This window comes from Chiloscyllium punctatum, chromosome 52 (genome assembly GCF_047496795.1).
Source record: "Chiloscyllium punctatum isolate Juve2018m chromosome 52, sChiPun1.3, whole genome shotgun sequence".
NCBI classification, from domain to species: Eukaryota; Metazoa; Chordata; class Chondrichthyes; order Orectolobiformes; family Hemiscylliidae; genus Chiloscyllium; species Chiloscyllium punctatum.
Genome location: NC_092790.1, coordinates 24,475,580 through 24,547,668, shown reverse-complemented (window position 1 = coordinate 24,547,668; position 72,089 = coordinate 24,475,580). Strand labels below are relative to the sequence as shown.

At 44.6% G+C, this 72,089-nt stretch overlaps 1 long non-coding RNA gene across 1 annotated transcript; it reads right to left on the bottom strand.

Annotated features, from left to right (window-relative positions):
- Positions 1-29,947: 29,947 nt before the first annotated feature.
- Positions 29,948-58,322, bottom strand: LOC140470635 (uncharacterized). Its single transcript, XR_011956571.1, has 3 exons — positions 58,187-58,322; positions 43,369-43,496; positions 29,948-30,266 (listed from the first exon to the last, which is right to left on the bottom strand). It is a non-coding gene; the product is annotated as an uncharacterized lncRNA (long non-coding RNA).
- Positions 58,323-72,089: the final 13,767 nt, after the last annotated feature.

Genomic DNA, 72,089 nt, shown 5'->3' with positions numbered 1-72,089 from the left:
TTTGCATGGGTGTATTTAAAGGGGAGAGGGAAAGGATGAGTGTCTCCTCGTTAAAACACAGGCAGGTTTGGCAGATCCCTTTCCCCACATACACTCACTCTGTGGTTTCAGAGCTCCCCGTCTCTGCAGCCTCTGCTCCATTTGTAGTTCATGTTGCAGACCCAGATTCTGTAACTACAGTCCCCATGCTCCATCCAGAGTTGGTTCACCAAATCCTCAGGTCTCCCTGAATGTCTAAGGCAGCTCACAGCACAACCTCCAGTAAACCATCTCCATCACCTCCACTAACCTTTCCATGACAGGAGGCAGTCAGATGCTCCTCAGCTCCTGTTCCTTGACAATAATACTCGAGGGGTTTCCTCATGGTATGGACTGCACAATCAACTTACAGGGACAAACACAGGCCATCAGAGGTCAGGCACAGACCAAGTTTCAAAGACGTGTCTCAAAGCTGCTGGAACCCCCTTTCCAACTTGGAGAAACAGCCCGCCACATACCATTACATTGTTTCTGAGATTCACAATGCCAGCACTCGATACACTCGGGAGTGAAAAAAACAACACCAGGGAAAGGTACAGAAAAACAAACAATTAATTAACTGATAACATGTTGTGAAAATATGGATACGGAGACAGGGGAGTGGGAGTAACTGGAGAAGTGAGACAATGGTGGGTCCAATCACAAGAATGAGAGCGTTCAATAAAATTATTGCCAGATCAGTTGAAATGGTTAGTTACGTCAAATTGTGAATCTGCCTCACAGTTCCATCCAAGACACCATAAACTGGGGCAAGGGACTAGCCAGAATGGGGAGCTATGCACACCATGCTCGTCGACTACTCTATAAACTGGACTACCTGGACATGGGGACCATTGCAAACCTTTGCCAGTATATTGCTACTATACTTGGACTACAGAAATGTCTTGCACGGGAAGATGTGTAACCCATGCAGTAAGTGACTGTAAATAGACTCCCACAAATGTATGGCTCAGTATCTCCACTGCTGAAATATGAAATAAGGGAGTGTGTGTGTGTGTGTGTCTGTGTGTGTTGGTGGCAGTAGATATGAAAATTATTATTTGAGAGAGAATAGACATAGAGGAAATCAGTTTAAATGTGAATACCTGACAGGGTTTTGTGTCATTAACCGAAGGAGACTGAGGACCGTGTCATAGACAGAGGTGACGACGTGCTTGAGAATATTAAAGTAAAGGCATTGCCAGACCCAACAACAATATAAAGCAATCCGTACAGGAATGATGGGATTTTGGTTGCATTTAGATACAAGCCATGGAATACCGACTCAGATTTGGTTAAGCAACAGCAGATTATTGGCTTTATTAAGACTGTGTTTCATAGCTGAAGGTTCAAACAGCAGATGGGATGAACCAGTGAAGTATATTCTGCAGTTCTCAATAGTTAAAATTAGGAATGGTCAGGATATGGTGTCAGTAATCAGCTTGTGGCCAAAGGGATCACCGTAGTTGTGACTCGTCTGTTTCAGCCTCAGTTATTGGCCAGGGATGAGATGGAGTCAGTGGAAGGAAATGGAGTTTGCATCCAGAACAGAAGACAGTGACCTCCAAGCTTTCAATATTTAAATGGCAAGGCCAATGATGCAATGAATCCTAGTTCATACCAGAAAGTGCATAGGTCAACCAACAAGGCCCAGTACCAGAACTAAAGAAGGAGAGAAAGAATGCACAAGTTCACTGTTGTTTGATGTGGTTTGGAGCGTGAATACTTACAGAGTAAATGAAAAGAACATTAATACAGTCGCGCATGGTTAATGCAAATGATAAATCGACAGTGAAACTTACCAGGGACACCAACAATAGCCAGGATAGGATAATAAAAACATTGAATAATGTGAAGTACATATTTGATGTGGAATGATAACGTCAACCAAGAGTATGTAGAAAACATCCAAACATAATAGGATAAACCCCTGTCCATTGTTGGAATTTTCCAATCTTTTGTTCTCAGATTCTGATCCATTGTTGGAATTTTCCAATCTATTGTTCTCAGATTCTGATCCATTGTTGTAACATTCCAGTATAACATTCTCAGATTCTGATCCACTGTTGGAACTGTCCAGTCTAATGTTCTGAGTTTCTGATCTCTCCCTCTCTCTGGAGCAGCCGATCCCTGTTAGTGCTATCGGTGATGCTCCCGCCCATACTATGGGATAACATATTGAATCGAAACCCTTTTATCATTAAAAGATGGAAACTCTCCACTGGGATAATTAGAATCCATGGAGACTGACATTAGTCACAGTCACCAAACAAATAGGTTCAGTTAACCAGTTCCTTACATCATTTTACATAACACAATAAAAGGGAACATTTCCTAGGTTTGGATGGAATGAATGAGAGTTGCTGAGGTATAGATCATAAATCTTTCATTTTTTTAAATCTGTCTTCCCTATATGAGGGAGTATTGTCAGAAAACTGCACTGTTGTATCTGTTTCACCCTGTTTATAAAAGGAGACAGGAATAAAATAACAGACTAGCTGCACAAAATGTTTGGTGGAGACGTTTCTAGATACCTTTGTGTAATGCTGCTCCAAGTTTGAAATTACCCTGTTATCAAGTCCTTTCTTAATCTTGTGACATCATTCAGAGCATTCAAACTGCTGCTCAGGAACAGGGAGAAACAGGAGGCAGTCACTCAACTGCTCGATTCTGGGATACAGAGAAATCTGGAGGCTAGTGAGGCCCAGATTTATGTTCCCCATAAACAGGAGGAGGTGACTCACTACCCACCAGTCTGGGACACTGGGAGAGAAGAGGAATTGAACTAAAAGAAACATCTGAATAAGTTGCATGAGCGAGTCATTCAATCCTGCTCCAACATTCTTCAAAACCATGGCTGATCTGATTGTAATTCCCTCATTACATTTTACAGAGATTCCCCTGTCTGCAGCCTCTGCTCTATTTGTTGGTCATGTTGCAGATCCAGATGCTGGAACTACAGTCACCATGTTTCATCCAGTTTTGGATCACCACAGCCTCTGGTCTTCCTGAATTTCCACAGCAGCTTAAAACACAGCCTCCAGGAAACCATCCCCAGCATTTCCACGAACGTACAAAAACTAGAGTTAAGTCAAATGTTAGTCAAAGGCAAATGAGAAACCTGGTCTGAATCACTAACAGTTGTGAGGATTCCTCATGTTACTGAGCACATGAGCAGCAGAGAGTGATTAACACAGGCATTCAATGAATAGGAACAGAGCAAGTTACAAAGTTGGACCTCGAAACTGTTAAAACCCCGTTATCCAACATGGAGCACAGGGCAGGACACTGGGAAGTCAAAGAAAACGCAAGCAATGCTTTTTTGAACACTTTCTAAGCTTCTTAGTGTTGGAAGCTGATGCTCTTGAGTGAGCAACATTCAAGGACAAGAAAAGATATAGGACAGTTATTTACATTGAAACTGGACAATTAAAACTAGATGGTGGGGAAGCAGTTTAAACACCAACAAATAGGAGGGATTTGGGAAATAGACAGAGGGAGAGAGACTCTGAGTCAGTGTTATGGAAGGATGTGTTTGCAGGTTTCAGAATGCTGAAATGAAGACATTTCGATCATATCTCGCAACATAGGTTAGCATGTCCGGGAATGATGAATTAATACAATATTGGTGCAAGGTCAGATAGAGTCAGAGTCTCGGAGATGTACAGCACAGAATAAGAAGCTTCAGTCTAACTCGCCCATGCTGATGGGATATCCCAAATTAAACTAATTGCATTTGGCCAATTTTGATGTAAGCCCTTCCTCTTAATGTACCCATCCCAATATCATTTAGACGTTATAATTGCAAAAGCCTCCACCACCTCCTCTGGCAGCTCATTCCACACATGCAACATCCTCTGTGGGAAAAAGTTGATCCTTAAGTCATTTTTAAATCTTTTCCCTCTCATCGGAAATCCATGGCCTCTAGCTTTGGGGAAAAAAGCCCTTGGCTATGCACACTATATATGCCCCTCACGCTACAAGAATAAAATAACCCAATCATCAAAGTTTGTGAGAACGCAATCTACTCGCACTCTCCCTATCGCTCCAATCCTGGCAAAATCCTTGTAAATCTTTACTGACTCCCTTCATGTTTCACAATATATTTCCAAAAGGAAGGAGACGAGAATTGAATGCAGTACACCAAAAATAGCCAAAGTAATAGAACATAGAACATAGAACATAGAACAATACAGCACAGAACAGGCCCTTCGGCCCACGATGTTGTGCCGAACTTCTATCCTAGATTAAGCACCCATCCATGTACCTATCCAAATGCCGCTTAAAGGTCGCCAATGAATCTGACTCTACCACTCCCACGGGCAGCGCATTCCATGCCCCCACCACTCTCTGGGTGAAGAACCCACCCCTGACATCTTCCCTATACCTTCCACCCTTCACCTTAAATTTATGTCCCCTTGTAACACTCTGTTGTACCCGGGGAAAAAGTTTCTGACTGTCTACTCTATCTATTCCTCTGATCATCTTATAAACCTCTATCAAGTCACCCCTCATCCTTCGCCGTTCCAACGAGAAAAGGCCGAGAACTCTCAACCTATCCTCGTATGACCTACTCTCCATTCCAGGCAACATCCTGGTAAATCTTCTCTGCACCCTCTCCAAAGCTTCCACATCTTTCCTAAAGTGAGGCGACCAGAACTGCACACAGTACTCCAAATGTGGCCTAACCAAAGTCCTGTACAGCTGCAACATCACCTCACGACTCTTGAATTCAATCCCTCTGCTAATGAACGATAATACTCCATAGGCCTTCTTACAAACTCTATCCACCTGAGTGGCAACCTTCAAAGATCTATGTACATAGACCCCAAGATCCCTCTGCTCCTCCACCTGACCAAGAACCCTACCATTAACCCTGTATTCCGCATTCTTATTTGTTCTTCCAAAATGGACAACTTCACACTTGGCAGGGTTGAACTCCATCTGCCACTCCTCAGCCCAGCTCTGCATCATATCTAAGTCCCTCTGCAGCCGACAACAGCCCTCCTCACTGTCCACAACTCCACCTATCTTTGTATCATCTGCAAATTTACTGACCCACCCTTCGACTCCCTCATCTAAGTCATTAATAAAAATTACAAACAGCAGAGGACCCAGAACTGATCCCTGCGGAACTCCACTTGTAACTGGACTCCATGCTGAATATTTACCATCTACTACCACTCTCTGACTTCGACCGGTTAGCCAGTTTTCTATCCAATTGGCCAAATTTCCCTCTATCCCATGCCTCCTGACTTTCCGCATAAGCCTACCATGGGGAACCTTATCAAATGCCTTACTAAAATCCATGTACACTACATCCACTGCTCTACCCTCATCCACATGCTTGGTCACCTCCTCGAAGAATTCAATAAGACTTGTAAGGCAAGACCTACCCTTCACAAATCCGTGCTGGCTGTCTACAGTGCCGTTCCAGATACTCGTAAATCCTATCCCTCAGTACCCTTTCCATTACTTTGCCTACCACAGAAGTAAGACTAACTGGCCTGTAATTCCCGGGGTTATCCCTATTCCCTTTTTTGAACAGGGGCACAACATTCGCTACTCTCCAGTCCCCTGGTACCACCCCCGTTGCCAGTGAAGACGAGAAGATCATTGCCAACGGTACTGCAATTTCCTCTCTTGCTTCCCACATAATCCTAGGATATATCCCGTCAGGCCCGGGGGACTTGTCTATCCTCAAGTTGTTCAAAATGTCCAACACATCTTCCTTCCTAACAGATATCTCTTCTAGCTTATCAGTCCGTTTCACACTCTCCTCTTCAACAATACAGTCCCTCTCGTTCGTAAATACTGAAGAGAAGTACTTGTTCAAGACCTCTCCTATCTCTTCCGACTCAATACACAGTCTCCCACCACTGTCCTTGATCGGACCTACCCTCGTTCTCGTCATTCTCAGGTTTCTCACATACGCATAGAATGCCTTGGGGTTATCCTTGATCCTATCCGCCAGGGATTTTTCATGCCCTCTCTTAGCTCTCCTAATCCCTTTCTTCAGGTCCCTTCTGGCTATCCTGTATCCCTCCACTGCTCTGTCTGAACCTTGTTTCCTCAACCTTATGTAAGCCTCCTTCTTCCTCTTTACTAGACATTCAACCTCCCTCGTCAACCAAGGCTCCCTCACACGACCATTTCTTTCCTGCCTGATCGGTACATACATATCAAGGACACGTCGTATCTGCTCCTTGAAAAAGTCCCACATTTCCACCACATCCTTCCCTGACAGCCTATGCTTTACAGCAGCAACATGACCACCCAATTCATATATTCAAAGCACTGGCCAATAAAGGCAAGCATACCAAATGCCTTCTTCACTATACTACCCAACTGTGACTCTACTTTCAAGAAACTATGAACCTGCATTCCAAGGTCTCTTTGTTCAGCAACACTCCCCAGGACGTTAGCATGAAGTGTACATGTCCTGCCCTGATTTGCATTTCCAAACTGCAGCACCTCCCATTTATCTAGATTAAAAACCACCTGCCAATTATCAGCCCATCTGCCCGTCTGATCAAGATTCCATTGTACTCTGAGGTAAAACTTCTTTGCTGTCCACTCCACCATCATTTTGGGTTCCATCTGTAAACGTAGCAACTATTGTTGCAATGATCACATCCGAATGATTTCTGTGAATAGTAAAAACCAGTGGAGCCAGCACCAACCGTTGCAGCACACCAATGGTCACAACCCTCCTTTTCGAAAAACAATCCTTCACCACCACCCTCTGTCTCCTGCCTTCGGGCTAATTCTGTATACAAATGGCTAGTTCTCCCTGTATTCCATATGAACTAAACTTGTCAACCAATCTACCATGCAGGAAGTTGGAAACTGCCTTACTGAAGTCCATACCAACAATATACACATCTGCCTCAATGAATCCTCTTAGTCACTTCTTCAAATATACTCAGTTAATTTAGTGAGACACGACTTTCCATGCTTCGATCCATGTGGCCTATCACTTATCAGTCCTTGCTTTTCAAAATTCATGCAAACCTTGTGCCTCATAATCCTTATCAACAGCTTGCCCTCCACTGAAGTCTGGCTCACTAGATTTTCCTTACCATCCTTCTTAAGTGTTGTCAATAATCGCACCAAGTTCGCAAGCCTCCGATCTTCTGGTACCTCATCTGTGACAATTGACGATACAAATAACCTTCTACAGCCACTTATGTTCTCCAATAGTTTCTCTAATGCTTACCTTCCCCTGTTTGCATATGTTCCTCCCAATGCACTTTGCTTTAATGTTTTCTGATAACTTACTGTGTGTGCTGATTAAACCTCCTCCTGAATATCTGACTGTACCACATTCACTGATTCACTACTCTTTACATCTACAAGAGATATCTTCTAGAGAAAAATTGCAAATTATAACTTCCCTTTCATAAATGCAGAACAACTCTCTTGACATTTGCTATTACTTGTCCAATAAGTGTCCAATAAGATCTTCCTTACAATAGGTTGCAACAGATTACCTACTGTGCATGACAACCAACTGGCCTGTAGTCCTCTACTCTCCCACTTCTTCCCTTCGTAAATCATTAGAATGCATTTAGAACCTTCCGAAGTGAATACAGAGAAATACAGTGGCCCCCTTTGGAATCAACATGTGTATTGGTGTTTTCTCTGAAATTTCAGTTTGAATTATATCCGGTCTGTCAGACTGATCAATCCTCATCCCAGTTCTGTTTCCAAATACTACCTCATAACTGTATATGATGATTTTACTCTTTAGTTACAAAGGTCCCATGGCGACTTGGTATTTCTCGGAGATTTTCTGGATCTTCCTCTTTGAAGACAGACGCAATGTCACTGTTTTGTCTCCTTGTCATTTTTATGTTCTCTACAATAAATTCTCATATCCACACATTCGCTGTGCCACATTTGATCTTGGTTTCATTTTCCTTTCAAGGATGAACAGACGCTTTTCGCTAGTATTTAGAAATAACAAAGAAAATCACAGCACAGGAACAGGCCCGTCAGACCGCTAAGACTGTCAATCTAGAGCCTCTATCTTTATCTGTTGCCTATTTTCTAAGGTTCTGTATCTCTCTGCTCCCTGCCCATTCACGTATTTGTCTTGATACGTATTAAATGACGCTTTCGTCCCCGCCTCTACCACCTCCGCTGGCAACGCATCCCAGCACCAATAACCCTCTGTGCAAAGAACTTTTGCAGCATATCCCCAGTAAGCCGTTCCCCTTTCATCGTGAATTCTTGACCCCTAGTAACTGACTCCCCAACTCTCGGAATAAGCTTCTTGCTACCCACCCTGTTTACATCTCTCATGATTTTGTAAGCCTCAATCAAGTCCTCGCTCAACCTCCGTCTTTCGAATGAAAATAATCCTAATCTATCAAATCTCTCTTTATAGATTGTTCTCTCCATCCTTGGTAACATTCTGGTGAAAATCCTCTTCCCTCTTTCCAAAGCATCCAGATCCTTTCAGTAATGTGGCAACCAGAACTGTCTGCAGTATTCTGAATGTGGCCGAACCAAAGACCTATACAACTGTAATATGGCCTGCCTACTCTTGTACGCAATAGATTCCAACCGATTCCCTCCTGTGGGTGACGAGTTAACTGGTCTGTGGTTCTCCACTTCATAAATTGTTGGAATGCAGGAAGGAAAGTATGCTGTATGCCTTCTTGATCATTCTATCGACATGCCACTTTCAGCAAACAATGAACCTGAACACCCAGATCTCTCTGTATATCAATTTTCCTTAGGGCTTTTTCCAGTTACTGTATAATTCCCTCTCGAATTGGATCTTCCAAATTCCATCACCTCACATCTGCCCTTTCTCCACCCAACTCTCCAATCTATCTACATTCAGCTGTGTTCTCTGACAGTCCCCTCAACTTTCTGCTACTCTACCAATCTTTGTGTCATCTGCAAACTTGCTAATCAGACCACCTATACCTTCCTTCAGATCATGTAAGTACATCACAACAAACATTGGTCCCAGCACGGATCCCTGTGAAACACCACAAAGAACAGTTGTCCATTTTGAGAAACTCCCTTCGATTACTACTCTCTGTCTTCTGTTGCCCAGCCAATCCACCTAGTTAGTACACCATGGAACCCTGCGACGTCGTTTTCTCCATCAGTCTATGTCATTAAACGCCTTACTGAAGTCCATGTATATGACATCTACAGCCCTTTCTCCACTATCAACTTTGTCATTCCTCAAAGAATTCTATGATGTTTGCTAAGATGTGACCTTCCATGCACAAATCATGGAAGGTCTTGTGTAGAGTCGACGTGTTTTACCCTGAGTCATAACGGTTTTATTTCCAAAGCAGGAAATTATACTTCAGGGTCCTCCTCGTATTTCTGACCACGCGATCAGCTGAGAGGGACAAACACAAGTGTTCAGTGGACAGGCACAGACCAAGATTTAAAGGTATAAGTCAAAGATGCTGAAACTCCCTGTCCAACGTGGAGCATCACTTGGGGCACACCGGGAGGGGAACAACAACCCGAAACACAACCCCCTGTCCATGGAGCACCACATGGGATGCACCAGCAACAGTCCAATACACACACCGCTGTCCAACATGGAGCACGACGTGGGACACACTGGGAAGGGAACAACTGCCCTGCACCCACAAACACACACCGCTTCATGAAGCACGTCAAGGGATACAATAAAATGCCACAATGATTGACTGCGTACAAATTGAATGTTGTTTTGAACAAAATAAAATCTATCCACAAATATAAATCTGCAAATGCAAATTAGCCTCCCAGATTGATAGGTCTGTCTGTGCGAGAGATGCGGAGTGTGTGTGTGTGTGTGTGTGTGTGTGTGTGTGTGTGTGTATGTGTGTGTGCGTGTGTATGTGTGTGTGTGTGTGTGTGAGAGTGTGCACGTGCGAGAGTGTATGTTTAAGGATGAGAGTGAGAGCCTGTGCTCACATTAAGACACAGACAGATTTGGCAGATCCCTTTCCCCACACACACCCAGTCCGTGGATTCAGAGCGTCCACGCTCTGCAGCCTCTGCTCCATTTGTTGTTCATGTTACAGACACTGATGCTGTGACTGCAGTCCCCATTCTCCATCCAGAGTTGGGTCACCAAATCTTCTGGGCTCCCTGAATGGATGAGGTTGCTCACAGCACAACCTCCAGCAAACCATCCCCAGCCGCTCCACTCCACTAACTTTTCAATAACAGGGGACAATCAGACTTCACTCCACTAAAAGTGAGATATCTACTCCTTTATAATTATACTGCAGGGCCCTCCTCGTGTTTCTGACCAAGCGATCAGCTGTGAGGGACAAACACAGGTGTTCGGTGGACAGGCACAGACCAAGTTTAAAAGGCATGAGTCAAAGATGCTGAAACTCCCTGTCCAACATGGAGCACCACTTGGGACACACCGGGAAGTGAATAGCAACCCGAAACACAACCCCCTGTCCATGGACCAGCACATGGGATGCACCAGCAACAGTCCAATACACATACCGCTCTCCAACATGGAGAACGACGTGGGACACACTGGGAAGTGAACAACTGCCCTGCACAAACACACGCACACCTCTTCATGAAGCACCTCAAGGGGCACACCAAGAAGTGAACAACAGCCCATCACACACTCCCCTGTCCATGGAGTAACACATGGGACACAGCGGGAAGTGAACAATCGCCTGACACACACCATCACATTATTTCTGAACATGATAATTCCAGTATTTGATACACAACCAAAACCCAAGGCCAGAGATAGATAGAAATGGACAGAGATATTCACATTAAAGTTAGAAATGGGCAATTTATACAGAAACAGAGTATGTTGCTGAAATATGAGAAAAAAGAAACAAGGGAGTGGGTCTATCTGGAGCAGTGAGACCTTGGCGGCTCAAGTCACAAGAATGAGAACATTGAATAATGGCATTGCCAGATCAGCTGAAAAGATTTGTTCCACTAAATTCTGAATTTGCCTCACAGAACAAACGCAGAAACTATACACTGCGACAAGTAGACTACCCAGCATGGAGAGCAGCGCAGCTTATGCTAGTATATTGCTCAGTATTTAGGGCTATCTGCCCAGCATGGAGAGCTGTGAAGACTATCCCAGTGTTTTGCTCAGTTCACTGGACCATCTGGCCAGCATGGAGAGCTGTGCAGACTATGCCAGTGTATTACTCAGTAAACTGGACTCTCTGCCCAGCATGGGGATCTGAGCAGACTATCCCAGTGTTTTGCAATTACTGGGAATTGTTGTCATTTGTCTATTTCAGCTTCAGATATATGCCGGGGACGAGATGGAGTCAGAGGAAGGAAATGCAGTTTGTAACCGGAACAGAAGATAGTGACCTCAATGCTTTCAATATTTAGATAGCAAGTGCAGTGATACAAGGAATCATGGTTCACAGCTGTAACTGAGCAAGTCAACATAGCAACCCATGAGTAACACTGCCAGAAGCAAGGAGGGAGAGAGTGATTTAACAATTTAGTAGTGGTTTGTCAAGTGAATATCTGGATTCAGAGTCTTAGCAGAAACAATAACAGTGGCAAGGACGGTAGAATGAATGAAAGAACAGTATTACTGTCAAACATGATTTATAGAATTATTGACTGAACAGTGAGACTTAACAGGTACGCTAACAAAAGCCAGGATTGGTTAATAAAAATATTGAATAATGTAAAGTGCTTATTTGATCCGCCACGATAATGACCTTCGATCATAATATGTAGAAAGAAACCAAACATCACTGTTTAAACTCCTGTCCGTTCTTATAACATTCCAGTCTAATGTTCACAGATTGTGATCCATTGCTGTAACATTCCAGTCTAATGTTCTCAGATTCTGATTCATTGTTGCCGACTGATGTAACGGGTCCACAACGGATGCCAAATACCTGCCCTGCCTTCATCCATGGAACATCTGGACAACAAGGATGCCTACACCAGACTCCTGGTCATTGACTACAGCTCTACCTTCAACATCATTATCCCCTCCAGGCTGATCTTAAAACTCCGTGACCTTGATCACAGCTCCACCCTCTGTAACAAGATCCCCGGTTTCTGACACACAGGTGACAATCTGTGAAGCTAGGTATCTGCACATTCTCCACAATAAAACACAACACTGGAACTTCTGGAGGATGTGTTCTCTACCCCCTATTGTACTCCCCGTGCACCCACAGCAGTGTCCTCAGCCCCCTACTGCACTCCATGTACACCCACGGCCGTGTCCTCAGCCCCCACTCTACTCCCTGCATACCACAGCTTTGCCTTCATCCCCAACTGTACGCCCTGTACACCCACATCTGTGCAGTCAGCTCCCTACTATACTCCTTCTACACCCACGGCTGTGCCCTCAATCCCCTACTGTACTCCCTGTACACCCACGTCTGTGTCCTCAGCCCCCTACTGTACTCCCTCTAATCCCACGGCTGTGCCCTCAGCCCTCTACTGTACTCCCTGTACTCCCATGGCTACGTCCTCAGCCCCCAACTGTGTTCCCTGTATACCCACGGCTGTGCCCTCAGCCCCATACTGTACTCCCTGTAATCCCGTGGCTATGTCCTCAGCCCCTACTGTACTCCCTGTACTCCCATGGCTGCGTCCTCAGCCCCCAACTGTACTCCCTGTACATGCACGCTGTGCCCTCAGCCCCGTACTGTAGTCCCTGTACACCCACGGCTGTGCCCTCATCCCTCTACTGTACTCCCTATACACCCACGGCTGTGTCCCTCAGCCCTCATTCTACTCCCTGTATACCACAGCCTTGCCTTCAGCCTCAACTGTATGCCCTGTGCACCCATGTCTATGCACTCAGCCCGCTACTGTACTCCTTGTACTCCCACAGCTGTGTCCTCAAATCCCTACTGTACCCCCTGTACACATGCGGCTGTGCCCTCAGCCCCCTACTGTACTCCCTGTAATCCCATGGCTGTGACTTCAGCCCCCTACTGTACTCCCTATACACCCACGGCTGTGCCTTCAGCCCCCTACTGTACTCCCTGTCCTCTCATGGCTGTGCCCTCAACCCCCTACTGTACTCCCTGTACACCCACGTCTGTGTCCTCAGCCCCCTATTGTACACCCTGTGCATCCATGGCTGTGTCTTCAGTCCCCTACTGTACTCCCTGTGCATCCACAGCTGTGCCCTCAATCCTCTACTGTACTCCCTATACACCCACGGCTGTGTCCTCAGACCCCTACTGTACTCCCTGTACACCCACGGTTGTGACCTCAGCCCCCTACTGTACTCCCTATACACCCACGGCTGTGTCCTCAGACCCCTACTGTACTCCCTGTACACCCACGGTTGTGTCCTCAGCCCCCTACTGTACTCCCTATACACCCACGGCTGTGTCCCTCAGACCCCTACTGTACTCCCTATACACCCACGGCTGTGTCCTCAGCCCCCTACTGTACTCCCTATACACCCACGGCTGGGTCCTCAGTCCCCTACTGTACTCCCTGTGCATCCACGGCTGTGCCCTCATCCCTCTACTGTACTCCCTATACACCCACGGCTGTGTCCTCAGTCCCCTACGGTACTCCCTGTGCATCCACGGCTGTGCCCTCAGCCCTCTACTGTACTCCCTGTACACCTACGGCTGTGCCTTCAGTCCCCTATGTACTCCCTGTACACCCACGGCTGTGCCCTCAGCCCCCAACTGTACTCCCTGTACACACACGGCTGTGTCCTCAGCCCCCTACTGTACTCCCTGTACACCCACCGCTGTGCCCTCAGCCCTCTACAGTACTCCCATGGCTGTGTCCTCAGCCTCATACTATACTCCCTGTACACTCACGGCTGCGTCCTAAGCCCCCAACTGTACTCCCTGTATTCCCACGGCTGTGAGCTCAGTCCCGCTACTGTACTCCCTGTGCATCCACGGCTGTGCCCAGAGATCTCTACTGTACTCTCGGTACACCCATGGCTGTGCCCTCAGCCCCCTACTGTAATTCCTGTACACCCACGGCTGTGCCCTCAGCCCCCTACTGTACTCCCTGTCTCCCACGCCTGTGCCCTCATCCCCTACTGTGCTCCCTGTACTCCCATGGCTGCGTCCTCAGCCCCCAACTGTACTTCCTGTATTCCCATGGCTGTGCCCTCAGCATCATACTATACTCCCTGTACACCCACAGCTGTGCCCTCAGCCCCCTACTGTACTCCCTGTACACATGCAGCTGTGTTGCCAAATTCTAAACAACGCCAGCTACAAGTTCGCCAATGACATCACCAAATCAGGAGGGATATCAAACAACGATGAGTCCGAATACAGAAAGGAGATCGAGGACTTGGTGGCATGGTGTAATGATAATAACTCTCAAATTCGGCAATAGGAAGGAACTGATCATTGACTTCAGAAAGAATGGAGAGGAACACGCCATCATCTACAACAATGGTTGAGGAAGCGCAGAGCATCAGGTTCCTCGGAGTGATGATAACTGACAACCTACCCTGGATTTCACACATAGGTGTGACAGTCAAGAAGGCTCAACAACGTATCTCCTTCCTCACTTGGCTCAGGATGTTTAGCATGTACTACTTCTACAGATGCACTATTGTGAACGTACTGTCCGGGTGCGTAGTGGCCTGGTACTGTAACACTCTGCCCAGGACCATAGGAAACTACAGAAGATTGTGTTCACAGCCCAGACTATGACGGGCTCCAATCTCCCAACCATTGACTCTATTTACAAGGCTCGTTGCCATAGAAAGGCTGCTAACATCTATCCAAGATTACTGAGGAAAGGGAGAGAGGAAATAGCTGGGGCATTAACAGATATCTTTGTAGCATCCTTGAACACAACTGAGGTCCTGTAGCTTAAAAATGCTTTGCTGGAAAAGTGTAGCAGGTAAGGCAGCATCAAATGAGATGGAGAATCGATGTTTCGGACATAAGCCCTTCTTCAGGACTGGAAAGTTTTTAATCCCCTTGTTTTAAAAGGGTGGCATGAATAATCCAGTTAATTATAGACCAGTGAGCTTGTCATCAGGGATAGGGAAGTTGCTAGACAAGATACTGAGGAATAGGATTTATTCTCATTTGAATGAAAATGGTCTTATTAATGAGAGGCAACATGGTTAATGCTGGGAAGGTCATGTCTTACCAACTTAATCGAACTCTTTGAGGAAGTGACAAAGTTGAATGATGAGGGAGGGGCAGTAGATGTCATGGACATGGAATTCAGGAAGGCGTTTGATAAGTTTTCCCATGGTCGTGTTATGGAGAAAGTGAAGTCACATGGTGTCCAGGGTGTGCTGGCTACAAGGATAAACAACTGGCTGGGCAATAGGGGACAGAGCATAGAAGGGGAAGGGAGTTTCTGAAAATGGAGAACTGTGACCAGTGGTGCTCCATTTAAGCTGTTTCTGGAAAGATAAAAGAATGGGCAGGAGCAAAGGGACACAGACCCTTAGAAAATAGGCGACGGAATTAGATAGAGGATCTGGATCAGCGCAGGCTTGGACCGCCGAATAGCCTTTTCCTGTACTCGAATTTTCTTAGATCTAACATTACCAAAGACCCATCACATGCCTGTGAAGATCTCCCACAACCTCTTCCATCAGGCGAAAAGGTACATAAGCTTGAAAACTCAGATTAGCAGGTTCAGTAACAGCTTCTTCCCGGCTGTTATTAGACTGATGAATGGATTCTTTAATCTCAGATAATGCTGATCTTGTACATGTTGATCTCGCCTAGCGAACACCCTGTGCAGCGTAACCTGTATGCCTCCCAGACATGTTTTACAGCCATTGTTCTGTACATCATTGCTTACTTTGATCTGTCTGGACATCTTGGTACAGGTCAAAATAAACCCTCACCTCCCTCTTCCCAGCTCCCACCAGTGTTCACTCCCAGATCTCTCTGGTCCTCACCCCCAGCACCTCCAATTCCCCACCCCCAGCTCCCTATGTGCTTTGTATCTCACTTCCCTGCTCCCTGCCCATGTGACTGCTTATCTCCTTGTTTTGTTTCCATTCTCTCTTTCACTGACTGTCCATCTATATCCCTCGCTGCGTTCTCTCTCTCTCTCTCCTTCCCTTTGTTTCTGCCTCTTTCTCCTTCGTTGTGACAGTGATGGCTTCTCTATTCGTTTGAAGCAGGTGATGGCTCATTGGTTCGGTGTTGGCGATACAATTAACTCAACTAGGATTTGGTATCGTGGACAGAATTTAAATTTATTGGTTAAATTTAAATTGTTGTCAAAACAGCAACCAGAATGTGGGTATCCATTTAACAGCCAATTGTTACATCTAACTATTTTGGAACAGCCGTCTCCCAGTGCTCTCGATACTGGCAACTCAAAGCATTATATTCGGGTGCATAATGGACTTACATGGTAACTACTCTGCCCAGGACCATACGAAACTACAGACGGTTGTGTGAACAGCCATGACCATCACAGAAGATAGCCTTCCATCCATTTATACTTGTCATTGTCGCAGAAAGGCTGGCAACATCAAAGATCTCTTCCAAAACAGTAATGATCTCCTACAACCTCTTACAACAGGGAGGAGACACAGAGGCTTGAAAACATGGACCAATATGCTCAGGAACACTTCCTTCCCTCCCAGTATTAGACTGACGAATTAACATCTCTAACTTTTCATATAATATTAATCTTGCTAAGATCGATCTTGCTTTGCCCACTTCCTGTGAAGCTGTAACCTTGTATGCCTCACTCTAAGTACCCTATGATCTCTGCTTTCTTATTTACTATCATCTGCCTGCACTCTTTGCAAAAGAACCTTTCCATTGTACATTTGATTAAATTAAATCAAATCAAATCAGATCAAACACGTGGACTGCAGTGGCTCACGGTCTTCTCAAGAGCAACTGGGAAAGTGGACTCATGCTGGCAGTCAGAGATACCCATATCCCATTAATGAATATAAGAAGATGACCACACTCACGGAAGACAGGGGTGCCAAATCGCTTTAAACATGATCTTAGATTAATACAGGTTTCCCTCGCTAACTGTAAGTAAAGTGTTCCTACGATATGGTGTAAAGAGCAGTAGCACTAATTTGTATGGGAAAAAATTTGCCTTTCTTCGTAAAAGTGAAAATCCTCTTCGGATTTCTTTTGGTTAGCAAACCAAGGGTCTGATGGAGGTCATTCGGAAAGGGAAGTGGCGAAAAGCGAACTTTTGAAAAGCGGGGGGTATACCTGTATTTACAAGGGTATGAAATTCAGGAAGATGGGATAAGCGAGAAATAAATGAGGTGAATCTCACATTTTATTTCCAGCCCAGCGGATCATCATTCTCTTTGTTTGCTCTTTTTTCTTCTATATCTCTTTCTCTATTGATTCCTTCGCCCCTTCAAAGCAGACTTCCCTGTCAATGGTATCAATCACCTTCTTTTCCAGCTGTTTTCTGTTCAGGAAAGTTTCCCATCACTTTCTGTTCATTTCTTTGCATTTCTTTCTATAATTTCAGATTTTCAGTATCTTCCTTTACTTGGTTTCACCTTCATTTTTGTTATTTCGTGGGATGTTGGCATCTCTGCCAAGGGCAGCATTTGGTGACCATCATAATTGCCCTGATTGTGAGGCCATTCCACAAGCCAATATAAAGTCAAGCACATTGTCACAGGGCCGAAGTCTCACTTAACCCACACCGGGTAATAACATTAGATTTTTTTTATCGAAGGTGATCAGTAAAACAGGAAGGTTTTCAGACAAAGTGTTGGTTTTGTGGTTGTTTTCGTGAAAATCACTTTTATTCCAATTCTTATCATTTTGTCTTGAAGTTCTGTCATCAGCTGTGGTCGGACGTGAAACAAATCACTTGAAACAATATCTTTCGTTTAATAGGCTTTGCTTCTGAAATGCATCCAGCGACATTCCTACATTCATACAATGTCCTAATCATGAAGTAATGTCCGAGACAAGAACAATTCTGTGACTGAAATATTTGTAATTGGAAAAGTGGTCAGCAGAGAGCTTGAAACATTAAGTCTGAATTTTACCAACGTGCAGCCAATGGTTTGTTCAGCAACAGCACTGACACAGAGATGAAGATGGGGGACATTAGGAGCTGGTAGTGGACAGGCTTGGTAACAGAGATAACACGATACATAAATCAGTTCAGTGCAAAAAGGGATCTCGAGGTTGTGCACAGTCTTGTTCGCAGATGTTTGTGAGGGAGTGGTCTGCAATTCATGGGTAATGAAAGGAGACTGCAATTGAACTGAAGACAATAGTTTCTCTCACTGACAAATACAGATAACAGAATTTGTGACGAGAATAGATGGGTGACTCTAGGCAGGGAGTGCAGGAATCCCCTGTGGCTATTCTTCTCGAAAACAAGTAGACCATTTCGGATTGTTGGGGGCGATGACCGCTCAGGGGAAAGCAGCAGTAACCAGGTTGGTGGTACTACCACTGGCTATGGGGCACAGCGGGAAAGGGTAAAGGTAAACAGGAGGTTCGAGATAGGAGGGTCGATTGTTAAAGAGGGACAGATCGGAGATTATGTGGCCACAAACGGGAATCCAGGAAGGTGGGTTACCTCCCAGGTGCTAGGGTCCAGGATGTCTCCAAGTGGCTGCAGAACATTCTCCAGGGGGAGGTTGATCAGCCAGAAATCATTATGCACGTTGGCACAAATGATACCCGTAGAAATAGGGACGAGGCCCGGCAGCGTGATTGCAGAGCGCTACGAGAAACATTTTTTTAAAAACAACCTTGACAGTGGTAACCTCCTGACAGGGAGATTACCGTCTGAGACTTGCACTGAAGGGGGCACCAATATGTTGGCGGCCAGTTTTGCTGTTGTTACAAGGGATTGTTTAAAATAGATTGGCAGGAGGTGGTATGCTCAGGAGCAGGGAAGCAAGTGCGAGGCTGAAAGGAGATACAGTAATCCGAAATCAGTGAGATTAAACTGGAAAACGACAAAGAGAAAGTACAGCCTTTTGGATTAAATTGTATCTATTTCAATGCAAAAAGGCTCCAGGTAAGGCCAATGAACTCAGGGCATGGATAAATAGGTGGGACTGGTATATTATAGCTATTACACAAACATGGCTAAGTGATGGATAGGACTGCCAGCTTAATGTGTCAGGTTACATGTGCTTTAAACAAGACAGAGATGGTGGAAGGAGGGGAGGGGAGTTGCACTTCTGATTAAGGGGAGTACAACAGCAGTAATCAGAGATAAAATAACTCATGGATCACCGAGTGAGGCTTTGTGGGTGGAGGTAAGAAATAGGAAGGGGATAGTGACGTCATTGGGGTTGTACTATCTGCCCCCAAATAGTCAACCGGAATGAGAGTAACAAATATGCAGGGAGAGAAGGGAGACCTGCAGGAGCAATAGGGTTATCCTAATTGGTGATTTCTTTTTCTAACATGGACTGGAACTGCCTGAGCGTTAAGGGATTTGATGAGATAAAATCTGTAAATGCGTCAGGAAAGTTTCCTCAAGCAGTATAAAGAGTGTCCTACTCGGGAAGGGGCAAAATTCAAAATTTTCTTAGGAAATAGGGCACGACAGGTGACTGAGTTAATAGTGGGGGAGCACTTTGGGACAGTAACCACAGTTATATTAATCTTCAAAGAGTTATGGAGAGGGACAAAACCAGTCCACAGATTCAGGTACAAGCGGCTTGGATCAAGGGAACCCCTGGATGTATATAAGAGATACAGGAATCTATGAAAGAAGGATATCAGTCGGGTGAAAAGGGGGCAATAAGGAGCTTGGCCGAGAAGATTAGGATGAATCCAAAAACGTACTTTAAATAAATTAAAAGAAAAAGCAATAGCTCCAGAGAAAATAAAACCCCTCAAAGATCAAAGTGGACAAGTCCGTGTGAAACGATAAGAGATGGGTGAAGTCCTCAATGAATATTTCTACTCTACGGTTACCGTGGAGAAATGCATGAATACTGGGAATTTGAGGAAGTTAGCCGTGATATCTTAGGGACAATCAATATCAAAGTAGAGAAGATTTTGGACGCAATTTCTCTTTAATGCCCAATTCTTTGCAGCCCCCGACTCTCAGATGTGTCAAAATCCATTGACACCCACTCGCACCCCCCAAACATTTCAGTGATGTAGCCTCCCCTAACTGTCTGGTCCCAACCCTCACTACCATCTGAGAGAAGGAAACGCTCCCCACACATATATCTTGGTCAATTGATATGAACAAAAGATATGAACACACCATCAGTGTGATTGGCCCTGATATCATGGCAGTAATTGACTGAGCAAGGTGTCAAGGAGACTGAACAAAATTGAACTTGATGGGAATCAGTTGTCAACTCCCCACTGGTTGGATCAGTCAGAACACAATGGGGCTGGTGGACATCAATCCTCTCAGTCCCTGGATATCTCTGTGGGCAATCGCAGGATAGCTTCTTCGGCACAAACATCATCAGATGCTTGATCAATGTCTTTCCCTCTGTCATACGATCAGAGGTGGGGATGTTCTGTGAAGATTATATAATGTTCAGAACAATGAGTAACCTCCTAAGGTACTAAAGTATCAAATATGGACAACATTCAAGCTTGTGTTGTTAATGTATAGGTAACATTAATCAAAAGTACTGCTGGGCACTAAGCATCTCCATGGTTAAAAAGGAACCCTTACTGCAACTCTAGCTGGTTTCACAGTAATATAAGAAAGCCATTCAGCCCTTCAAAACTATTGGATAAAAACATGTGGACCGCATTTCCTCTCTCCTGCCTATTCCACAAGAAGACAATTAAAAAAATACAGCAGCTTTGAATCCAAAATAGACACGCAGGAGACTGGAAGAACAGAATAATCAAGGCAGCGTCAAGAAGTTGAGAAGTCAACGCCTAGGATATAACTCTTCATCAGGACTGGGGATAGGAGTAAAGGGATCTATAGATAAAGGGGCGTGTGAAGGAGGAGGAGGCAGAGTGGCGAGATGGGCATAAGTGAACACAGATAAAGGGTATCAGCCGGTTGGTGATGGGGGGACTGAATCCAGTTGGTAGCTGGATCAAGTGTTGATCAGATGAAGGCAAGGAGGGGAAGGCCTGGGAAGGCGATCATAGGATTAGAAGGAAGGTTATTTGAAATTGGAGAATTCAATGTTGAGTCCCCGGGGTGGAGGTTGCACAAGTGACATATGAGGTCTTGTTCCTCCAGTTTTTGGTTTGGTTCATTGTGGCAATGGAGGAGGCCAAGGATGGCCATGTCAGAAAGGGATTGGCGGGGGGTGGGGGGAGAGAATTGAAATACGAAGTGATTGGGAGGTCAGGTCAGCCCTTAGAAGCCTGACTGCAATACTCTCAAATCATTCACTTCATTTACATTTGGTCTTCCTGATGCAGTGAGACCACATCGGGTGCACCAGATGCAGGAAACTAGGTTTGGATCCCACCACCTGGCACATCTCCCACAAGACTGTCCCCTTCGTTATCCTGCCACACTCCACACCAATCTCCCCCATAACCCCCAGGTACCTTCTCCTGCAACCGCAAAAGATGCATCACCTGCTGGCACACCACCTCCTCCACCTCCTTAAAGGGTTTCAAACAGTACTTGCAGGTTAGACAGAGGTTCACCTGCCTTTCTTCCAACTGAGCTTACTGCATCAGATGCTCCCGATGTGGTCTTTTCTACACTGGGGAGACCGAACATAAACTAAGTGCACATTTCACCGAGCATCACAGCCGGGCCTGCAGGGGCCAACCTGACCTCCCAGTCACTGCCCATTTGAATTCCCCTTCCCACTCCCTTTCCGACATTATCACCCCTGGCCTCCTCTGTTGCCTTGGTGAGGCAGACCGCAAATTTGAGGAACAACAGCTCATCTGCCTGGCAAGCCTACCACCTGGAAGATGTAACATTGAGTTCTCCAGTTTGAAATAACCTTACTACCCATCTCCTTACTCCATTTTCTGCCCATACTCCTCCCTTCCATTCCACCTAACCACTCCGCCTTCCAGCTCCCAACTGGATTCATCCCTCTCATCGCCCAACCAAGTTGCATCCATCACCTGTGTCCACGTATCCATACCTCACCATCCCGCTGCTCTCCCCATCCCATCCATTCCCTTCCCTCTTTATCTGCAGCTCCCACTACCTCCCACTCCCAGTCCTGAAGAACTGTTTTACCTTAAATTTTGACTTTCATATCTCATGATGTTGCTGTGTTCTTCCCTCCTCCTGTTTGTCTCCTATAATTCAGGAAGATAGAGTCGAGTCAGCACAACATGCTGGTAGGCAGGAACCATGGGTTGCCCATTGAAGTCCTTGAACCTCTGCCCTCAGGCCAGGAGTAAGACATTTTGTCCCTCGAGACACTGACTCATGATCAGAAGAGGCCATTCAGTCCCTCCTAACTGTTACATTGAAATACGAGGATGTCATTGATCCTGCAACACGTGAAACCAATGAGGTATAGACTGCAAAGACAGACTGCTCCATGTTTTCCCTCCTGGCTCCATTGCTATTGGTGCACATTTGTTATGTTAACGTGGTTTGCTGACCATGAGGAGGGAAAGTGATTAGTTTGTACCAAGTCCCAAGGAGGCATGTTCCATCTTCGAGATATTATGGCTAGACCACACAGAGCATTCTTAAGCAGGCATCCCAGAGCATAACTTTGAAACTTGTGTCGGTAAGTGTACAATGAAAATTACCCGGAGTACTTTAACGAGGTTGACTACAGATTTTTAAACAGACAAGAATCTTATTCAGAATATTACACAATGAAACACTGATGTGTTGTCTGTTTGCAATACTGTAACCACCTGAACCCCACATCCCTGCCCCCACCAAAAAAAAAACATAATGAAGACGTTACGATGCTGATCTCTCCTCCACTAGAACAGGTATCAACCAATAGATTTCCAGTGGGCATATTTGCACTCCATTACACAAGAAGTGTGGATTTGCCTGGGTATTTCTCTCGTTGCAATAAGGCAATTTTGTATCTTCAACACACAATGCGTTTCTGCACTGTTTTATATAAATTCGCAACATTAATACATTTGATTGGCTTCATTCAGTAAGTCTTACATTTTTTAAACTCTGTCCAAAGCCAAATGTGACATGTTGTCACAAAGCTGGTCCCTTTACAAGGTTTTCTTGTCCTTGATTTTCTTTTCCCAGAGACGTTATAAACGACCCAAGTTTCCAACATTCCTGAATTTTGAATGTTTCACCGGGGCCCTTTTGTTTATACCGAACACATAATTCCTAGGGCAGAAGGCTTTCAAGTCTTTCAAGTAAAACTGACACAATGAAGGGCGCGTGGCCAGCTCTCTGGTTGTGCAGGTCAGTTCAGTTCAGGGGTTAGTTGAGTAAGGGTCACTGTTGAAACGGGACGCTATCCCTCCCCTTCTGCCCTTCCGATTTTGTAACATGTAAGCGTTTTGAGTTATTTTTACTCTTTATGCTAAGGGGATTTTTTGGGATTGTTGCATGTACTTTGGAACAGCATCCTTTAGTGGGGATAGCCTGTTGGGTTCGGATAGGATGAGTTGTTCGGTATTCTGTTTTCGGTTCATTTTGTTTCATTCCGTAATTTCGTAAATAAATGCTGTTTGTTAAAAACTCGGCAGTGTGACCAGCTAATTCCCTCATTGAATATGCACTGTATACTTACCTTCAAATACCACAGTTACGGTCTGGGCTATGTGCTTCAAAATATTTGAGGGGTCTGGCCTTGTCCTTAACAATGTGCAACAACCTTGTTCATTAAAACCCAAGGATTAATGCATCAGGGATGGAACGAATCTGATATTGGCTAGGAGGCAGAAAGGACTGGAGCCAGTGGCTGAGCAGACATGAGGGGAGTACAGTAACATCTCCCAATCAACCCTCATTCTTTCTCACAAATGGAATGAAATGCAATGCAGAGTGATAGAACAGATGACATTTGGGCGATGGAATGCTGAACGACAATGTGAATAGAAAAGGCAATTTTAAACGTGATGGATGGAATTATAATTTACATATAGAGTATTCAATCATAGGCTATACAGGTTGATAAGATTGTTTATCTGAACAGGATATTCAGAATTTAAAAAACAGACACATAACAACATGAGTGGGGTTACAGGGAGTGACTGCAGAATAAGAGTGGGTATATTGCTCATTCAGAACTGGTATTGAGATAATAGTCTGAGTGACCACCACCTTTGCTGTAATTAATCTGCGAAATGTATTTAAAAGCTTTCAGAGCATGTGAGGACAAGCTTATTAATAAAGGACATGAATGATGTTATCATCAATAATCTATTCCTGTTGTTTCATAAAGTGTGGAAGTGAGGACTGCAGATGCTGGAGATCAGAGCTTAAAAGTGTGTTGCTGGAAAAGGGCTTATGCCTGAAACGTCAATTCTCCTGCTCCATTGATTCTGTCTGACCTGCTGCGCTTTTCCAGCAACACATTTTTTGTTTCATAAAGTGTAGCTATCTCTAAAATGTCTTTCAAATCAAAATAAATGTGTTGAGATTCACGCATTTAAGTGGACCTTGGCAAAAAAAGTTATTTTTAGATCTTGAAGAAGAAACAGAATCCAGTTTAATACAAGTGTCACCGGCACAAGTCACGGGAACAGGAATGGAGCAAATTGTTCAAATATAACATCTAGACCCATCCAGAAAAGTAACAGATTAGAGATAATGGAAATCAGACATCCAAGCACAAAATAGTAGAGAAGTGCAACAGATAAGGCAGGATATGGAGAGAGAAACAATGTTAACGGATTGAGGTCGATACGAACCTGTTCTGAGCAAGTCATACTGGTCTCAAGATAGTTAATTTTGTTTCTCTCTGTTCCAATGCTGCCAGAACTGCTGAGTTTATCTCCAACACTTTCAATTGGCATCACAACAGGCCACAGAGAGGAATGGTGGGTGGTTGCTTTTCAGACTGAGGCATGTGACCAGCAGTGTTCCACAGAGGTTCATTCTGGGATTTCATTGTTCGGTCATTTATGTAAATGATTTGGATGACAATATAAAGAGCATGGTTAGTAAGTTTGCGGATGACACCAAAACTGGTGGCACAGTGGACAGTGAAGAAGCCTTTCTAAGATTACAAAAGGATCTTGATCAAATGGGTCAATAGGCTGACAAATAGCAGAGAGAGTTCAATCTGGATGATTGTGAGGTGCAGACAATGGTGTGTGTTTGCCGCTGTCTGATGCACTGGGAATGGAATGATTGTATTCCCCATCTGCTGTGGTACAACACAAAGATGTCCTCCTTAATCTTTAAGAGGCCTTGCCCTCTCCCTGGTTACCCTCTTGCTCTTAACATATTTGTACAATATATTTAGTTTATTCTGAACTTTATCTGTCCATGCTATCTCATGTCCCCTTTTTGCTTTCCTCATTTCTCTCGAAGTAATGTCCAACACGCTTTATATAGTTTAAGAGATTCGATTGATTAAAGTTGTCTATATCTAAATTAAGATTCCCTTTTATTCTTGAGAAGAGCTTCAATACCTTTAGTCATCCATTGTTCCTTATTCTTATCAGAGTTACCCTTCACACTAACAAGAACATAATGCCTCTCAGTTCTCATCATCGTACCTTTGAATGTCTTCCACGAGTCACACGTTCTCTTCACCTGCTAACAATCTCCTTCAATCAAACTTGGAAGGTCATTGTCTCATGCCATTAAAGTTTATGGTACTCCAATTAAAAAGATAATATTAATGGAAGGCTTATCCTTTTCCATAACCATTCTGAAATGAATAGAGTTATGTTCGCAACAGCCATCATATTCCTCCACTTTTACTTTAGTCACTTGCCCTGATATTGCACAAAATAAGGTCTAATTTTGTTCCTTCTCTATTTGGAGCAACCACATATTGATAAAGAAAATTTTCTTGAAAACATTTGACAAATTCTTCATCGTCCAAACCTTTAACACGAAGGTAGTAACAGTCAAGTTTTGGAAATTTAAAATCCCCTCATTATTACAATCTTATTAAGTTTACATATATCTGAGATCTCCCTACATATTTGTTCTTAATTTCTTCCTTACTATTGGGGAGCATAGAGTACAATTCCATCAACATGTTCTTTTCTTTCTGACTTTTAATTTCTACCAATATATCTGCACTGGACGATTTGTCACAAACGAGCACTTCGCACAATCTCTTCAAAGTGTTCTTTACTTTCTTATCTTAAATTTCTACCCATATATTTTAACTGAACACATTTTTAGTAATATCTCCCCTAGTTAGAGCAATAATTTATTCCTTAATCAAAACTGACAGCCTTGCCCCCCACTGCTCCTCCACCCCATGTCTCCTTTTCTGTCCTTTCTATAGCATCTAACACCTGGAAGATTGAATTACCACTCTTAGAACAAAAAGCATAGAACACAGAACAATACAGCGCAGAATCGGCCATTAGGCCCTCTATGATGCGCCGACCTTTGAAGTATTCTCAGCTCGTTCCCTACACTATCCCAAAATCATCACTGTGCTTATCTAAGGATGGCTTAAATCCCCCTAATGTGGCTGAGTTGATTACATTAGCAGGTCAGGCATTCCAAGCCCTTACGTCGCTCTGTGAAACAAACCTGTCTCTGACATCTGTCTGAAATCTATCACCCCTCAATTTGTAGCTATGTCCCCTCATATATGCTGGCGTCAACATCCTAGCAAAAAGACTTTAACTGTCTACCCATCTCATCCTCTGATCATCTTGTATGTCTCTAACAAATTCCCTCTTAGCATTCTTTTTTCCAATGAGAACAGACCCAAGTCTCTCAGCCTTTCCTCATGCGACCTTCCCTCCAGATCTGGCAGCATCCTGGTACATCTCCTCTGCACCTTTTCCAAGACATCCACATCCTTTTTGTAATGGGGCTACCAAAACTATACACAATATTCCAATATCGCCGCACCAGCGTTCTGTATAGTTGCAGCATGATATTGCGGCTCCAGAACTCAATCCCACTACGAATGAAACCTAACAAACCGTATGCCGCCTTCACAGCACTATCAACCTGGGTGGCAACTTTCAGGGATCTATTTACATGGACTCCAAGATCACTCTGCACATCCACACTACCAAGAATCTTTCCATTAACCCAGTACTCTGCCTTTCTGTTATTCTTCCCAAAGTGCATCACCTCACATTTAGCTGGATTGAACTCCATTTGCCACCTCTCAGACCAATTCTGCTGTTTATCCAAGTCCCCTGCAACCTGTAACATTCTTCCAAACTGCCCACAACTTCACTGACTTTAGTGTTGTCTGCAAATTTGCTAATTCATTCACCTGTGCCTGCGTCTAAGTCATTTATAAAAATGACAAACATTAGTGGTCCCAAATCAGACCCTTGTGGCACACCACTAGTAAACGGACTCCAGGCTGAATATTTTCTATCAACCACCACTCGCTGCCTTCTTTCAGAAAGCTAGTTTCAAATCCAAACTGCTAAATCACCGTCGATTCCACGCCTCTGCATTTTCTCCAACAGCCTACCATGTGGAACGTTATCAAAGGCTTTACTGAAGTCCATGTATACCACGTCAACTGCCCTACACTCACCTACATAGTTGGTCACCTTCTCAAACAAAAATCAATAAGATTTGTGAGAAATGACCTGCTTTTGATGAAACCATATTGACTATCTGAAATCAAATTGTTGCTTACTAGATGATTTAAATCTTATCACTTATAATCCTTTCCAAAACATTTCCTACAACAGAAGCAAGGCTCATTGGTCTATAATTGCTTGGGTCATCTCTACTACCCTTCGTGAACAAGGGCACAACATTTGCAATCCTCCAGTCCTCTGGTATCAAACCTGTAGGCAATGATGACTCAAATATCAAAGCCAAAGGCTCTGCTATCTCCTCCGTAGCTTCCCAGAGAATCCTTGGATAAATCCCATTCAGTCCAGGGGGTTTCTCTATTTTCACTCCTTCCAGAATTGATAACACCTGTTCGTAACTAACCTCGATTCTTTCTAGTCTAATATCTCATACTTCATTCTTCTCCTCGACAATCTTCTCCTTTTCCTGAGTGAAAACCGATAAGAAATGTCCAATTAGCAACTCTCTGATCGCCACAAGGTCCACACTCAACTTCCCGCTTCTGTCTTTGACTGGCCATATTCCCACCTTAATCATCCTTTTATTCCTCACATACCTCTAGAAAGCTTTAGGGTTCTCCTCTATTCTATTTGCTAAAGACTGCTAGTGTCCTCTCTATTCTCTTCTTAACTCTCTCTTTAAATCCTTCCGAGCTGATCTGTAACTATCCATCGCCTCATCTGAACCATCTTGCCTCATCAACACATAAGCCTCCTTCTTCTTCTTAACAAAAGATGCAATTTCTGTTGTAAACCATGGTTCCCTTACCTTATCACTTCTTCCCTGTATGACAGGGACAGACCTATCAAGGACACACAATAACTGTTCCTGAAACCAGCTCCACATTTCCACTGTCTGCATCCCCTGTATTTTGCTACCCAATTCTATGCATCCTAATTCTTGTCTAATCACATTATAATTGCCCTTACCCATCGATAACTCTTGACCTGTGGCATGTACCTATCCCTTTCCATCGCTAAACTAAACACAACTGAATTATGGTCACTCTCTCCAAAGTGTTCAACTACAACTAAATCAAACACTTGGCCTGGCTCACTGCCAAGCACCAGATCCATTGTGGCCTCCCCTCTTGTCGGCTCTTCGACATACTATGTCAGGAAACTCTCCTGTACACGTTGGTCAATAACTGATCCATCCGATGTACGAGAGTTATAGCATTTCCAGTCAATGTTAGGAAAGTTAAAGTCCCCCATAACGACCGCACTGTTTCTTTCACTCCTACTCAGAATAATTTTGATAATCCTCACTTCCACCTCCCTGGAACTCTGCAGAGGCTACAAAAAAATCTTCAAGCAGTGTGACCTCTCCTCTCCTGTTTCTAACCTCAGCCCACACTACATCAGTAGACGAGTCCTCAGCAAAAGTTCTCAGAGCCAGCATTATACTATACTTGGCTAAAAAGACCACACCTCCTCCTCTTTTACCGTCTTGCCTGTTCTTATTGAAAGATCTTGAACATCTTTCACCCAAGTTCCTATAATAGCTTTGATATCCCAATCCCATGTTCTGAAACATGCGCTGAGGAGATTAGCCTTCTCTGTAAATCCCATTGCACTAAAGTAAATGCATTTTAGTTCTTCAGAATTACTATATAATCTGATTCTCTCATCTTTCTTTTCTAACTGGCATGTTCTCATCATATTCAGAGATTTCTCCAGCCATCCAACAATTTACACTGCTACTTAGAGTACCTCCACTTGCATCCTCTGTCAATATAAAGTCTGCCTTTATAGGATGAGCAAATCTCCCTGTGAAGATATCGGTGGCTTTCCCGTTTAGATTAGATCAATCCTTTTGGAACAGGCCTTTTCTATTCCAAAAGACTTTCCAATCTCCCAAAAATCTGAATCGGTCAACAACACAGCAGCTCTTCATGCATTGATTTTTCTCCTTTAACCTTTATTTTCCCTTCCCCGCTTGAATTTATCATTGGGAGCAAACCAGAAATTGCTATTTTAAGGTTTTCTTTTTAATCCTCTACATCACCTCTGTAATTCCCTCCGGACTGTTTTAATCTTTTCCCTAAAAATGTCATTCATACCAATATATACAATAATTTCTGGCTTCTAAATCACACCTTTAACAATATGCTTGAGACCTTCGGAGACGTTCTTAATCCTAGTACCGCGAAACCAATAAACTATCCTAAATTTTCACTCACTGCCACAGAATCTCCTGTTTATGCCCTTGAAAGGAGAGATCCCTGTCCCAATAAATATACAAAATCTTCTCAATTGCTGCCTAGGCATAAGAATTTTTCCAACATTCCAATAACCGATGGCTCTTCCATTTTCCTCAGAGAGACTAACCCCTTCATCAATTCCAAAAGCTGGACATCTGTTTGATAAAGGAATAGCCACCGGAGATTGTTGAACTACCTTCTTACTTGTCCTGACAGTCACCCAGCTATCTGACTGATTTTGTTGCATAACAACTTCCAGATATCTCCCTCTCTAACTTATATATCTGGCCTTAATATTATTATGCCTATAAACAGAATTTTTCATGACATTAAAATAGAAAATACATCCGTATACTTATCAAACATATAAAAAATAAATAATATCAACCATTTGGAAAACTAACCCAACAAAAAATATTCCTCTTCAATAAATTTCTCGAAGAAAAAGGTCTTCTCCAGAGCTGAACGCGTGTCGGACTCTCCAGAATAAAGGCACATCTTCCTATTTAAAAATAGTTTTTGAAACAAAAAAAAACTTTCGCATTTAAAACTAAAGACGATGACTTTTGAAACATATATAGACTTTTCTAGTTTGTTTTGTAAATCCCCCCCTCCCCTTGAAAAGCTCGTTAAAACAATGTTCGTTCGAGAAAAAAATTATTTTGCTTGTTTTTTTGGTTTGTTTTTGAATTTTAATAAAACAAATTGGAAAAATAATCTTATATTAATAAACTATATGAACTATATTAAATTGAATAAAAAACTATAATTAATCTTTAGCTATGCATGCAATCCCACGAGCAGCTGTAAAATCCATACTGCTGTAAGAACACGTATTAAAACTTTTTTTTACAATTTAAAGAAGAGTGGGCATATGTTCTAATAATTTGTTTCAAATGCAGGGTAGACTTGGCGATATGATTTGATCTACTACCGTGTGTATATGTGCAGCATTTAATTTAATCTTTAGCCTCATCTCTCCAGCTCTTTCAAGCAATCATATGAGCCCATCCTGCAGATGAAAAATTCCTTCAGCTCTGAGTATTGCAGGGAATATTACAAAGAAAATTATCCAGGTCCACGTAAAATACAAATGTTGCAAATGAAGTAAGCCCGACCTAGTCCAATATTAAACACATGCAAGCATTATGAATGAAACATACAGAGAAGAATAGGATAAAAGGAGAATTCAGCTGCATGTCCAAAACAAATCTGTGGCTCTCTCATAAAAGGACCTCCACTGCTGTAAATTCACCAAAAATAGGAAGAACAAGAGACTGAAATTCTTAATTCTTCTCGTTTGAACAACATCTGAAGAACAGAAGACATAAGACAAGTCTTATCTGTGAGCTTCATAAGTGATGATGATGAGAATGTGAGGGATGGATTTTGGGGGGAATGATAAATAATGTTATGGATGACACAAAGGTTAGGTGGGTGGTTCACAGTGAGGAGGAACATGTTAGTTTAAAGATGATATAAATGGTTTGTTCAGGTGGCTAGTTCAATGGCTGATGAGATTTGACTGATAAATGTGAGGTGATACATTTCAGAAGTAACAAGACGAGAGAATACTCAAACTATGATGAGGGGTTAGATGTTTTTGAAGCAGAGGAGGTTGAAGGGGTTCCTGATTGAGGTATTTAAGAGCATGAGGTTTATGGACAGTTTGAACAGAGAGCAGCTCTTCCCCTTACTCGAGTGCTCAATACAAAGGAGAGATAATTTTGAAGTGAAAGTGATCTCACCATTAATCTGTAAAGCTTAATTGCAGATTGATGTTGAATTTAGATTCCAGCATTTGCAATGGTGGCATTTGAATCTGAGTTCCTAGAATATGATCTTGATCGCTGAATCAGCAGTTGGCGATAATACCACCAGGACATCACTTTCATCTTATCATAATCTTCTTTGTTAAGGTGTGAATGACGTTTTATCTTTTCTCACAATTCCTCTTCCACTCAGGAATAAACTTTAAATGATGTGTTTGTACTATCTTCCTAAGTATTTGCCATTGTTCTTCAAATGTTCTGCCCTTCAATGTTATTTTTTCGAGTCCACTCAGGCCAATCCTTCCACATAATTATCACTGCCTGATACTAAAACCCTTGTATCTTTGAATCTGAATGTGAAACTCCAGCATGTTACGGTCACTCTTTCTAGAGGATCCTCGACTATAAGATGATTTATCACTCCTTCCTTATTATTCACACCAAATCTAAAAGCCAGTTTTCTGGTTTGTTGTTCTAAGTAATAATCCCTCATACATTCTGCGCATCCTTATTTGAGGCTACCCTTGCCAAATTGAGTAATTAAGCCAATATGCATACACAGATTGCTCACTCTTGTGCCCTTCTCACAAGCCATTGGTATTCCCTGGTTTTTGAAAGTATGTTTGGAGGATGGGAGTATTGTGGCATGAAATTACTCCTAGAAGCAGGTTTGCTTCCATGTGCTTTATTTGGATCCAAATTGATTTGTCATTTTGGTCCCTCGCGCTAATGTCATTTCAATGCAGCCTTGATATCATTCTTAATCAATGCAGCAACTCAACCTGCTGTACGTTCTTGTCTGAGTAATGAGTACACTTGGACATTTCACTTCCCAACACTGACCTTCCTGTAACCACCTTTCTGTAAGCCCCACCAGGCCGTATCGTTATAACTCTGTTTGTGCTGTCATTTTTTCCAAATATTCCATGCATTCAGGTACAAGGTATTTACGTAAGTTCTATTGGATTGGTTTATCTCCTTGAATACGTTTGGTGCACTCCACACATTCCATTCTTATTTTTTGATCTCCGATAATACTGAACCTATCATTTCCACTCACATTTTTAAAATTGCTATGATTATTTTCCTCAGCATAGTCATTAGACTGGCCCTGCCTGTCTATTCTATTAAACTCTAATTTCAGCTCACTTGCTGTCCTGCTGCTCTGGTTTTCAGTCTCCTGCATTATTCATTTAACTCCACTCAAGATGCATCATCAAACCTCCCTGCCAGGATGTTGGTGTCCCTCCAGTTAAAATGGACCCTGTCTTTTTTTTACAGGTCCCACCTGCCCTGGACAAAATCGCAATGATCCATAAACCTGAAACCCTCTTCCTGAACCAGTTCTTCAACCACATATTAATGTTTTCTCTCTTCATCTTCCTTATCCCACTTCCACCTAGCACGAGGAGTAACCAAAGATTACAACACTGGATATCCTGCGTTTCCACTCAGGCCAATCTCCCTGCACTCTCCTTGCAGGATCTTGTCACATTTCCTGCCAATGTTATTGATACCAATGTGTACCACTGGCTGTAAACCCTCCCCTTCAGTATGCCCTGAGCATTCTCTGAGACATCCCTGATCCTCGCACCAAAGACACTTTTTATGAAGAATGCGTAGAATCGTCGAATCCCTATATTGTGGAAAACGGCCATTTGGGCCAATATGCCCACACTGACCCTCCAAAGATTAACCCACCCAGACCCGTTAGCCTATTCTCATACTCTATATTTATCCCTGACTAATACACCTAACCTACACATCCCTGAACACTATGAGCGTATTAACCTGGCCAGAGCCAGTCTACTACCATATATGGATTCTGCTTTCGCACCACAGATACTGCCAGTACTTCTGAGCATTCCCAGTAACTTCTGGTTTTGACACAAATGATGATCACATACTGATCAAAACGTATCCAACTCAGATCTGAAAAAAAAACCTGAATTTATTTTCTTATTAAAAATCCAAATATTTTGTAATTCAAGAACCACAGCAAATATCCATTAAATTATTTTTGTTTGGTCCATAATTGTCATTTGTTCACTTTGCCAATCCATGAATAAAAGACATGTTTGCATGTTTTGTGCATTATCTTTTGGGAGGAGTTAGAGAGAGGTGGGGGGTGGGGGTGAGGGGCTCGGACCAGGGGGTTTCTGGGAAGGTTAATTTCCCACTAAAAACAGACTTACCTGGAGCATCAGGCCTCCATTTGCAGCAGCGGTGAGAGCGAGGAGCGGAGTGGGAGAGGACGAATTGTGCACTGGGAGGGTAAGTGATCTGACATATTTTGCCAGCGATTGAACGTGAGATACTACACGTGTAATGTCTCCCACCCCGAACTCCTCATCTAACCAAAGCAAAAGAACTCTGTACTGCGTGGATAAGGTGCTTCTCTTCTTTTTTTTTAATCCTGTGATTAGTTAAAGAAAACCCTTTCCTTTTCCGTTTATCTAATTTAAGACCAAGTTATGCTTTAGAGTGAAAATGATAGGAGATCTCAGAGCCATGTTATGCTCCATTTGCTCATTGTGGGAGCTCAGGGACACAGCTGCTGTCCCTGTTCACGTGCAGGATGTGTGTCCATATCCCTGCACTCTCCTTGCAGGATCTTGTCACGTTTCCTGCCAATGTCATTGGTACCAATGTGTACCATAGCCACTGGCTGTTCAGCCTCCCCTTCAGTATGCCCCGAGCATGCTCGGAGACATCCCTGATCCTCGCACCAAAGACACTTCTTATGAAGAACGCATAGACGCGATGATGGCTCTGGAGCGGCGATGGACTCACCTTGGAGCGCATACAATGCGGAGGAGGTTGTAGATAGCACATTCAGTGAACTGATCACATCAGAGATTAGGATTGCTGAAGGAGAAAGGGAATTGGTGACCAAAAGCGGAGAAAGAGCAGGAAGGCACTGCAGGTGTCCCCTGCGGACACCTCTCTCCTTAGCAGGTATACTGCTTTGGATACTGTTTGGAGAGATGGCTCACCAGGAGAAGACAGCAGTAGCCCCGTTAAATGCACCGTGGTTGGACCTGCTGTTCAGAAGGGCGGGAAAAATACTGGAAGGGCTAAGTCAAAGGGGATTCAATTGTAAAAGGAGTAGATAAGCATTTTTCTGTTCGAAGTCAAGACTCCAGAATGGTATGTTGCCTTCCAGGTGCAAGGGACAGTAATGCCTTGGATCGACTGCAGAACATTCTGAAGGGGAAGGGTGAATATCCAGTTTTCATGGTGCATGTAGGCACCAATGATATAGATTTTAAAAATTAGGATGAGGTCCTACAAACAGAATTTAGGCAGTTAGGAGTCAAGTTAAGAAGTAGGACCTCAGAGGTTGTAAGCTCAGGATGGCTACTAATGCCACGTGCTAGTCAGAGTAGGAATGAGAGATGGTGCAGGAGGGAGGAGTTCTAATTTTTGGGACATTGGGACTGGTTATCTGGGAGGAGGGACTATTACAAATTGGACAGCCTACACCTGAGCTGGAATGGAAATAATGTCGTTCGGGGTACTTTCACTAATGCTGCTTCAGAGGGTTCAAACTAATGTTGTAGAGGGATGGGAACCAAATGAGGAGCTGAGTCGATATTAAGGAAATAACAACTGCAGCCTGTAAGGAAATAGATAATGAAGACAGCGTGAGTAAGTGGAAGAGTCGGCAGGAATTAGATGATGAACACAAAGGGACAGGTTATCTGAGGTGCATTTGTTTTAATGCAAGAAGTGTAGTATGTGCAGATAAACACAGGGCTTGGATTAGTACCTTGGAGTTGATATTATTGCTATTAATGATACTTGGTTGAGGGAAGGGCATGATTGGCAAGTAAATATCCCAAGATATCAATGCTTCAGGTGGGATAAACAAGGGGGTAAAAGGGGTATAGGAGTTGCATTACTGGTCAAAGAGGATACCACAGCTGTGCTGAAGGAGGGCACTATGGAGGACTCAAACAGTGAGGCAATAAGGGTAGAGCTCAGAAATAGGAAGGATGCAGAAACAATATTGGGGCCTCCCAACAGTGAGCGTGAGATGAAAGTACAAATATGGAAACAATCATGGAAAGATGTGGGAGCAACATGGTGGTGGTGAAAGGCGATTTTATTTTCGCAACATTGACTGGGGTTCACTTAATATTAGAGGACTGGATGGAGCAGAATTTGTAAGGAGCAGCCAGGAGGGATTTTTGAGCAGTATGTAAACAGTCCAACTCAGGAAAGAGCCATTTTTGTCCTGATGCTGGGGAATGAGCCTGGCCAGGTGGTTGAAGTTTCAGTTGGGGATAACTTTGGGACTATTGATCACTAGTCCATACGTTATAGAATACGCAAGGACAAAGACAACAGTTGTCCTAAAGGAAGAGTGCTAAATTGGGGGAAGGCCAACTATACCAAAATTCAGCAGAAGTTGAGGAATATAGATTGGGAGCAGTTGTTTGAAGGTAAATCCACATTTGATACGTGGGAAGCTTTTAAAGAGAGGTTGATTAGAGTTGAGGTCAGATATGCTTCTGTGGAAATGAGGGGTAGGAATGGCAAGTTTAGGGAACCATGGATAACAGGTGAAACTGTGAGACTAGCTTAGTGGAAAAAGGAAGTGTACATAAGGTCTAGACGACTGAAGACAGACAAAGCTTGGGCAGAAAATCGGGAATGTAGGACCAATATGAAACAAGGAATTAAGAGGGCTAAAAGGGGTCATGAGATATATTTAGCAAACATGATTTTGGAAAATCCCAAAGACTTTAATTCATATATCAATAGTAAGAGGGTAACTAGAGGAAGGGTTGGACCACTCAAGGACAAAGGAGGAAAGTTATGCATGGAGTCAGAAGAAATGGGTGAGATTATTAATGAGCACGTGATATCACTATTCACCAAGAAGAAATGTTGAGATTAGGTATGGATGCTTGATTCCTCTAGGTCAAGCTGAAATAAGGAAGTGTTGGTTATTCTAAAAGACATTAAGGTACCAGGTTCCCAGGTCCGGATGGGATCTTGGATGAGAGAGGAAACAGGTGGGACCATAGCAGATATCTTTGCAGCATCTTTGAACACGGGTGAAATCCCGTAGTACTGGGAAATTGCTAATGGTGTTCCCTTGTTTAAGAATGGCGACCCTGACGTTAGTGGTATGGAAGCTGCTGGAGAAATACTGAGGAATAGGATGTATTCCCAGTTGGAAGAAAATGTGCTCATCAGTGATGGGCAACATAGTTTTGAGCAGGGAATGTCATGTCTTGCCAACTTAACAGAATTCTTTGAGGAAGTGACAAAGTTTCTTGTTGAGTGACTGTCATTAGATGTCATATACATGGACTTTAGTAAGGCGTTTGATAGGGTTCCCCATGGTACGCTGATTGAGAAAGTGAAGTCACATACGGTCCAGGCTGTACTAGTTAGATGGATAGTCTAGTCCCCTATTCCCTTTCTTCTTCTTGGCTGTCATGTCTGCAGTTTGATCTGCTCTCTGTGTGAGCTATCCACCTAACTCTCAGTATCACAGATGCCCCATAGAGTCTCTAGTTACTATCTGAGTTCCATGACCCAGTGTTCATCTAGGACACGAGCAGGGGCTATGACTTCCCAACGTAACAGAACAGATTTTCCATCGAACAAACATGTCTTGTCATGTCTTAAAATGAAACATGTCGAGAGTAACTTAATTAATTACTTAGAATTAAATTAACATCAGGGAAAAAATAACAATCTGGTTAACTCCCTTATACAACTGTGGCTTACTGAGGGTAATATATAATATATTGGCTCAGAATTTCACTTCTCCCTCTTATTTCTGAGTTCAGTCCTTATTTCAGAAGTTGAAAAAACAAATTTGCTAACTTCTACCAATTCACTGACAGGCGCTAATAACGGTGTATTATCTGCCAATGAATTTACAGCCTTTTCTGTGAAGGCTCTTGTACTTCTTCCAAACTCAGTGCAGGCCCGTCCCAGCAGCAGAAGGTTATCTCTCTGACTCCCAGGTACATGTAATCCTCCAGCTCCCACTCCACTCTGCTCCCTCACAGGGTCACCGTCTCTGTGACTCCCAGGGACGTGTAACCCTCCAGCTCCCACTCCACTCTGCTCCCTCACAGGGTCACTGTCTCTGTGACTCCCAGGCACAATTAGGCCATGATCCTCAATGATGATTTATATCCTCCCACTTTGCTGCCTCTGTAACTCCCAAGTGTGAGTGAGCCTCATGCTCCTGCTCCACGTTGCTCCCTCACATGGTCACTCCCTCTGTGACTCGGTGCTGATTTCGAGCCTCCTGCTCTGCTGCTTCTCCAACTCCGAGTCCTAGTCGGCCTCGATCCTCGCTACTGATTAATGTTCTCCCGCTCTGTGCTGCACTCTCTCAGGTTCTCTCCCTTTGTGACTCCCAGGTAATGGTAGGCCTCAAGCCTCAGCTAAGATTTATAACATCCCATTCCGCACTGCTGCCTTACAGAATCGCTGATGTGCCTGGAAGACAGTGGGGAAGAGGAGGATTAGACAGAGCAGAGGGTGTTACAGTGATTGAGTGAGCTATATGGGCTGGAACAGGTTATCTGTGGAGCATGGCAGACCTGCAGTGTCGAAAGCAGGTTATTGGAAGATACAGTGAGAGTTGCAGACACTGAAGAAGGCGAAGGAAATAGAGATAGTAGTTTGTTCATGACGGAGCTATGCAGAGTCAAAAGTACTTTTTCTGTGCTGCTTACAGAGATGTGTAGACTTCAACAAATACAAATTGAGAGCCAGCAAGTGTTGTATGGTACTGGAGACTGTTGGATATTACAGAGTTAGAAGACTTGCAGTAACTGGGGGGAGTATAAACTTTTGGAGCACTGGTGGTGTTCAAGGACCCTCAGGACATGAGGATTTGAAGAAAATGGGAGCATTCCAAATAGTGGGATTGTGGGGGCTGGAAGTCCCGAGATAGATAAGGAGGATGAAAAGTTCCGATTTACCACACGCAACCATTGTAATTATCGAGATTTAAGGAAGGGAACCTGTGCTGTCATTGATTACAGTTATATGGAGAGTTACAGAAGCTGAAGGGGTTACAAATTTTAAAAGGGAGAGATTTTAGGTGATCAGAAATTTAAACAAGAATAAAGAAATTTTAGAGATCTCAGGCACAGATGGGAATGGAAGAGGTGAGATAGTGTGAGGAACTATAAGAGTTATAAATCGGGGAGGATGCCAGATATAAAAGGGAGAGCTGCATTGTCTGTGTGTAGTTAGAGACATGAGGAGTGTTGTAGCGCCTGCTGGAGGCTACACGGATAACAACAGTTCTATCGGCTGGTGCAGTGGTTCAGGAAGGCAGCTCACCACCACCTTCTCAGGGACAACTCCAAATCAATAATAAATGCTGGCCAAGCCAACAAAGCACATGTGCATGAATGAATGGACGAATAAAAGATCTACAAGTAGCACTGAGGTCACTCAGGAAGGCCCTTTCAACGGCACTTTACAAACCTGGAACCACTATACCCTGGAAAGACAGGAGCTCCAGGTGCACGGGAATACCAGCATTTCCAAGGTGCCCTCCAAGCCATGCTCCATCCTCCCAGCACTGTGTCTGTCCCTACACCCAAAGGACTGCAATGGGTCAGGAAGGCAGCTCCCCACCACCTTCTCCAGGGAATTACAGATGGGAAGGTAATGGGGAAACTCTGCTGTTTACAGCCAGACAGAAAAATAAATCCAGCAGTGGGTGTGAAATGACATTTCCGTTTCACAACAACATGTTGAACATGGATAGAGGATTTGTCTGATTGGCACAAGGCAGAGAGTGTGAAGAAAGGAGTCTTTTTCACCATGGGAACTGGTGATGGGGGAGCTCCGCAGGGGTCAGTGTTGGGACTACACTCAACACGTTATTCATTCAGAGTCTAAACAAAAGATGTGAAGGGGTACGAGAAATGGGTTTCCAAGAAAGATTTCAGGGATGACATTCGTGTCATAGGAGGAGCAGGTAAAGTCTCTGGGTCTGCACTTGATGAAGTTTCAGAGGCGGCAGCAGAATCTCATTCAAACTTACAGAATACTGAGGGGCCTGGATGGAGTGGACGTGGGCAAGATGTTTCCACGAGCAGGAGAGACTCGGGGCCAAGGGCACAGCTTCAGAGTGAAGGGAGGAGCCTTTAGAACAGAGATGTGGAGGAATTTATTCAGCCAGAGGGTGATGGATCTGTGGAACTCACTGCCTCATGGGACTGTGGATGCGAAGTGATTCAGTGTATCTTACTCAGAGATAAGCAGGTTCTAGATGAATAAGGAGATCAAGGGTTACAGGGAGTGAGAGAGTGGGGTTAAGAAACAATTCATACACAATCGAATAGTGGAATAGACCTGATGGATTGAATGGTCTAATTGTACCCCTTTACATGATGGTCTTACGGACTGCGCTTATTCCATAAGTTTCTAAGTGTGCAGTTAGTATTTCTGGCATATCGTTTAACATACATTCCAGTACTTTCGTGATTATTGCTGTCAGCTCTTGGTTTCAGATCAACTGCAGAAAGCTACGCTATGGCCTAACCTGGGAATCCTGGTGTATAAATCTCAGAAAGGTAGCATACAGGGACAGAAGGACATAGAGAATGTAAATGGAATTGATTTCAAAGGGAATGGAGAATAAAAATAGGGAAGGCTTGTAATAAATATAGAGGACTCCAGTCGGTCCACACTGAGAATACGGTGAACAGGTTTGGTCCCCTATCTGGAGGGAAAATATCCTTGCATTGGAGGCAGCCCAGAGAAGGTTCACCAGGCTGATCTTCAAAATGGAGGAATATTGAGAAGAAGAGGTGAAGAAGGTTGAACTTGCAGTCGTTAAAATTTAGAAAATGAGACAAATATATTGATACACCAAAGATTCTTGTGTTCTTACAGATTTGGTACTGAGACATTGTTTCACTGAGCAAGGATCTGTAACCGGAGATGAAGGGGAATACAGTTACCAGAGAAGCCAATAGAGAAAAGCTGGGCTGTAGAGACTGGAGGATGTTACAGAGTTCGGTGGTTTGAGATCAGTGTTCGTGGTTAGAGATCAGATGGTTGGCTGGCTGAAAGATGTCAAGGATTATCAGTTCTGAAGGATTTACAGAGATTGGGAGGAATATAGGGATTTGAGATTGCACACAGTAGTAGTTGGAGCTACAGAAGTTTTTCGAGAAAGGGAGTGTTAAAGGCACTGGAGAGTAGACAAATGGGGTAGTATTGGAGCTACAGGAGTTGATAGAGAAAGGGAGGATTGGAGGGACTGGAGAGTACACAGGTAGGGGTTGTAGTTGGAGCTGCAGGAGTTTATAGAGACTGGGAGGATTGTTGGTGCTCGAATTACAGTGACATGGACAAAGGTTGGAGCTTCAGGAGTGAGTGAGATAGGGAGGTTTGAAGGGGCTGGATCAGTTCACACAGCCAGGGAGAAGTGTAGGGATTGGAGGAGCCAGAGATACTGAGGGTAGTCGAGCTGCAGGAGTTCAGAGAGTTACTGAGGACTGTGAAGGCAGGTTTACAGCATTCCCATCAGTTACACAGAGATGTAGAGTGCTGTTCTGGAGTGGGTTACAAAAATCGAGAGGGTTGCAGATACTGGAAGATATTACAAAGACAGTGAGCTGTAGAATTTGAGGAGGTTACAGCAACAGGATGCGTTGATTAGTTGGAGGCTGCTCCAGCTGATAAACATGCTGCAGAGGATCAAAACCTTACATTGATCAGGGGGATTGGAAGCTCTGGAGATAAAGAATGAGAATTGCAGTAACTGAAGAATATCACAGTGATGGGGAGTAATATATGAGTTAGAGGAGTTATAACATGGGATAGGCTGTATTCAATGGAGTCAGAGAAGATACAGGGAGATCTGAAGGGACTACAGGTGATCGAAAGGACAGGGAGGCTTCTCACTGTTGGATTGGGTCAGTTTACGCAGGCATGGGGTATTTTATGGAATTGTGCTACTTACAGAGAATAAGAGAGTTGTATAGGATTGAGGAAAGAACAGAGATATGGAAGGCTGTAGTTAATGAAGACTTTTGTTGATGTCAGATGCTGAGATTCTGGAAAGAATATGGACTGGCAAGCTGTACAATCTGTCAGAGCTTACAGAGACAGGAACAGCAATAGATCCTGGAGACACAAACACAGATAGGGAGGATTACAGACACTGGAGGAGGTTTTTGCTTTCGGGATGGTTGTAGGGGAGTGTAACGTTTACACAGATAGGGGTGTAAGAGCTGGAGAAGGTTATGGAGATGATTAGATTGATGGGGGGGATCGAAGGAGTTTACATTGACAGGGCGGGTGATAGCGATGGGAGAAGGTTACATTGATAGTAAGTCTTATAGAAACTGATCGGGAGAGTCACAAGCATTGGAGCTGGTTTCACAGATCGGTAGTTTTACAGTGTCCTGGGAGGATTACGCAGATAGTGAGGTTTGTAGGATGTTCACATTTTCAGAGTGTTTCAGGAATGGAAAAGGTTACACAGTTAAGGAGGGATGTTGGAGTGTGGGAGTTCACAGAGACTCGGAGGTTTGAAGGGGTTGGGGCTGATTATGGATAGATGGATATATTTAGGGGCAGTAATATGGAACGCAGAGGGAGAGTTTAGATTAGATTCCATACAGCATGAGAACAGGTACTTCGGCCCAACAAGTCCACACCAACTCACCAAAGAGTAATTCACCCAGACCCACTTCTCTCCGACAATGCACCTAACACGATGGACAATTTAGCATGGCCGATTCACCTGACCTGCACATCTTTGGACTGTGGGAGGAAACTGGAGCACGCGGAGGAAACCCACGCAGACACAGGGAGAAGGTGAAAACTCTACATAGACAGACAGTCACCTAACGCTGGAATCAAACCTGGGTCCCTGGCAGTGTGAGGCACCATCGCTCACCACTGCGCCACCGTGCTGCCTAAATTGCAGAATTACACAAAGAGAGAGAGTGTTTGAGGTGCTGGGAGGACTGTAGGGAGTGGACGAGCAAACAGAGATGTGGAGTGCTGCTGTGGCTTGAATAGGGTCTGGAGGTGTTCATATCGGTAAGGAGGTCGGTAGGGTTGGGAGAAGGTTACTGTGGTCATGTGGTGCTATAGGCCAGGAGACAGGAGTGTGATCGGACATGCAGAAGGTTACAGTGATATCATGTTTTCTTGGGGCTTGAGGAAAGTACACAGGTGGGTATTTTGCTCCAGGCTGGAGGATTTTACAGAGACGGCGTTACTGGAAGTATTGTGAAAAACTACAGAAATGGGAATTATTGCACTGAGCGCAGGATGAGATCATTGAGATTGGACATGTTATTGACATTGGAGCAATTTACATACAGGGAGAGTTGTCAGCATTGGAGGAGATTTCAAATATACAGCGGGAATTTGGGAGGGGTGGAGGTTACAGAAATAGGAAAATTTCTGGGAATTACAAGCATTCAAGACATTGGCACATACAAGTTAGACCGAAAGGCATGTTTCCTTGCTGTCTGACTCTATCACATGAGAAGAGAGAGTGTGAGAGGGAGAATATAGAACAGAGAGATCCCAGGTTTCAATACCATCTCCTTGAGGGAGGCCTGCTTTCCCCTCTGTTGTACTGATCCTCACTAAGACAGCATAGGCCTGAATTGATAACGGTCAACTTACTGTATTGACATAGGAAGGCTCAGTACAGCAGAGATGAAAATTAACAAGAGGTGGGGTTTGAGCCTGGGACCATCATGCTCTGTGTTTACCCTTCAACACTGTATCTGTGTCACGTCTTCCGGACCAAAGTTCAATCCCTTAAATACACTCTGCTCTGTTCACTGTGAGTGATCTTACCTCACTGCAGGATTTACTGCAGGCTCCAGATCTCACTCTCCATCTCTCGGGCTGACCAACTGTCTTCAGTGTGGTGATGGACGAGACAGGAATTGGGAATTCTATTGAGTCAAGAGCATCCTGAGTATCTACAGGAGATAGAGAAACAGACAGAATGGGAAATTAAACTGATGCAGTGAGGGTTACACATGGAGAATGGCACCAAGTCCCACTGAGATCTGGAAAATCCCAGTCTCCATCCCTGGTCTGTGTTGCCTCATCTCCCTGGAGTGGAGAATTCTGTTGGCTCAGGATTTGGAATAGTTGCAAAAGGTGCAGTCACCGGCATCAATTAGACCCTCACAGTGACAGAGACCACATGGAGAGAGACTGTGTGATATCACCAGAGAGCAGGAAGGTATCAGGATCAAATCACGGTCAGGAAGAAGGTGAACTGGGATCAGTACTCAGGGATGAGGGAGCTATCAGTGGACCAGGCAATGGCCTCGTAGTACTCTCACTAGACCGTTCATCCAGAATTTAATGACAGAGTCAGGGATACACATCTAACCGCTTAATAATACCCTTTCAGTAAGCAAATCTGTTTTCGGCTGTCAGTCTGGCCTACACATGAATCCAGACCCAGGGCAATGGGATTGACGCTCAAATGCCCACTGTCATGATCTGGCAAGTCACTCAGCTCTAAGGCTGGTCAGGGTGGGCATGCGATGCTGACCAGCCAGAGACAGCAACATCCCATGAGTGATTTAAAATCAACACTGCTGGGAGCAGTGTCCTGGCCAATCATGACGGTAGGTTTATGGACAGGGCTTTAAACTGACAGAGAGGATGCAGGGACAGAGTTCAGGTGAAAGGAGCTTTCCAAATCCAGAGAGAAAAGGTGAAGCCTCAGAACAGCATGGGAATGTGGCTGAAGACAAGCAGAAAGGAACAGGAAGGGACAGAGTTTAACTAAAACTGTACATCAATGAATTGGTTTGTGACAGGACATTGTGGGGAAGAGGAAATTATAATGTTGTTTTGATTTGGAATGGACAAAGTATCTACAATAATGTAATAGACTTGGGACACAGAGATAAATGAGACTTAGTCACCAGACAGACGTGATTACAGGGTGAATAAAAGGTGGAACATAAGTATTCAACAGTAAACCACCTTACAGGATCTCTGGAGAATGGAAAAGCAAGATGGGAACCCTGACACTAATGGATAACAAAGGCATTACAGAGAAAGCATTTAGCTTCAGATTATGCAGCTGAATCACCCTGAATGCAAATTCTGGGTGCTATGTGTCAACAACACAAGCAGGAGAACAGTTTTTATGCTGGTAAAAAAAATGACTGCAGATGCTGGAAACCAAATTCTGGATTAGTGGTGCTGGAAGAGCACAGCAATTCAGGCAGCATCCAATGAGCAGAGAAATCGACGTTTCGGGCAAAAGCCCTTCATCAGGAATAAAGGCAGTGAGCCTGACGCGTGGAGAGATAAGCTAGAGGAGGGTAGGGGTGGGGAGAGAGTAGCATAGAGCACAATGGGTGAGTGGGGGAGGGGATGAAGGTCAGGGAGGAGAGGGTGGAGTGGATAGGTGGAAAAGGAGCTAGGCAGGTCGGACAAGTCCGGACAAGTCAAGGGGACAGTGCTGAGCTGGAAGTTCGAAACTAGGATGAGGTGGGGAAACGGAAAATGAGGAAGCTGTTGAAGTCCACATTGATGTCCTGGGGTTAGAGTGTTCCGAGGCGGAAGATGAGGCGTTCTTCTTCCAGGCGTCTGGTGGTGAGGGAGCGGCGGTGAAGGAGGCCCAGGACCTCCATGTCCTCGGCAGAGTGGGAGGGGGAGTTGAAAGGTTGGGCCACGGGGCGGTTTGGTTAATTGATGCGGGTGTCTCGGAGATGCTGCCTTGCAGTATTTCATTGCTCATCCCTGCATTAAACAGGAATTCATTAGAAATTGTATCAAAGGTGGTGTGATAATTTTTGGAGACTTCAATCTTTGTATAATCAGGGACAGACACATTGGCAAGAGTGATATTATCCGAGATCCTCCTTGAATGGTTTTGTCAGTGTTTCTTTGAATAACATATTGTGCAAATAGCTAGGGATGTAACTATCTCAGATCGACCATTGGGTGATGAAGCTGAGTGAATGAGTAATATCACACCGAGATCCTCCAAGAAATTATACCGGAATTCAAAGAGATTATGACATTTTAAAGTGACCATAAATCACACCCGAGCATCAGTAACAAAGTCCATTATATGATATTGAGAGAGAACTGACCAAGGTAAACAGGGGAAACAGACTGAAATATCAAGCTGTAAATGAACAGTGGAAAACATTTAGAGCCAGAGAGACCTAGAGACGTACAGCACATAAACGGACCCTTCGGTCCAACTCGGCCACGCCGACCAGATATCCTTTCCTAATCTCGTCCCATCTGCCAGCACTTGGCCCATATCCCAATAAACCCTTTTTGTTCATATACCAATTCAGATGCCTTTTGAATGCTGGAATTGTACCAGACTCCATCACTTCCTCTGGCAGTACATTCCCTACATAACCACACTCTGCGTGAAAAGGTTGCCGCTTAGGTCCCTTTTAAATCTTTCATCTCTCACCCTAAACCTACGCCCTCCATTTCTGGTCACCACTTCCCCAGGGAAAAGACCTTGTCTGTTTATCCTATCCATGCCCTTCATGATTTTATAAACCTCAGGAATGTGACCCCTTAGCCTCTGACGCTCCAGAGAAAACAGTCTCAGTCGTTTCTGCCTCTCCCGATATCTCAAATCCTCCAACCCTGGCAACATCCTTGTAAAACTTTTCTAAACACTTTCAAGTTTCACAACATCCTTCTAATAGGAAAAAGACCAGAACTGCATGCAATATCCCAAAAGTGCCCTAACCAGTGTGCTGTACAGCTGCAACATGACCTCCAAACTCCTATAATCAATGCTCTAACCAATAAAGGAAAGCATACCAAACACCTTCTTCACTCTCCACTTACCTAGGTAACACTTACGGGGGCATGGGCATGGACATGGATTGGACGATGGATGTGATGGGCGGGGGGGCGGTGTTGAACGGATTTGGGGACGGGCTGGGGGTGATGTAGGATGTGTCTGGGAGGTGGGAGCAGGTGGCGGGTGGATGGTGGGATCAGATGGTTTTGGGGGCAGGATTTGCTGTTGGGTCGGTGACGTTGAGAGTCGGGTGGGGGCGGTGTTGGATGGGTTTGGAGGTGAGCGGGGTGTGTTTTGGGGGTCTGTCAGGGTGTGGGGGCTCACTCATGGCTTGCTGCTGCCTAGTCACCTGAACAGGGAGCAGACTGGACTGAAAACTCCGAGCCCCAGAGGAAAGGTATTGAATCGATTAACTGAATAATCAATTAACCAAACGAAATAGTGCCCGCCCATCTCGTTCAGATAATCGAGGTTCCTCTGTAAACCATCTGGAATATACCCTAGTGTTGTGTGAGTTTTACCTTCACCCAATCAACCCCTGCTCGATCCTGCTGAATGGCCCCAATATTGGCCCAGTTCCAGTTTAAGACCTAAATCTGTCAACCTGCCTGATCTTTTCCCACAACTATGTTAAAACAAAGACAGTTGTGGTGACTGGACGCAATGTGCTCTCCGACTGGTACTTCAGTCACTTGCCTGACCTGGTTTTCTGAGGAGGGGTCCAGTGTTGCACCCGCCTGAGTACCATAGAGCCCTCTACGTCTTGATTGAGGAAACTTTCTTGAACACATTTACAAATTCCACCCAGTGCGGGCCTTTTACACTCTGGGTGACCCAGTCAATCCAGGGGCAGTTAAAATCTCCATCCAATACTACTCTATTATTTGTATAGGTACCTGCAAACTCACGACACATTTGCTCCTCTCGGACCCGCTGGCTATTTGAGGGTCTAGAACACGATCCCAGCAGACTGACCATCCCCTCTTTGTTTCTAACTATTCAATTTATGGCCTCATTTGATGACTGCTTATCAGAATTGTCTTGATGAACAGTTGTTATTTCCTTCCGAATCAAAAGGACAACTCCCCCTCCTCACTTACTTCTCCTTCTGTCCCGCCTGTAGTTTCTGTATCCTGGAACACTGAGCTGCCAGTCCTGCCCTTCTCTCAGCCATGTTTCGGATATGGCTACAATATCCCAGTCCCCAGAGCTAATCCATGCTCTGAGCTCGTCTGCCTTACCAGTCAGGCCTCGTGTGTTGAAATAAATGCCCTTTAAACCAGATATCTTTCCGTCCCTCGACTGTGCCCCTGGATATCCTGAATAGGTAACTTGCTCTTGATGGCTGATGTATTTCCCCTGACTTTTCGATGGTCCCTCTCTCACTCAGAGTCTCAACTCCCTGCCAAACCAGTTTAAATCCACCTGGGTAACACTAGCTAATCTCCTCCCTGGGATACTTGTGCCCCTTTGCTTCAAGTGCAAACTATCCCCTTTGTACCGGTCCCCTCTACCCCAGAAGAGATCCCAATGACCCAAGAACTGAAAACTCCTCAGCCACACATCCATCCATCCTACCTTTCTATTTCTATCCTCACTGGCACTTGGCACTGGGAGTAATCTGGAGATCATTAAGGTCAATATCCTGCTTTTTTAACTTCCCACCTGACTCCCTGTACTCATTTCACAGGACCCCATCCATCTGTCTACCTCTGTCATGTGGACCAATGTTCACAATGACCTCTGGATGTTCACCCTCCCCTTTCATAATGTTCAATAACGACTCAGAGACATCCTTGACCCTGGTACCTGGGAGGCAGCACACCATTCTGGAGTCTCTTCTGGAGTCACACAGTCTCCTGTCTGTCCCCCTCACAACTGTGCCTCCTATCAGTATCACGATCATTACAGAGGATCTGGCAAACATAGACTGGGAGGAACTCCCTGCAGTTGGGTCCATGTTAGGAAAGTGGAGTATTTTAAAGTGATGCATTGAGAACGCAGGGGCAGTGTGCTCCTTGAAGAGTGAATAGTAAAGGCAGCAAGTCCAGGGAATACTAATCAAGTGATGTCGTGAGTTTGATAAAGGAAATACAGTGCAATAAAATCAGGTGAAGCCCTTCACAAGTATAAAGAGTGCAAGCAGATTGTGGAAAATGAGGGACAAGCAATGGTCATGAAATATATTTGGCAGATACGATTGCGGAAAAGCCACAAGTATTTTATCAGCATCGTGAGAGTAAGAGGATTCCCAACGAAAGAGGGAGGCCTGTGAGAAAGCAAAGGGACAATCTGTGCATGGAGCCAGAGGAAGCAGGTGAGGTCTTCAATGAATACTTCCCATCTGTGTTCACACAAGTGAAAGACACTGTCGCCGGGGATTTCAGTTGGGATGCTGAGGTTCCAGAATATGTTAAGATCAATAAGGAGGAGGTATTAAATGTTTTCACAGGCATAAAGGTGGAGAAATCCCCAGTGCCCAGGGAAATGTATCCCAGGCTGCTATGTCATTCAGAAAAGGACATCTGTCTACCATCACGTTTTCTGCACGACTTGGCCACAGCAAAGTATTTGCCTCCCAATTACCCTCTTCAAAGGCCAAGCAAGTTACTCAGTTCAAGGGCAGCTAGGACTGGGCAAGAAAGGCTGGTCAGCCAGAGACACCCACATCCCATACCTGATTTAATAAATAACCCATTTGGATGGTCCCACTGGAACCGTGCTGGGAGCAGTGTCCTGGCCAATCATGTCAGTAGGTTTATGGACAGGGCTTTAAACTGACAGAGAGGATGCTGGGACATGGTTCAGGTGAAAGGAGCTTTCCAAATCCTAAGAGAAAACGCGAAACAATGGAACAGCATGGGAATGTGGCTGAAGGCAATCAGAAAGGAACAGGATGGGACAGAGTTTAACTAAAATTGTACATCAGCGAATAGATTTGTGACAGAAAATTGTGGGAAAGAGTAAGTTTTTTTTTAAATGGACAACGTCACTGTAATAAGGTAGATGGATTTGTGACACAGAGATAAAAGATTTAGACACCAGGGAGACATGGATATAGGGTGAACAAAAATTTTCAATGATTCCCAATCTTGCGGAAACTCAGGAAAAATTGGGTAACACTAAAAATAATGGATACCAAAGGCATTACAGAGAAAGCATTTGGCTGCAGATCATGAAGTAGAGTCAGTCTGAATGTAAATTACTACTTGCCAAGGACACAAGCAGCAGAACAGTTTTAGCCACTGAACAGTATACCATTGGTCATCATTGCATTACACAGGGACTCGTTGGAATTTTTTAAAAAAGGCATTGTGATAATTTTGGAAAACTTCAATATTCGTATAATCTGGGACAACACACGGTCAACATTGATATTGGAATAGGACTTCGGTTATATTTTCTTTCAGTGTTTCTTTGAAAAACGAATTGTGCAACTGTTCAGGGACATAACCATCGCAGAGCGACCGTGTAATGAAACTTAGTGAATGAGTCATGTCACCTGCAGAGATCCTTCAGGAAATTGTGATAAAGTGCAGTTTAAAGAAATATAAAGTTTTAAAGGGATTCACAGAGGACAAGTTACAACTAGAAACAAAAAAGCCAATTACATGTGTGTGAGAGGAGAATTGACCAAGGTAAACAGGCTAAACAGACTGAGACATGTGTCTGTAAATCGACAGCAGAAAACATTTGAAGGAACAGTGTAAAACACTCAACAGAAGGACATTCCATTGAAACAGTATAAACCTCAGCAAGAAATCCCCACTGGTCCCGCACACAGGACAAAAGGGATCATACTAGATTATGAGGCTGAGAGGATCACCAAAAAGTACGTAAAATCCTGAAGTGAGAGAGTGTTTTAGGAGTAAATTTTAAATATATTGCAAAGGGTATACTAGCAGGAGGAGGGCAGTGGGAAGGGGAACCATGGTCAGGGTTTATTGACACGATAGGAACAGGGAGAGGTGAAGGTGCTGGAGGTGGTGAGAGTGTTACAGGGAGTGGTCAGGGCCTGAACGGTGTTACAAAGCCAGGACAGATTGCTGTAGCTGGAGGGGTTTGCAGAGGTAGGGAGGGACATATGGATTTTTATTTATTCATTCCTGGGATGTGGTTGTCACTAACTGGACTAACATTCTTTGACCCAACTGCTAATTACCCAGAGGGTAGCTCAGAGTCAGCCATATTGCTGTGGGTCTGGTGTCACGTGCAGGCCAGACCAGGTTAGAATGTCAGATGGTCTTCTCTAAAGGACGTAAGTGAACCAGAGGAGTTCTTCCGACTGATCAACAATGTTTTAATGATGGTCCCACCAATGTCTTATACAGATACAACATGAAATCCCAACTCTTACTCTTAATGCTCTCCCCAATGAAGGTAACCGTCCCAAACGCCTGCTTCACCAGCCTGTCTACCTGGGACACCACATTCAAAGAACTGTCTACCTGCATCCCTGGGTCACTGACAGACAACACTACCCAGGGCCCGAACATTAACTATACAGGTCCCACCCTGGTTTGTTTCACCAAAATAGAACACCTCACCTTTATCTAATTGAATTCCATCTGCTATTCTTCAGCCCACTATCCCAGCAGTACTGTTCATCCTGTTGTATCATAGATAACCTTCTCCACTGTCCACTTTCCCACCAATTTCAGTGTCACCCAAAATAATTACTTACCAGGAAACCAATATTTCCATCCAAACCATTTATCCAAATGACAAACAACAGGGGAGCCACTCCACCGCTGGTCACATGCCTCCTGTCAGAAAAACAACATGTCTCCCATCACCCTCTGTCTACAACCATCAAGCAAATTTTTGTATCCAGTTCACTAGCTCCTCCTGAATGCCATATCCTTTTACACTGATCTGAGCTTATTACCCAGTATACCAGACAGAACACACAACACAGAACAGTTCAGCCCAAGACCCTTCGGCCATGCTGCTCTGCTAACATTTTATCCGACTGTAAAATCAAACTAGCCTACATACCCTTCATATTACTCTATCCATGTATCTGTCCAAGAGTCTATTAGATGTCCCGAATGTGTCTAATTTTACTACCACCATTGGTAGTCCATCCGACCACCTGCCATCTCTATCCTTTTATCCATCCTCCAATGACCTTAAAATTATGCCGCCATGTAACAGCCATTTATGCCATAGGAGAAAAAGTCTCTGACTATTCACTCTCTCTGTGCCTCTCATCATCTTGTTCACCTCTACCAAGTCACCCCACCCCCTTCTTCACTCCAATGAGAAAAGCCTTAGCTCCCTCAAATTTTCTTCATAAGAACTGTCCTCCATTCCAGGCAGCATCCCAGTAAATCTCCTGTGTACGCTCTCTAAAACTTGCACATCCTTCCTGTAAAGATGGGATGAGAACTGAACACAATATTCCAAGTGTGGTCTCACCAGGTCGCTAGAAAGATGCAGGAAAACCTCACGACTCTTGAAATCGATCCCCTTGCTAAGAAAAGCCCACACAACATATGCCTTTTTAATCAACCCTATCAATGTACGTGGCAACTTTGAGGGACCTATGGACATGGACGCCATGATCTCTCTGTTCCTCCACAATGCCAAGTATTCTGCCTTTCACCCTGTATTCTATATTCAGGTTCAACCTTCCAGAATGAATCACTTCACACTTTTCCGGATTGGACTCCATCTGTCACTTCCAGCCCAGCTCTGTGTCCTGTCAATGTCCCATTGCAACCGACAACAGCCCTCCACATTCCCCACCACTCCACCAACCTTCATGTTATTGGCAAACTTACTAACCCACTCTCCAACATCCACATCCAACTCATTTATAAAAATCACAGAGAGCAGAGTCCCAGAGCTGATTGTTACAGAACCCCACTGGTCACTGAGCTCCAGGCTCAATATTGTCCATCAGCTGCTACCCTCTGTCTTCTCTGGGCCATCCAATCCTGTATTCAGACAGACAAATTTCCCTGTATCCCAATTTTCCTTCTTTTCTGAATGAGCTATCAAAATATTCTGTCATATCCTCAAAGAATTCAATAAGGTTTGTGAGGCATGACCTGCCCCTCACAAACCCATGCTGTCTCTAATTTAACTATGGCTTTCCAAGTAGTCATAAATCCTTTCTTTAGAGTCCTCGCCAATAATCTGCACACCACATACATTAGACCAAATCTGTAATTTCCAGAATTCTACCACTGTAATATGGTCCAGACGCTACAAATCTTCTCTACTCTGCCTTGTTCCCCAGAAGGGCACTGGAGGGTGGTGGGGGTTACAGACTCAGGGAGGGATATCAGGACAGGAGGATTTTGCAGACATTAGGAGGGTTTCAATGCCAAAAGGAGGCTTCAGTAACTGTGAGGTTTCATGGTGATGAAGGCATTTGAGGACGGAGGGAGGATTGTAGGGAAATGAGAGGTTTCACAGTTTAGGTGCTTTGTTCGGACTGCAAGTGGTTACTGAGTCGGGGAGGTTTAAGCACTAGTGGATATTACATAAACATGTGGTTTTGGTTGCGATGCAGGAAGCTTGAGAGTATGGGGTCTGAAGGAGGTTACACAAATGGGAAGAGTTGTCAGGAGTGCAGGTGTTTACAGAGACAGCAATGGTCTGATCTGGAGCAGATGACCCAGATTGGGAGGGATGTGGGGACTGGAGGTGGTTTCACAAGGAGGGAGGACCATAGACCCACAGGAGGTTACAGAAATGTGGAGCACTGTAGGGCTGACAGGTTCATGGAGTTGGGAATATTGGGAGGGATAGAGAAGTTTACAGGGATAAGGATGTTTGTAGGACTGGGCTGGATTACACAGACAGGGACTGTTTTAGGGAGCTGAGCAGATTACAGAGATAAAGAGGTTTGTATCGACTGGAAGAACAAACAGAGATATGGAGGGTCATCGTGACTGAATGATCAACTCGGTTTAGTCATCACGCATTTGGCAGAGGAAGATACTGTCTGAGGAATTCAGTTCAGTTTTTTTGAAATGGTGCTTAAGTATATTGATGAGGCAGTGCAGATGATGTGGTTTACATGGACTTGAATAAGTCCTTAAACAAGATCCAACACGGAAGGCTGGTCCAAAAGGACTGGGTTCTAAGGCAAGTTGGCAAATTGGATGCAAAATTGGTGGATCGAATATTTTCACCACCGGGTGTACCACAGGGAACTGTACAGGAACCATTGAACATTAATAACTCGGATGTGAAAGCAAAAGGTATCATTAGTCGGTTTGCAGATGACATGAAAGGGGAGGGTGTTGTTCACAGTGAGGAGGATGGTCTCTGTCTGCTGTCCGATGTCGATCGGATGATAATCTAAGCAGAGTTTAGTTCTGATTGAAGTGAGGTAATACTCTGTGGGAGGTACGATAAGAGAAGTACAGACATAATAAACGGTAGGTCCTTGCGGAGAACTGAGGAATACAGGGACCTTGGTGGACAAGTCCATAGATCCCTGAAGGTGTCAGCACAGGGAGACAGGGTGGGAAAGGCACCTCAACTGGGAGTGGGAGAGGGACCCATATCCTGGTGGGGTGAATTGCGAGAGATGCTTGAGAGGATATAACCTGGTCTGGCAGGGTGTTGGACCTTAAATAAACGTAAGGCCAGAAAGAAGATTGAGGCTGGTATACGAGTTAAAGACAGCAATTTCAGCAGACAAGGCAGGCAAGAACATAGCAGGGAATGGGGGAAAACTGATGAGTAAACTGCATTTATTTCAATGCAAGGGGCCAGACAGCTAAGGAAGATGAACTCAGGGCATGGATTGGAACATGGGACTGGGATATTATAGTTATTACAGAAACACAGCTGAGGGAGGGGCAGGACTGGCAGTTCATTGTTTCAAGGTAGAGATGCTACAGGGAGGGGAGGCAAGAGAGGACGTGTGGTAGTGGGTTCTGATTGCATGATTCATCACAGCAGTACTTAGGGAGGATATTCCTGTGGGATCACCCAGTGAAACTGTGTTCGGGGAACAGAGAAATAAGAATGGGTCATCACTTTGATAAGATCGGACTGCTGACCCCGAAAATCTGTGGCAGACTGAGGAACAAATATGTCGGGACATCTTAAATAACAAGCATAATAATAGGGCTGTTATGGTTGGGGTTTTGCAACTTTCCAAACCGAGACTGGGACTGCCAGTGTTCAGTGTTTGCAAGGGAGGAATTTGGTAATTGTGTTCCAGAAAACTCCCAATCAATATGTAAATGGACTGAAAAGAGAAAGGGGCAAAACCTGACCTCCACTTGGGAATTAAGGTAGGGAAAGGGACTGAGATGTGAGTGGGAAAGCATTTTGCCAAAGTGACCACAGTTCTTGTAGTTTGAAAATAGCTTTGGATAAGGACAGGCCTGGTCCACAAGTGCAAGTTATAAAATGGAGCCTGACCAAACTTGATCGATTTCGCCAGGAACTTACAAAATGTGATTTGGGAACGGAATTATTTACAGGGAAAGTGAAGTTTGGCAAGTGAGAATATTTTGAAAGTGAGATAAATTAAGTGATCAGCGCCAGCATTTTCCTGTTTGTGTGCAGGTCAATGCTGACAGCATTCGGAAACACTGGCTGTCTATTGAGGGTCTGGTCAAGGAAAAGGGGGGACATGTCAGGTATAGCCAGCTGGATCAAGGGAATCCCTGAGGATATACAGGGACTTTAGGAATACACTTTGAGTAGAAAACAGGAATGGAGAAAGGCTAAATGAAATAGCCTCAGCAGAGAAGGAAAGGGGAATCCAAAAGTGATTGTATCAGTATATTAAGAGTGTATAAGTAACTCAGGACAAAATAGTGTCCATTAAAGATCAATGTGGCAATCGATGTGTGGAACTGCAGGATATTTGCTAAGATCCTAAACAATTTTTTCACTTCAGAAATTACTGTGGACAAAGACTGGGGAACTCGGGGACAAGAGTAAAACATTAGACCACAAATGGAGTTCTCTGCAATTCCAGTCTCTCTGCTACAGGAAGGATGTTGTGAAACTTGAAAGGGCTCAGAAAAGATTAACAAGATATTGCCCGGGTTGTTGCTGAATAAGCTGGGGTTACTGTCACTGGAGAATCGGAGACTGAGGGATGATCTTACAGAGGTCCTGATATGAACATGAGCGGTATGGATAGGGTAAGCATTCAAGGCCTTTTCCCAGAAGTTGGGGAGTCCAAAAATAGAGGGCATAGGTTTAAGGTTAGAGGTGAATGGTTTACAGAGGGACTGAAGGGACAGCTTCTTCACACACATGGTGATGGGTGTATGGAATGAACTGAGAGAGAAAATAATGGAGACTGATACAATTACAACATTTAAAAGGTATCTGGATGGGCATCTGAATAGTAAGGGTGTAGACGTATGTGGGCCAAATGCTGGAAAAGGGAATGGATTTATTTAGATCTTCTGGTAAGCCTGGACGAGTTGGGGACCAAAGGGGTCTGTTTCTATGCTGTAGATCTCTATGACTTGAAAAGAGTGCATGTTATAGAAGAGGTGGTGCTGGAGGTTTTAAAACACAAAGCTATGGCAATTTCCAGAACCTGATTAAGTGTATCACAGGACACTGTGGGATGCTGGGGAAGAAATTGTGGAGTCCCCTAGCAAAGGTATGTGTACTACTGACAGCCACGTGTGATGGGCTGGCAGGCTGGAGGGTGGCATCATGGACAGTGAAGGAGGTTTTCTGAGATTACAAAGGGATCTTGATGAAGGGAGTGAATGGGCTGAAAAACTAGAGATGGAATTCAATCTGAATAAATACGAAGGAATGCATTTTGTAAAACAAACAAGGGTAGAGCTTATACAATTAATGTTAGGGCCTCGGTTCATGTTTTAGAGCAGAGGGACCTTTGGGTTCAAGTACATAATCCTTGAAGTTTGCATCACAGGATGGATAAAACAGTGCTTGGCATGCCTGACTATTGCTCAGTCCATTGAGTGGAGGATTTGGGACGTCATGTTGAGATTGTACAGACATTTCCGAGGCCTGTTCTGCAATACTCTGTCCAGTTCTGGTCGCCCAGTTAACAGGGAGGATAATAATAAGCTGCAGGGGGTTCAGAAGAGATTTACCAGGAGATTGCTGGGTATGGAAGGCTTGAGTTCGGAAAAATGGCTGGATAGGCTGTGTCTTTTTTCACTGGAGCCTGGAGGTTGAGACATGATGCTATAAAGGTTTATGAAATAAAATGAGGTATATAGATCAATTTAATGGTAGTTGCCTTTTCCTCAGGATGGGGGAGTCTCAAGAGGAGGGGGCACATTTTTAAGGTTAGAGGAGAGCGATGTTCAAAAAAAGATATGGGGCAATTTGCTACACAGAGGGTGGTTTGAGTGTGGAATGAACATCCTGAGAAAGGGGTTGATGTGGGTACAATGACAACATTTAAAAGATATTTGAATAAACAGGTGAATAGGGAAGTGTTGGAGTGATACGGGCCAGCAACAGGCAGCTGGGAAGAGTTTAGTTTTAGATTATGGTGGGTATCAACTGAAGGGTCAGTTTCCATGTTGTATGACTCTATGACAAGAATATGGTTTGATTCCATTATTGAAGAAAGGATCAGGGCTGGGTCCACTGATGTGCATCATCTACATAAACGATTTGGTTGAAAATATAGGAGTGATTGTGTGAAAGTTTGTTGATGATCAAATGAATGGTGTAGTGGGCAGTAAATACGGTTATCAAAGGGGATACTGACCAACTGGGCCAGTGGACCAAGGAAGGAAAGATGGAGTTTAATTCAGGATTTTGTTAAGACAAACCAGGGAGGACGAACACAGTTAATGGAAGGGCTCTGGCCAGGGTTTTTGAACAGAGAGAGAGAGAGACCAGGGAGTGCAAGTTACATTGTTCCTCGGAAATGGCATCACAGGTGGACAGGGTGGGGAAAGCGACATTTGACACATTTGCCGACATTGGCCAGCACTTTGTTACATACATTGGAGATATTTGTAACATTGTCCTAAATATTTCCCTTGGGCAGAGGAGGCCACGGGGTGACCCTAAGAATGTTGAATAACCAAGGGTAGGTGAGTCCAAAACTAGAGAGTATAAACGGGAGGTGAGAGTGCAAGGATTTAAAGAGGGAGCTGAGGGGGAACATTATCCACAGAGGATGGTGCAGAGACGGAACAGACTGCCTCAGGCACATGGGAGAAACAAGAACAATTGTACAGCATGGAAAAGACATTTGGGCAGGTACATGGAGAGGAGAAGGTTTGAAGAGATAAGGGCCAAAGGCAGGCAAATGAGACTCATTCAGTTTAGGTAACATGGGCAGCATTGAGGAGTTGGACCACAGGTTCTGTTTCCGTGCTGTATTACTCTGTATCCAGCTAAAGAGGATTAGTGTACCAAAATAAGGCATGTTGTAGACACTGAAGCAAGTTACAGTGATGGGTATGGTAGTCTGGAATGCAGTACATTTCAAATATGTGGAGGGACTATCGGGAAGAGAGGAGGATCCAGGGACAGGGACTATTGTAGGAGTTAAAAATGACTGAAGACACTTGTGCACAAACCATGCCACAGATACAGTGTTGCAGAGTAGTGAGTCTTAGTACAGTGTTGGAGGGAGAACACAGAACAGAAAGATCCCAGGCAGCATTCCCAACCTCTTGTCGGAGGCCTACTCTCCCCCCAGTTGTACTGATGCTCACTCAGACAGCACAGGACTGGATTGATAACTATGAACTCCGGATGCTGTCTCAGTGCAACATAAGTTAAAGTAGACGTGGTGATTGAGCATGGGGTGTGTCTATACTGTGCTCCCCATCCAGCACTGTATCTATATCATGTCTTGTTAGCGATGTTTGGAGCCCTCTCATTGCTCTCTGCTCTGTGCACTGGGAGTGATCTTACCTCACGGCAGGAGTTATTGAAGGCTCCAGATCTCCCTTCCCTTTGAAGATGGTTGGTCAGCCAGAGAGACAATGAGGTGATGGATGAGACACACAGCAGTTGGGAAGTCTATTGAGTCAGCAACTTCCTGACTACCTACAGGAGACATAGCGGTAGACAGAATGGGAAATTAGACTGATGCAGTGAGGGTTACACAAGGAGAATGGAAATGAGCCCCACAGATATCTGGAAAATCCCAAACTCCATCCTTGGCCTGTGCTGTTGCGTCTCTCTGGAGTGGAGAATTCTGTTAGCTCAGGATGTAGAGTAGCTGCAAGAGCGGGAGGCACTGACAGAGGCAGCAATTAGACCCAGACAGTGAGGGATACCACATGGAGAGAGACTGAGTGATATCAGCAGAGTGCTGGAAGACTTCAGGATCACACAATCATGTTGGAAGAATGGGTTTAGCTTCATGTGTCGGTGCTCAGGGATGAGCAACCAGTGAGCAGGTGAAGTGATGGCCTAGTAACATTATTGTTAGGGCATTTATCCAAAACCTCAGCTAATGTTCAGTGGAGGCAGGTTTGAATCCCATCATAAGATATGGTGGAATTTAAAAATCAATAATTTTAAAAATAGCAATGAACAATCGATAAACAAATATGAAACCATTGCTGATGTACAAAAATCACAATCCCTTAGATTAGATTCCCTACAGTGTGGAAACAGGCCTTTCGACCCAACTAGTCCACACCATCCCTCCAAAGAGTAACCCACTCAGACCCATCTCCCTCGACCTAATACACCTAACACTGTGGGCAATGTAGCATGGCCAATTCGCCTGACCTGCACGTCCTTGGACTGTGAGAGGAAACCCGAGCATCCGGGGGCAATTCACGCAGACACAGGGAGAATGTGCAAACTCCACACAGTCGCCCATTGCTGGAATCGAACCTGGGACCCTGCTGTTGTGAGGCAGGAGTGCTAATCACTGAGCCACCGAGCCGCCCACTTGCCCTTTCGACAACGAGACCTGATCATCCTCACGTGGTCTGCACGACATCCCCACAGCAAAGTGTTTGCCTCTCAATTGCCCACCAAAATGGCCGAGCAAGCTACTCAGCTCATGGGCAGATAGGGCTGGGCAATAAAGGCTGGTCTGCCAGAGACACCCACATCCCATACCTGATTTATGAAAAAATCCAATAGGATGGTCCCACTGGAACCATGCTGGGACCAGTGTCCTGGCCAATCATGTCAGTAGGTTTAGGGACAGGGCTTTAAACTGACAGAGAGGATGTAGGGACAGGGTTCAGGTGAAAGGAGCTTTCCAAATCCAGAGAGAAAAGGTGAAGTATGGGAGCAACATGAGAATGTGTCTGAAGGCAATCAGAAAGGAACACGATGGGACAGAGTATAACTAAAACTGTACATCAGTGAATAGATTTGTGACAGGAAATTGTGGGAAAGAGTAAATTATGATTTTTTTTTGAATGGACGAAGTCTTATCAATGAGGTAGATGGATGTCTGACACTGAGATAAAAAAGATTTAGACACCAGAGAGACGTGTTTACAGGGTGAACAAAAGTTGGACATAACTATTCAATGGATCACAACCTTGCAGAAACTCAGGCAAAATGGGTAACAAAAACAATAATGGGTAAAAAAGGCATCACAGAAAAAGCATTTGGCCTCAGATCATGAAGTAGAGTCAGTCTGAATGTAAATCCTGGCTACTACTTGCCAAGGTCACAAGCAGCAGAACAGTTTTAGCCACCGAACAGCATTCCGTTGCTCATCACTGCATTAACCAGAAACTCATTGGAATTTTTTAACAAACACATTGTGATAATTTTGGGAAACTTCAATATTCACATAATCTGGGACAGTCACACTGACAACAATGACATTGGAAGAGTTCAGAGATTTTTTTTTCCAGTGTTTCTTTGAATAACAAATTGTGCAACTGCCTAGGGAGGTAACTATCTCAGAGCGACCGTTGTGTGATGAAACTTAGTGAATGAGTAATGTCACCTGGAGAGATCCTCATGGAAATTGTGAAGAAGTGCAGTTTAAAGAAATATAAAGTTTTAAAGTGAATCACAGAAAGGACAAGCTACAACTAGAAACAAAAATAGCCAATGACATGAGTTTGAGAGGAGAACTGACTAAGGTAAACAGGCTAAACAGACTGAAATATGTGCCTCCAAATGAACAGTGGAAAACTTTTGAAGGAGCAATTTAAAACATCAACAAAAGGACATTCCATTGAAACGGACAAATCCTCAGCAAGAAATCCCCATCGGTCCCTCACTCAAGTAAAAAGGATCATATTAGATTATCGGGCTTGGAGGATCACCAAAAAGTACTTAAAATCCTGAAGTGGGAGAATGTTTTAGGAGTAAGTTTAAAAGGGATTGCAAAGGATCTGCTCGCAGGAGGAGGTCAGATGGAAGAGGGAATAATTGTCAAGGCTTTATGTCACAAAAGGAACTGGGAGAGCTGAAGGTGCTGGAGGTGGTGAGAGTGTTACAGAGAGGGGTCAGGGTCTGAACGGTGTTACAAAGCCAGGACGGATTGCTGCAGCTGGAGGGGTTTGCAGAGGTAGGAAGGGACATATGTATTTTTTATTTATTCATTCATGCGATGAGGGTGTCACTGATTGGACCAACATTCTTTGCCCCACTGCTAATTTCCCAGAGTATAGCACAGAGTCAGCCATATTGCTGTGGGTCTGGTCTGATGTGCAGGTCAGACCAGGTTATAATGTCAGATGGTCTTCTCTAAAGGACGTAAGTGAACCAGATGAGTACTTCCTACTGGTCAACAATGCTTTTATGGTGGCCTCATTAATGTCCTGTACAGCCACAACGTGACATCCCAACTTCTACTTTCAATGCTCTGCCCAAAGAAGATAACCATCCCAAACGCCTGCTTCAACAGCCTATCTACCTGTGACACCACTTACAAAGAACTGTGTACCTGCATCCCTGGGTCTCTGACTGACAACACTACCCAGGGCCCGAACATTAACTGTACAAGTCCCGCCCTGGTTTGTTTCACCAAAATGGAACACCTCACATTTATCTAATTAAACTCCATCTGCTATTCTTCAGCCCACTATCCCAGCAGTACTGTACATCCTGTTGTATCATAGATAACTTTCTTCACTGTCCACTTTCCCACCAATTCCAGTGTCACTCAAAAAACTCACTTAACACAAAACCAATATTCCCATCCAAACCATTTATCCAAATGACAAACAACAGGGGACCCACTTCACCGCTGGTCACATGTCTCCAGTCAGAAAAACAACATGTCTCCCATCACCCTCTGTCTCCTACCATCAAGCCTAATTTTGTATCCAGTTGACTAGCTCCTCCTGAATGCCATATCCTTTTACATTGATCTGAGCTTATTACCCAGTTTACCATACGGATCGTAGAACACAGAACAGTACAGCACAAGACCCATCGGCCATGGTGCCATGCCCAACTTTTACACGACTGTAAGTTCAAACTAATTTAGATAACCTTCATTTTGCCGATCCAGGAGTCTGTTAAAGTGTCCCATTCCAATCACCCACCACTCTCTGTGTAAAGAACCTCCATCTGAGATCTCCCCTTACCCATCCTCCAATCACCTTACAATTATGCCCCCTTGTACCATGTATGCCATGGGATAAAGAGGTCTCTCACTGTTCACTCTATCTTTGCCTCACACCATCTTGTTCACCTCTACCAAGTCATACCACACTCTTCTTCACTCCAATGAGAAAAGCCTTAGCTCCCTCAACCTTTCTTCATCAGACATGCTCTCCAGTCCAGGCAGAATCCTGGTAAATCTCCTCTTTACCCTCTCTAAAGCTTCCACATCCTTCCTGTAATGAAGGGATCAAAACTGAACACAATATTCTAATTGGGATCGAAACAGGGCTGTATAGAGCTGCAGCATAACCTCATGGCTTTAAAACTCAATCCCCCCAGCTAATGAAAGCCAATACAACATATTCTTTCTTAACAACACTATCAGCTTGGTTGCAAATTTGATGGATCTCTGGTCATGAAATCCAAGATCCATCTGTTCCTCCACACTATTCAGTATTCTGCCTTTACCCCTGTATTCTGCATTCAAGTCTCACCTTCCAGAATGCATCACTTCACACTTTTCCCGATTTGACTTCATCTGCCACTTCTCAGCCCAGCTCTACATCCTGTCAATGTCTCATTGCAACCTCAAGCAGACATCCACACTATTCACCACTCCACCAACCTTCGTGTCATTATCAAATCATTATCAAACTTTCTTACCCACTCTTCCACTCACACATCCAAGTCGTACATGAAATCACAAAGAGCAGAGAGTTTTTGACCTCTCCCTGCAGAAAACCACTGGTCACTGAGTTCCAGGCTGAATGCTTTCCATCTGTCATCACCCTCTGTCTTCTATGGGCCAGGAATTATGTATCCAGACAGGCAGGTTTCCCTGTATCCCATGCTCTCTACTTTCTCAATGAGCCATAAATGTGTCTTGTCACATTCTCAAAGGATTCAATAAGATTTGTGAGGCATGACCTGTCCCTTACAAAATCATGATGACTTCCTCTAATCAAACTATGGTTTTCCAAGGAATCATAAATCCTGTATCTCAGAGTCATCTCCAATAATCTGCACATCACAGACAGAAGACTGACAGGTCTGTGATTCCCAGGATTACCTCTATTCCCTTTCTTGAACAACGCATGGCTGATTCACCTAACCTGCACATCTTTGGGCTGTGGGTGGAAACCGGCGCACCTGTCGGAAACTCACGCAGACATGGGGAGAATGTGCAAACTCCACACAGACAGTTGCATGGGGCTGGAATTGAAATCGCATCCCGAGTGCTGTGAGGCAGCAGTGCTAACCATTGAGCCAACGTGCTGCCCCATATAACTCTCTAGAGCTTCTGATCCTTGGTTCCTCAAACTTAAGTTAGCTTCCTTCTTCCTCTTGATGTTCGACATCCCTTGGAACCTTGTCAAATGCTTTGCTGAAGTTCATGTAGACAACGCTGACTGCTCTGCCTTCATCTATTGCTTGGTCAACTCATCAAAGAGTCAATCCGGTTTGTGAAACACGGTTTCCCACTCACAAAGCCATGCTGACTATCTCTAATCAGCCCTTGCCTTTCCAAATATATGTAGCTCCTTTCTCTCAGAATCTCCTCCAACAACTTACCCAGCATTGGCTCACTGGGTTATGATTTCCTAGCTTTTCCCTGCAGACCTTAAGTGATGGTACAGCATTAGCCACCCTCCAGTCTTCCGGTAACTCATTGTGTCTGTTGATAATATAAATATCTCTGTTGGGCTCACTGCAATCTCTTCCCTAACTTCCAATGAATATTCAAGGATAGACCTAATGAGCTACTGAGGATTGATCTACCTTTATTTGTTTTAAGATTCCAGCACTTTTTCTTCTCTGTTGAGGATCTTTTTCGAGACATCACTATTTATTTCCCCAAGTTCCCGAGCTTCCCTGTCTTTCTCCACAGTAAATGCTAACAACACTATTTTGTCTAATATATCACGCACCTCCTGACAGTTAAGGTGCCCTATTCTCTACCAAGTTACTCTTTAGCCTTTAGTGAAACTTGTGTAAAGGTTTCTGAAAATTCAAATAAACCATATCCTCGGTACAGCCGCTCCTACACCCGTATCTATTCTGCCATTTATATTCACACCAATAAAAATAAAATCCAACAGGTTAAAAAACACATTCTCTTTTTATGAAAAGTGTTTCTAAGGGTCCAGTTATTGTTCACTGAGATATACTTTCAAACATATTTCAGCTCACGACCTACTGTCAGGTTAACACGATTTGGTTTCAGACTGGCAGCAGAAAGGGTTATGGGAGTTCATGTTTATCAATCTGACAAAGGTAGCTTACAGGTTCAACAGGTAATAGATGTTTTGGAAATAAGGAGGGTCGTGGGGCCTGAAGGACATTATGGAGATAGGGAGTGATGTAGGGACTGTATGAGATTATGGACACAGAGAGTGCAGTGGTGACTGAAGGACATTATGGAGATAGGGAGTGATGTGGGGCCTGAAAGGGGCCAAAGAGATCTGCAGGGCTGTTGGGCCTGAAGGAGGTTGCACAGATCAGGAGGATCATGGGGATTGAAGGAGGTTACTCTGAACGGGAGGGTCGTTGGGTCAGAATGAGATTATGGAGATAGGGAGGGTCGTGGGGCCTTTTGGAGGTTATGGAGTTAGGGAGGTTTGTGGGGAATGATTCAGGTTACATAGATAGGAAGAGTCGTGGGGACTGAAGGAGTTTATGGAGATAGGGAGGGCTGTGGGGACTGAAGGAGGTTATATAGATAGTAAGTTTATAGAGAAGCACAGGAAAGAAGACCAGGTATCGGCCATTTGACCAGAGTGGGTCCCACCATTCAATATGATCACGACTGATCATTTAACCCAGTACTGTATTCCTGCTTTCACACCTTACTCTGATATTATAGTGACTACTGGCATTTAGTGATACAGCGGGCTACAGTAACTGGGACGGGGGTGTGTGGGGGGGGGGGGGGTGTCTTACAGAGATAGGGAGGGTTGTGGAAGCTGGGACAGGTGACATATACAGGGCGGGTTTTAGGAATGGGAGGACTTTACAGGGATTTGGAGGAATGCAGGGATGGGACGTGATAACAATCACAGGGAGGATTTGGGAGTTTGATCTGAGACGGGTACAGCTGAGAACAGAAGTGAGTCAAACATTCAGGACAGGTAGGGACAAGGTAGGACTAATAAATCAAGCTGCATTTATTTCAATGCAAGGGGCCTAACAGGGAAGGCAGATTAACTCAGGGCATGGTTAGGCACATGGGACTGGGATCTCATAGCAATTACAAAAACATGGCTCAGGGATGGGCAGAACTGGCAGCTTAATGTTCCACGTTACAAATGCTACAGGAAGGATAGAAAGGGAGGCAAGAGAGGAGGGGAGTGGCATTTTTGATAAGGGATAGCATTACAGCTGTGTTGAGGAAGGATATTCCCAGAAATACAACCAGGGAAGTTATTTGGGTGAAACTGAGAAATAAGAAAGGGATGATCAGTTTATTAGGATTGGATTACAGACCCCCCAAAAGTCAAAAGGAAATTGTCAAACAAAATTGTAAGGAGATCTCAGCTATCTGTAAGAATAATAGGGTAGGTACGGTTGGGGTATTTCACTTTCCAAACATCGACTGGGACTGCCATAGTGTTAAAGGTTTAGATGAAGAGGAATTTCTTAAGTGTGTACAAAACAATTTTCTGATTCAGTTTGTGGATGCACCGACTAGAGAAGGTGCAAAACTTGACCTACTCTTGGGAAATAAGGCAGGGCAGGTGACTGAGGTGTCAGTGGGGGAGCACTTTGGGGACAGCGACCATAATTCTATTTGTTTTAAAATCATGATGGAAAAGGATAGACCAGATCTAAAAGTTGATGTTCTAAATTGGAGAAAGGCCAATTTTGACGGTATTAGGCAAGGTCTTTTGAAAGCTGATTGGAGGCAGATGTTCGCAGCGAAAGGGACAGCTGAAAAATGAGAAGCCTTCAGAAATGAGATAATGAGAATCCAGAGAACGTATATTCCTGTCAGGATGAAAGGGAAGGCTGGTAAATATTGCGAATTCTGGATGACTAAAGAAATTGATTGTTTGGTTCAGAAAAAGCAGGAAGCATATGTCAGGTATAGACAGGATAGATCGAGTGAATCCTTAGAAGAGTATAAAGGAAGTAGGAATATACTTAAGAGGGAAATCAGGAGGGCAAAAAGGGGACATGAGATAGGTCTGACAAATAGAATTAAGAAGAATGCAAAGGGATTTTACAAATATATTAAGGATAAAAGGGTAACTAGGGAGAGAATAGGGCCCCACAAAGATCAGTAAGGCGGCCTTTGTGTGGAGCCGCAGAAAATGGGGGATATACTAAATGAATATTTTGCATCAGTATTTACTGTGGAAATGCATATGGAAGATATAGACTGTAGGGAAATCGATGGTGACATCTTGCAAAACATCCAGGTATACAGAGAAGGAAGTGCTGGATGTCTTGAAATGGTAAAAGGTGAATAAACCCCCAGGAACTGATCAAGTGTACCCGAGAACTCTGTAGGAAGCTAGAGAACTCATTACTGGGCCTCTTGCTGAGAAATTTGTATCATCAATAATCACAGGTGAGGTGCCAGAAGACTGGAGGTTGGCAAACGTGGTGCCACTGTTTAAGAAGGGTGATAAGGTCAAGCCAGGGAATGATAGAGCGGTGAGCCTGAACTCAGTGGGGGGCAAGTTGTTGGAGGGAATCCTGAGGGACAAAATGCACATGTATTTGGAAAGGCAAGGACTGATTAGGAATAGTCGACATGGCTTTGTGCGTGGGAAATCATGTCTCATAAACTTGATTGAGTTTTTTGAAGAAGTAACAAAGAATATTGAGGAGAGCAGATGATAGATGTGATCTATATGGACTTCAGTGAGGCATTCGACAAGGTTCCCCATGGGAGACTGATTAGCAAGGTTAGAACTCATGGAATACAGGGAAAAGTAGCCATTTGGATACAGAACTGGCTCAAAGGTAGAAGACAGAGAGTGGTGGTGGAGGGTTGTTTTTCAGACTGGAGGCCTGTGACCAGTGGAGTGCCACAAGAATCAGTGCTGGGCCCTCTACTTTTTTCATTTACATTAATGATTTGGATGCGAGCATAAGAGGTACAGTTAGTAAGTTTACAGATGACACCAAAATTGGAGGTGTAGTGGACAGTGAAGAGGGTGACAACAAGATCTGGACCAGATGGGCCAATGTGCTAACTGGCAGATGGAGTTTATTTGAGATAAATGCGATGTGTGGCATTTTGGGAAAGCAAGTCTTAGCAGGACTTTACCACGTAATGGTAAGGTCCTAGGGAGTATTGCTGACCAAAGAGACCTTGGAGTGCAAGTCCATAGCTCCTTGAAAGTAGAGTCGCAGGTAGATAGGATAGTGAAGGCGGCATTTGGTATGCTTTCCTTTATTGGTAGGAGTATTAAGTACAGGAGATGGGAGGTCATGTTGTGGCTGTACAGTACATTGGTTTGGCCACTGTTGGAATATTGTATGCAATTCTGGTCTCCTTCCTATCGGAAAGATGTTGTAAAACTTGAAAGGGTTCAGAAAAGATTTACAAGGATGTTGCCAGGGTTGGAGGTTTTGAGCTACAGGGAGAGGCTGAACAGGCTGGGGTGGTTTTCCCTGGAGCGTCGGAGGCTGAGGGGTGACCTTACAAAGGTTTACAAAATTATGAGGGGCATGGATAGGATAGGATAAATAGACAAAGTCTTTTCTCTTGTGTCAGGGAGTCCAGAACTAGAGGGCATATGTTTAGGGTGAGAGGTGAAAGATATAAAAGAGACCTAAGGAGCAACTTTTTCACGCAGAGGGTGGTACGTGTATGGAACGAGCTGCCAGAGGATGTGGTGGAGGATGGTACAATTGCAACATTTAAGAGGCATTTGGATGGGTGTATGAATGGGAAGGGTTTGGAGGAATATGGGCCGGGTGCTGGCAGGTGGGACGAGATTGGGTTGGGATATCTGGTCGGCATGGACGGGTTGGACCGTAGGGTCTGTTTCTGTGCTGTACATCTCTACGACTCTATCGCTCATAGAGGTTATAAAAATAAACTGTGTGGTCGCGTCTGGAAGAGACGAAAGCTATAAAGGTTTGTAGTTACCGAAGGAAATTACATCAATCGGGACCAGCAGAGTTTACAGAGACTGAGTGCATTTTAGAGACAGGAAGAGTTCATAGTCATCATTAGAAATGCAGAAACTAATTTATGAGAGAAGCAGGGTCACTCTGCTTTGTGCCCAGAGACAAGGAGGAGTCTAACAGCTGGAGGAGGTTACTAAGGTACAGAGCTTTTTTGTTGTTGTGACGGGAAGGTCACAGAGATCATGAAGGTAGTAGGAGTTCAAAAAAGTCACAAAGACAGGGAGGTGTTTCAGGTCTGGAAAGGACTACACTGACCAGGATGGCTTAAGGAACTGAAGAGTTGTTTTTCTTCAGTTAAGGAGAGATGTGACAGAACCCGGGATTAAAGGCAAAGGCAGAAACTTGGAGAGTTTTACTGATATGAGGAGCTTACAGGGATAAGCAGGATTGTAGGGGCTGATAGAGATAGGGGAAGTGGTATCGATGAAACAGAAAATGGAGAAACTGACAGACATAGGGAGGGTTCTGTGGAACAGATGAATTTATAGACAAGATGGTGATAATGAAGCCTGAGAATTTTCTCATGTTCCTTGCCCAGCATTGTTCCAACATCATCCCCTCAGGGTCTGAATTAAAGTCCACTAACTCCACCCTGTGCTGTTTACTGTGAGTGATCTTACCGGCTGCAGGATTTACTGAAGGCTCCAGATCTCACTCTCCATCTCTCTCTGGCTGAACAACTGTCTTCAATGTGGTGATGGACGAGACAGGAATTGGGAATTCTGCTGAGTCAGGGACATCAGGAATACCTACAGGAGACAGAGAAGTGGACAGAATGGGAAATTAGACTAATGCAATGAAGGTTACACATGGAGAATGGCACTGAGTCCCACAGAGATCTGGAAATTCCCAGTCTCCATGCATGGCCTGTGCAGTTGCTTCCCTCTGGAGTGGAGAATGCTGTTGGCTCAGGATCTGGAGTAGCTGCAAGAGTGAGAGACACTGACAGAGGCAGCAATTAGACCCACACAGTGTGAGATACCACATGGAGAGAGACAGTGATATCAGCAGAGTGCAGGAATGTATCAGGATCATACAATTGTATCATCAGAAGTGGTCCTGACCAGTGAGCACTACTACCAGTACTCAGGGAGGACTGAGCTATTTTATTGGGATAGGCTCCTCTGTTACGAGATTATGCAGTGTGCTATAAATGGACACAGATGAGGAGGGGGACAGGGTCTGAGGTGAATGGAAATTCCCAAGTCCAAAGAGAAAGGTTGAAATATTGGAACACCGTGGAGATGTGAATGAAGACCAAAAGAAACAGTCAGGGACTGAGTTTATTTAAAATACGACATTGTCAAACAGATTTGTGACAGGAAATTATTGGTTAAAATAAAGTAAATGCCATTTCAGTCCCTCACAATTCCTTATACACCACAAGTGACATCACTTCCGCCCCTCACATCATCGCTGATGTCACACACTCAGTGACTTCCACGCCCACCCACTGCCGTGTTTGCCACCACTTCCGCCCCAACCAACACCACTCATCTGCATTCTGCTGACACCACCCCCAAGTCCCACCGTCACAATCCCTGCCCCCAGAACACTGAGGGGAACACCACCCCTGCTCATGACTCCATCCCCATTCCCCCTAACACCACACCCACTCCAGTTACAGGCTCCGTCGCCTCCCCCAGCTCCACTCCTACGCTTGGTCCAAGCTCGCAGTCCTGCCGAGTTTTCACCATTCCCCCTGACCTCCCTCTCACTGAGGACGAATGATCAGTCCTCAGCAAAGGCCTCACCTCTATCCCCCTCCGTCCACACATGAATGAATTTAATACACTCCGTGACATCGAACGCTTCTTCCACCACCTCCGCCTCAGAGCTTACTTTTACAATGAAGACTCCCGCCTATTTTCTGAGGGCCCCTTTGCTGCCCTCCAATACACTCTATTCACCTGGACACCCCGCGCTGGCCTATTACCTGCCTTCGATTTCTTCATTTCCAACTTCCACCGAGACATTAACCGCCTCAACCTATCAACCCCCTCCCCCACTCCAACCTCTCACCCTCACAATGTGCAGCCCTCCACTTCCTCTGCTCCAATACCGACCTCACCATCAAACCAGCAGGGGGTGCTGTGCTAGTCTGGTGCACTGACCTCCATACTGCTGAAGCCATGATGCCAACTTGAAGACACCTCCTCCTACCACCCCCTCTACCATGACCCACCTCTAATCACCAAACCGTCATCTCCCAGAGCATACAGAACCTCATCACCTCAGGAGGAGATCTCCCAGCCACAGCTTCCAAACTCATTGTCCGGGATCCCCCACTGCCCGGTTCTACCTCCTTCCCAAGATCCACAAGCCAGGCCACCCTGGCCGACCCATTCTCTCAGCATTCTCCTACCCCACCGAACTCATGTCTGCCTACCTCAACATTGTCCTATCCCACAATCCAAGAACTACCCACATTCGTTCGAGACACCACTCACAACCTCCACTCCTCCAAGACTTCCGTTTCCCCAGCCCCCAATGCCTCATCTTCACAATGGATATCCAATCCCTCTACATCTCCATCCACCATAACCAGGACCTCCAAGCCACAACAGTACCCTTCCACCGACACTCTCATTCGTTTAGCTGAACTTGTCCTCACCCTTAACAATTTTTCCTTCAAATCCTCCCACTTCCTCCAGACCAAAGGGGTAGCCATGGGCACCGTAAGTGTCCCAGCTATACCTGTCTCTTTGTTGGCTATGTAGAACAGACCATCTTCTGTAGTTACACCAGGACCACTCCCCACGTCTTCCTCTGCAACATTGATGACTGCATTGGCACCACCTCGTGCTCCCTCGAGGAGTTTGAACAATTCATCAACTTCACAAACACTTTCCACCCTGACCTTAAATTTACCTGGACCATCTCTGATATTTCCCTCCCCTTCCTGGACCTCTCCATCCCCATTAATGACAATTGACTTGATACTGACATTTTTTACAAACCTACTGACTCCCACAGGTACCGAGATTACATATCTTCCCACCCTACCGCCTACAAAATTCCTAACCACTATTCCCAAATCCTCTGCCGTACCTGCTCCCAGGAGGGCGAGTTCCACCAAAGAACACACCAGATGGCCTCCTTCTTTAGAGATCGGAATTTCCCTTCCCACATGGTAAAAGATGCCCTCCAAAGCATCTCGTCCACATCCCGCAATTCTGCCTTCAAACCCCACCCCTCCAACCGAAACAAGGACAGAACGCCCCTGGTGCTCACCTTCCACCCTACCAACCTTTGCATAAACCAAATTATCCGCCGCCATTTCCACCACCTCCAAAAAGACCCCACTACCAGGGATATATTTCCCTCCCCACCCCTCTCCACTTTCCGCAAAGACCATTCCCTGCATGACTGCCTGGTCAGTTCCATGCCCCCCAACAACCCACCCTCCCTTTCTGGCACCTTCTCCTGCCATGCAGGAATTGCAAAACCTGCGCCCACACCTCTCCCCTCACGACCATCCAAGGCCCCAAAGGAGCCTTCCACATCCAAAGTTTTACCTGCACATCCACCAATATCATTTATTGTATCCGTTGCTCCAGATGTGGTCCCCTCTACATTGGGGTGACTGGACGCTTCCTAGCAGAGCACTTTAGGGAACATCTCTGGTACACCCGCACCAATCAACCCCACCGCCCTGTGACCCAACATTTCAACTCCCCCTTCCACTCTGCCAAGGACATGCAGGTCCTGGGCTTCCTCCACCCCCACATCCTCACCACCCGACGCCTGGAGGAAGAACGCCTCACCTTCCGCCTCAGAACACTTCAACCCCAGGGCATCAATGTGGACTTCACCAGTTTCCTCAACTCACCCACCTCCAGCCTTCCAGCTCAGCCCCGCCCTCATGACCTGTCCTAATGGCCTATCTCCCTTCCCACCTATCCATTCCACCCTCGGCTCTGACCTATCACCCCCATCCCAACCCCCATTCACCTATTGTACTCTTTGCTATCTTCCCCCATCCTCCACTCTGACCTATCACCCCCATCCCCACCCCATTCACCTATTGTACTCTATGCTACTTTCTGCCCATCCCCACCCCTCTCTCATTTATCTCCCCACTCTGCAGGCTCATGGCCTCTGTTCCTGATGAAGGGCTTTTGTCCGA